Raw genomic sequence first — 72,089 nt, 5'->3', positions numbered from 1 at the left:
TCTGCCCCTCCCCCTGCTCTCTCTCTCTCTCTCTCTCTCTCTAAAAGAAGTAAATAAATCTTTAAAATAAAATAAATAGGGCGCCTGGGTGGCTCAGTTGGTTAAGCGACTGCCTTCGGCTCAGGTCATGATACTGGAGTCCCGGGATCGAGTCCCACATCAGGCTTCCTGCTCAGCGGGGACTCTGCTTCTCCCTCTGACCCTCTTCCCTCTCGTGCTTTCTATCTCTCATTCTCTCTCTCTCTCAAATAAATAAATAAAATCTTTAAAAAAATAAATAAATAAAATAAATAAAAATGACAACATATTTGGGATTAGGGTTAGGGCTAACAATAAATGACAATATATTTTGTTGACATGGTTGTAGGTAAAGGAAACAAACTTCCAGATATGATGATCTGAGAAGGATACAACATCACCTTTGTGGTATTCTTGCCAAAAATTCGTAACCTGAATTGAATCTATAAGAAACATCAGGCAAACTCCAATTGACATTTTATAAAACAACTCTACCAAAGTATCAAGTCACGAAGGGCAAAGAAAGATTGAGCAACTGTTCCAGATTGGAGGACATTAGGAGATATGACAAAATATGCAATGTGGTTTAGTGGACCAGTAAAAGGATATTGGTGGGACAATTGTTGAAATTTGAACAAGATATGTAGATTAGTTAATGGTATTTTTTCAAATTAACTTCCCAGCTTTGATAATTGAGCTATGGTTAATTTAAAATGTTAACATGCAAAGAATCTGGGTGAAGCGTATAGAAAAACTATTCACAGCTTTTGGGGAACTTGTTTTTATGTCTGAAATTACTTCCAAATAAAAAGTTGTAATGATAAGAATAAAAGACATAGCCTCCATATTAAAACAAAATCTAATCTGAAAATCTTCACACATTAATTAAATGGCTATTTATTTCTACCTTGGATTAAAACAAAAGACATCAATGGCACAGCCAGAAGAGTAACATATACCTTTCATTACATATACATTTAATGTACATTTTATTAATTTTCCACAACATAAGCAATGCAAAATCTCAAGCAATTCTGGAAGAGATAGTTCAGTTATGCAGACATCAAAGGCATCATATAGTGCTCTATATCTTCCATTGTCTGCCTTTTATGTCAACATGTACAATGAAGCTATTTCAATCAGGTCACTAAATTTTAATGATACCGTTTGGACTTTTGATTTCATCATTAGTGCCAACTACCCAGGTTATGTTGAAGATATCGTGGCAGTGAGACTCTTACAGATATATTTCTAGATGTATTCCCTCCTTTCTTTGCTAGTGGATGATAAATAGTTAATTAAACAATTTAACATTTAGAACAGTGCCAGACAGTCTTAGCTATTTTGTTGTCATTGCTGTTATTACTATCATTAGTGTTATTACCCTTTCCGATTTTTAGTAAAAATAACTTAGCAGACAAGTACTAGCCTACATTCAATCTCTTCAACCCTGAACTACTTAGCATTAAATAATTTAATACAAGCAAGTATTGAATAATTCAAAAATTAAATTTTATAGCACTTAAGCATCAAAGTAGACCAGCTTAAACTGGCAGCTCTCAGTCTCTGTACCTCTCCTGCTTGATGACCTTTGAGAAGGCAATGATCTTTAAGTCATCTTGTTCTGCTTCATGCTCTGCTTTGCGTTTGGCACATAAAATTGTCTAAAATTATCACTACCCATGAATGTCAGTGGAACTGTGCTATATGCTCTGCTATACACTTGGTTTGTACTATGTAAGACAAAAAAAAATGTGCAAAGAGTGTTTGGACATTTCACTAAAGTGTGAGAGATGTTCGTATTAAAAACAGATTAAGCTTGTCTTCAACTTGTCGCCAGGAAGCCAAATATCAGCATAAACTTGGAACAGGCATTGCGAAATGCTTTGAAGACATTGATGAAAAACTTACATTGGCATGTTTATAATAGAGGATATTTTCTGTAGACATAATGAAAAACATTTCTATTTGCAATCCTGAAAATGAACTAATTCAAAACTATTTCTGTGTAAAAATGCTATGAAGTTTGAAGAAAGGGAGGAGTCAGTTACAAAAGGCTTTTTTATAGATTCCTTCAGATACTTGTCTCAAGAAGACAGTAATTCCTTAACAAAATGTACAATAATAAACCTAACAAAATATAGGGTCTTTATGCAGTTCATTTTATAAAGTTTTATGGTTACATTTCAAATGCCCACATTTATAATCAATAAAAAATTCTGAATCTATTTTGTGTTGTCTCTCAGCTCATTCTTTATAGAAAAAAGGTAAAGGAAAAGCTAATTTTTGGAACTGTCATCTTAAAGAAGAGCTTTGGGAACAATGAAATATGTATAAAAACTATTTTAATATTCTGATCTGCTTTCTCTCATTTTGAATCATAAAAAATGTAATGTTCTCAGTTTGAGATGAATAAGATCTCTAGGGATATCTGATCACATGCCTTTGTTTTGGTGAGCAGAAAGACTAGAAACTAAGAATTATCCGTTGAGCTCACTAATAAGGACAGGGAAATGGTACTTTAATTTACCTGTTGTTAATTAAGCAAATATTTATTATTATCCTGTCCTGCAAAAGTGCTATGGAAAATATGAAGGGGAAGGGAATAAAATCTGTCTTCACAAAGCTTACTGCATGATTAGTTTAGTTGATTAAGCTCATGCAATGTATAGAAGTGCGACTACAATGCAGCCCCACTACCACAAACTTAGTGGCTTAAAGCAGCACACGTTTGTAACCTTACAGTTCTGGAGGTCAGACATCTGGTGTGGGTCTCACTGGACTAAAAGCAAGGTGTTATCAGGGCTGCATTCCTTCTGGAGGTTTTAGGGTAGAATCTACAGAGTCCTTGCCTTTTCCAGCTTCTTGAGGCTGCTTGCTTTCTTTGGCACCATGACAACTTCCTCCATCTTCCCCCAGTCCATTAGGCTAAGTCTTTCCCATGTTACATCTTTCTGGCTCTTCCTCGTCTGCCTTCCTCTTCAACTTTATAAGGACCCTTGTGATTACTGGGCCCACCTAGACAATTCAGGACGATCTCCTTACCTCAAGGTCAGCTGATTAACAGATTCAATTCCACTTGCTGCCTTAATTCCTCATGGCCATGTAACTTAACAGACTCACAAGTTTTGGAGATGAAGATACGGACATCTTTGGAGGTAAACATTATTCTGCCAACCACATCAATGCAATATTTGTGTTCTCTAAAACGTGTTAAACTGTCTTCTATATTGTGCATCACATTTTGTGTTGGTTTCTTAGCACGTCCTTTTAAATTGAGTGAAATATTCAGTATTAGCTAATGACATTTTAGTTTTTTTATGACTCTGTGGTCCATCTCCTAGGCTGGAATAAAGTAAAAACATAATGTAGTTGAATGATTTATTATTTTTTCCCTCCAGGGAAATAGGGTCCCGATGTCTAACATAGACATTCTATGGGCAGTTTGAAGCGAACATATTCCTTTCTCCCTCCCCATCTCCTCCAATCCCTACTGGTAATATCTCTGCTTTTCCTTTCCGAGCTTCTCCCAAACACGCTTTTATAACTTTCTTTCCTCTTATTTTTCACGTCTGCTCTTATTGCCCACACTTATCTTGTTTATCTGTTTTACTGTATTCTATCCACTCTTGAGTAGTAAGTAAAGCTATGTTTCCTTATATTCTTTTAGATTTTAAAACTTGATGATTACTCCTTACCTGAATCTCTCTTTCCTGGTAAAAAATCTTCATTTGGAAGTCTCCCTAAAGGACATAAAACCTCCGAGTGACCTATGTAAACTAAAGCAAAAATATCTATCATCTTTTGGAGAAACCACCTTGTTGGTTCAAATGTTTAGAATCTGTTTAATTTTTTTAAAAAGAATTTAAAGCACAAAGAGTGCAAAAAATGACAAAGAACAAATTCATACAATATATGTGGATTCTAGACAGAAGACATTTCATGACTATCCGTCTTTTTGTCTTTACTAGCAACATTCTTGGAAAGTTAAGTACATAGTCCTATATTTCATTATTCAAAGTTTGTAAGTAAATTTTCTTTGAAAAATTCTCTCCACAAGAGATCAATGCTTTGTTTTTGTCAAAATATTATCAGCCTCGTTATTATGTCAGGTTTCTGCAGGGTTGGATCCAGGATTTGGGGTACCTGACATTTTTATAATTTTGGAGTCACTTTAAGAAAAAGAATATAAACATTACGAATACCAGGTATATATGTGAATGTTTTTAGAATGGGAGATCACACATCACTCATTTTAAATAGCTGAAAAATATCATAAATGTAACAAAATTCTGAAAAAAATAATTGAACAAATTTAGTAATTAACCAACTGAAACCTCAATAGTCCTTTCATTTCCAGTTGCATTCAACATAACAATTCTAAAAAATTTGTAATTCCACCCTTTCAAAATAAATGTACCTTCATGAGAAATTAATCCTAACCTTACAACTGTATACAATTAATGAACACAAGAATGGATCTGACTAGCTTCTGAGTCTGTAGGTTTCCAGTTGTGTTTTTCCTCCACTACCCACATATTTCTGGTACCATGTACCAAAGGGCAGGTGTAAATCACAAAATGACCTGTGGCTTGACATTTTCAATTTATGACGCAAAATGAATCAGCAAGGGGGAATTAGGAGTACTCCTGAAAGCCATTCTTACATTGGGATGTCTAACAATAAGCCTTGTACACACAGGAGTGTGCCATTTATTGCCTCTCGGCTCCAAAATGACCCTTTATTGCCTGTTCTATGAAAACTGATCTAGACCCTTTACATATGATTTTTTTGCTAGCTGCCACATTGTTAAACTTTTTAAGTAGAGGGCACAAGTGAGACATGAAAAGGGGAAGGAGTTTCATTTCCTGACTTCAGCTACTATGCTTTTGCGCTTTCCCTCCCCCTGCCCTATCTTTCCTCCATGACTAATATTCCACAGCCCTCCCAACAATAACACCACATGCTCCAGGCCTTTGAAATATCCTTGACTCCTGAACACACATCCACAAGCCAACAATTGCCTGCACCTTGAATAACTCCTTTTATGCCTGCCTGGTGATTGTGACTTGGCTCTGGCTTAAGTAACCCAGAGAAATTCTCCACCATCCCGGGAGCTACAACCACACTTTCTCCAAAAATATCCAAACCCAACTTGAGGAGGGACCCCCTCCCCTTCCAAGTTTATCCTTCTGTGGGTTCTCTCTCCTTCAACCCTGGGGATACTGTTGGATTTCTGGTAATGTTTTCATATTTACTCTCCTATTTTGTAGCTTAAAATTTCATTATGTTAAATTTCCCCCTTTAAACTACAGTGTGGATTCTGTCTCTTGATTGGATGCAGACTAATACATAGGAGTTACTGAAAACCATGTAAGTATATACCATAAAATCCAAACTCAGTTCTCTTTTGCTTGGACCGAAAAATGTCTATGGCCTGTAAAAGACCATCCAAAATTATGAAAAGAGTGAAGTCAACTCACCTCACAATTGAAAGAGACAACACTTTTAATCAGTGCATTTAACCCCCTCCACCTCTGTACCTCTCTTCTTCCCTCTCTCTCCCTCCTCCCCTCCCACGTGTGTGTGTGTATGTATGTATGTATATGTATATAAATATATATGATAAAGGAGCTTTGGCCTTAGAAAGGGGCCATGCAAGTTAGCTTAATGGAGAAAAAAATGTTTAGCTCTAGGAAATCTAGTCTCTATCTGGACAGTAATCTCACAATAAAAACTCTATCTCAGGATTGGCAAAATACTGCAAGCAGGACAAATCCAGTTTGCCATTTGCTTTTGTAAATAAGGTTTTACCTATTTCTTAAAATATTGCCTATGGCTGCTTACATGTTGTGATGGCATAGTTGGGTAATTGCAACAGAGATCATATGGCTCACAAAACCTAAAATATTTGCTACTTTTTAGTAGTTTTTTTGTAAAGTTTGCTGATGGCTGCTCTTTAGATTGAGTGGCACTGAAAATTTTAATAGGCAGCTAGTCATTTATGTTACATTCACATGAAAATACTTGAGCACTTTGAAGTCAGCCATTAGTTTCTGATCTAAGAACCCAAGAACAGCTCTATGTGTTCCATGTGAAGTCAAAAGGCTGATGTCCACTATTTTCCTTGCCACTCAGAAACCTTTACATTTTACATTCAATTCCTCTACTATGCTATGAATTTTTGTTAATGTCAGAAATATGAACATGAGATTATATGTTACCTTTTGAAACTACTTTTAAAAAACCAAGAGTTAATATATTTAAAGGAATTTTATAGTGGGAGCAAAGAGAAAACGGATATGCATACCACGAAGATTAAAAAAAAATTGTTATCAAAGCACGAAGGTCCATGATTAGGAAGTCATATCATAGAAGCATGTTGGAGAGGGAGAGTAGAAATTTAAGATGCGACTGGGAAAAGTGATTAACCAGACATTTATAAGTCTTCAGGGCACAAATTTCTCTCCTTTTAAATGACTAACCTATATGAATGACAACATAAGGAAGGTTTATGTAAGAATTGGAACATAATATAAAGGTCACTTATTTAGTGAGATTTGTCAGAATATCTTCTTTTCAAAGATTACAAAGTCCAGCTTAGCAATAATATAATTCCAAAAATAAATGAGAATCTTAGTACGATGGAAATGAATATATGAGCTAGGATCCAATTTGGTTTTACTTTGTTTTGAGAACAATGTGGGAGAAATAAATCTGACATGTCAGTGGCTCTCCTAAATAGACCAAAAAATAAAAAATATAAAAAATAAAAAATGATGTGAAAAAAACAGGCATATCTTTCTCAAATAATGAAAAATTAAAGGATATTAATTATTGGCATCACTCTTTCTGTTCTTAAATATGTCTTGGAGAAATACTTAAATGTATATCCAACTATGTGCAAATATTTAGAATCAATCCCTTCTTTATCTATTAATTTAAATAATATAATCGGTTTTGAAGTCAAGTTTCCCTACTGTGAACCCCTAAAGGAAAACAGATGTACTTAATTTAACAGTGAAATGTTTTTAACTGTGGAGTCTGCCTACAGAAGGAGCTAGTTTTCATGCTCCATTATTTCATCCATATCCTGATTTATACACTGAATCACTTGCCATAAAACACTATTCACCACATCAAAAAAGAGAAGTTGCCTAAGCTGATATGTATTTGAAATATGATAGGAAAACAATAAATGCATGATGCTTTGAATAAAAAATATTAAATCACAGTGTAGCAGGCATTGCATTTTGTATCAATAACCTTTGTTTTGCGTTTGTATTTAGATGCACAACAGCTGGTGAAAGTTGTTTTTTAATGATTTGGCCATTAAAGTAACTTGATCCATGCAGTTCTATTTGTCCTCAATGCACAGAGGTTTTGTTCATTACAGATATGTTTCACTACTGCTATATCAGTAACCACACTAACATTGGTATCTAGGAACTATCATTGATCTCACAAGACAGACTGGAAATCAACTTATTCACATGTGCATTTATTATAACCCTTCTTAGTACGGCCATATGGTGCCGGTCTATTGATTTTCTAAAGAAGGAAACATGGGATGAGGTTAATGCTATGCTCCAGGAGTGGCATTTTATTGATGCGGTTCTCTAGGTCAGGATATAACTTGGTTCCATAGATTGAGAAACATTTTTATTAATTTAGGCTCAGAGAAATCACCAGTATAAGCATAGGAGGGGGAAAAAAGAATCCCAACTAATTAATTATGAAATGAAGCACCATCATATTTTGATATACAAACTCAAGTCCCTCTTCTTAGTATCAAAGCACCCAAAAAAACAAAAGACTCACAAAACATTTACTTAGCATATGAGTCGAGCAAAGAAAATGAAGACTGCTTCCGGGTTCTTTCTCTCCCACAATAGATTATACTCATTTAAGGACTAGGGTACTTTTATCTCACTATCCTGTGGATAGTGCTAAACATTAACCAATTCTTTTCTTTTTAAGATCTTGCTTGCTTGCTTGCTTGCTTGCTTGCCTGCCTTCCTTCCTTCCTTCCTTTAGAGAGAGAGAGAGAAAGAGAGAGCATGCGGAGGGGAGGGGGATCAGAAGGAGAGGGGAGAGAGGGTCTGAAGCTGACTGCAAGAAGCACGGAGTCTGAGGCAGGGCTCCATCATCTCATGACCCTGAATTCATGACCTGAGCTGAAACCAAGAGTCAGACGCTTAACTGACTCTGCCACCCAGGTGCCCCTAAACATTAACCAATTCTAAATATGTTTTCTTTTCCTATTTTTGTCTCCATTTAGATCACTACTTTTTGGCTACAATATACTGTCTTTATATGGCTTCAAGGAAGAGACTACTTTTCAGCATTATTTAGTAACATTTCAAACCTTAGTCTTGTTAATTCCAAATCTCTATCAGTAATATATTTAAGCATCATGATTTAGAATAGATTTTTTTCATAACTGGTTCCTCTCATTTTTCTGGGCTTCAGTTCATCTGGTTGTACCTCAGAGCAGGTAAACTCAGTATCTGTTCCAGGAGAGGAAAAGGAACCCCAGGAGGAGGGAGATGGGGAAGAAAAGGAGGGGGAGGAAGAAGAAAATCATCTGTGGGCTTAGAAAAGAGTCATTGTGCAGAAATTATTCAAAGTGTTTATTTATGTGCATTTAACCAACAGTCCAAAAACCTAACAAAAATGAAAAAGAAATTGTCAGTCTAAGATTCCCAAGCCAAAACATGGAAAAACCCGAATTAGAAAATTAGACAGCATTTTCACAATAAAAGTGGGCATATAGATTTTCTATTAAAAAATAAAAAAATCTCATGCTTTTGTTTATTCATTTACTCAGCAAATTTGTATTGCAGGACTACTCTGTACGAGGCGCTGAGAATACAGGTTGGACAAGAAAGGTAAGGTCCCTAATCTTCTGGAATTTGCATTCTAGTTAGGGAGAGTGAGAAAAAGAGAACAACTATACCCCATTTTTATATAGTTCAAGTTCTTTCAATTGAAATAAAAATAACATTGCAGAATGCTAGGACTTGTGGTCGTTTTTGTATTATCCTTTACCGATAGTTAGGAGCAAGTAACACTAGAGAACACTGAGTCCCCACTTCCAAGGTAGCAGTATCAAGAGTTGGGAAGTCAATAGAAACTTCCCTTTTGATTATGTATTTATCAGAACTTTGTAATTTCCTTAGGCTGTTAAGAATTAACAACAACAACAACAAAATCTACCTAAAATTTCTACCTTTGAGATAGATCACGTCTTTTTACACTGCTATCGAAACTGTTATCCTGCCTTCAAGCAGAGTTGAGCAAACACTCTCTGCAAAGGGTCAGACATTAAATATTCTTGGTTTTGTAGGCCAAGAGACAAAACTGAGGATATTATGTAAGTACTTATATTACTAAAAAGAAAATAATTCACAGATTTTTACTGATGCAATTAAAATTTAATAATAATAATGGAATACAGTTTTTTTGGTAATACAGGTTTACTTATGAGAAGAATGGAATTTTGGAGGGGAGGATTACATTTCCCTTACTCGGGGTTCAATGGATTTTGATAAAAATTCATTGCAACTGTTTATCTGTTTTGTTTTTTTTTAAGATTTTATTTATTTATTTGACAGAGAAAGACAGAGCGAGAGAGGGAACACAAGTAGCGGGGATTAGGAGATGGAGAAACAGGCTTCCCACAGAGCAGGGAGCCTGATGTGGGGCTCGATCCCAGGACCCTGGGACCATGACCTGAGCCCAAGACAGACGCTTAACGACTGAGCCACCCAGGCGCCCAAATATTTATCTGTTAATGCTAATCTGTAATGATATTTTACATATATCATCTTTGAAAATGTCTTTTCACAGGGCACCTAGTGGCTCAATCAGCTGAACGTCTGACTCTTGGTTTAGCCTCAGGTCATGATCCCAGTCCTGAAATTGGGCCCTGTGTCTGTTTTCTTCCCTGTGCCCTGTGTGGAGCCTGCTTAAGATTCTCTCTCCCTCACCCTCTCCCTCTGCCCCTCCCCACTCCTGTGCACACACTCTCTCTAAAATAAATAAATAAATCTTTAAAAAAAAGAAAAAAAGTGTCTTTTTACATAGAACCTGCCAAATAGTCAATAGGCGAATGCTCTTTTTTATTTTATTTTGTTATGTTAATCACCATACATTACATCATTAGTTTTTTTTAAGTTTTTTATTGTTATGTCAATCACCATACATTACATCATTAGTTTGTGATGTAGTGTTCCATGATTCATTGTTTGTGTATAACACCCAGTGCTCCATTCAGTACATGCCCTCTTTAATACCCATCACCAGGCTAACCCATCCTCCCACCCCCCTCCCCTCTAGAACCCTCAGTTTGTTTCTCAGAGTCCATCGTCTCTCATGGTTCATCTCCACCTTCAATCCCCCCCCTTCATTTTTCCCTTCCTGCTATCTTCTTTTTTTTAACATATATTATTTGTTTCAGAGGTACAGGTCTGTGATCCAACAGTCCTGCACAATTCACAGCGCTCACCAGAGCACACACCCTCCCCAGTGTCCATCGCCCAGCCACCCCATCCAGAACATATTAATCTCTTAGAAGGCATTTATGGAATTCTACTAGATTCTGTTCTTGATATTTGCCTTTAGGCATATCATTACATAGCAGATTATGACTTCCAAGTGAAAGTTAGATGGAAGCTCCTCAATTACATAAATAAATATATTTTAAAATGTGAGAATTTTCTTTGTGCTTACATTAAGCTTTGAAATACTCTGCTGGCGATGTAGTCTGAGTGTGGAGAGTCTGATGCAAATTTGTGATGCAGTGAGGATCCTGCTGCTTCTTTTCATTTTTGGCAGAGCACAAAGTGTATAAAGTCATTACTCATGACTTAAACGTTAGTTGTCAGCAATGGAGTTTTACCAGGTGTAAGTTTCACATTTAAGTACTATTTGCCTTGTAATTTTAGGCTGATCTCATTATGAAACATTATCAAGTCTGTAGCAAAAGCTAATTCAATGTTATTTAGTGTCTGATAACAGTGATTGGAGGTAGTTCTTCCCTTCCAGAAAAATTTCAGTTCAAGGCTGCTACCCTAATGAAATACCCAGAGGAAACTTTAACCACCACTAAGTCATTGAACTGCTGTGTGGTATGGTAAGTCAGAATAACCAGCTTCCGATAACCAATTCTAATTCATTCTATTTGGATGATTGGGTTTATGAGAGGCAATTAAGTTCACTGTTGACACTAGTGATTCAATAAAACATAATAAATTCAGGTATTTTCCTCAAAGTACCTGCTGATGAATAATAAAATGGAAAACCATAGGCTGTAAGCATCTTACATTTTCATAAATTTTGTAAATTGGTCTGAATAATTCTTTTTCTGCTCCATATATATTTTTATCACTATCAGTTGTACTTGTAGATTCCACTTAAGGTTGTACTAAATTAGTGCTTTCTCAACTTCTTAAAAAATTATCCTTACTTCTCATTGTTCCATGCACACCATTCTTAGTGGTTAATTCTTCAGTCACTTAAAATTTGATATCGACTCATGAAATAAACAACTACTGAGGAGTGTCAGTAATATCCAGAAACTCACCAAGAGCAAAGAAAAACAACTTGTTAAAAAGCTGTTCCTTGTTAAAAATAGGGCAAATTGATTATTGATGTTGCTTTCAATTCCTCAACTCTTCATGCAACTGTTTATGCTGAAGGCTAATCATCTTTAAAAAAGTTTTTCTCTAAACACTTTTCTTCAGCTGCTGCAATCAAATATGATTTAACTAGCTCACCATTGGTAAATGGTTTTTCTTAGCTGTAAATGAAACAATTGGAAATTTATTTTGATTGTAGCCACATTTTTTTTTTATTTTTGTGGAGAAATTCTGCTGTGATGAGTTGTACTGTTTTAAATGTTCTAATTTTTCTGAACATTGCTAGTCTGCGAGTAGAGAACATTGCAGTGAATGCTGAATCTACTGTCAACATGTATTCTTTAAGCATAGATAGTCCTCGCATAATAAACAAGGATTTTCTATCTAATTTGGTGCAAAATAATCCATACTTCACTATGCCTTAAAAATGCAGCATTTGAGGTCCAAGTTCTTCTTTGTTTTAACTTTATGAGTATGCACTGGTATAAAAATAAATAGAATGTGTTATGGTGACACTTGGCATTGAAAATTCTGTCAAGTTATAACTGTGTCACCCCCATTTGTAAGTGCCGAGCGGCAGTACACAACAACGAGAGTGCCATACATAGACATTCTCTTTCCTACTACTTAACTTCTCCGCTGTTGTGTTACAGAGTAACCACAGATAATACATGAATAAATGAGTGTGGCTGCCTTCCAATAAAATTGGAATTTCATAAAATTTTTGGTGTGACATAAAATATTATTCTTTTGATATTTTCAACCATTCAAGACTCATAGGCCATAAGAAATAAATGGTGGTCCCAGTGTGGCCCATTGGCTGTAATTTGTTAATAATTTGTTTCTGATTTAGAGAATAAAAATACAAGTATTTGATGTTTATAAAAAATCAGTTTATAAAAAATCCTTCAGTAAGGATACTGAAAGGTGGATAGTGAAGTGTAAAAGATATCAAACAATAACCAAAGAAAGCAGGTAGCATTATATGCTGTTAGTTATTTACCACTGACTCTGATGTGCCTCAGTTTAGCCTCACTAGGGTTTGCTAAGTTTCTAGAGACAATGGTTTAACATATTTCTTCAGTTTTGGAAAATTCTCGAGAAGTCATTAGCTCTTCTTTTCTCCCCTCTTGTAACTATAATATATATGGAATGTGTGTAATTTCTGTTTAATGTATACAATGTGTGTAATTATGTGTAACGTTTATAACAAGCCTCCCCAGTGAACTTTCATCTCTGATATTCCATTTTTCATTTCCAATATTTCCATTTGATTATTTTTATCATTGTCATATATGTACTAAAAATTCCGCCTTCTGTTCATGCATTTTTCCATGTTTTATTTAACATGGTTGTTACAGTTAAAATCCTGGTCTGATGCTACCAGTACCTGGGAAATACCTGGGCTTGCTTCCCTTCTTGAACATGGGTCACATTTCTTTGCTTCTTCATCTGTCTTGCAATTTTTTGTTTTATGTTGGACCCAGGTTTAAAAGAAAATAGAAGTCAATAATATTCAACCCCAGAAAAATGCACATTCATTCTAGTACAACATCACTAGTATAGGAGACTCAGTCAATCTAATCTGTGATTTAACTGAGCAAGCATTTGTTGAAATACTATTCAGACTCAATTCATCAATTATTGCTACTATTTTGAGGCTAAAGTCAGAATTGACCTTCCATTGAGTCTTTGCCTGTGACCACTGGTGAGAAAGAGGTATTCTCATTATGTTTAAAGCTAAATCACCAGCTTTTTTAAATTTGGGGATCTCTTGGGATCTCTCTCTTCTCCTGTCTCTCTGCTCCTCCACCCTTCCCTTCCTCCCCCGCCCATCCCTTCTCCTCCCTCTCCTCACTCCCCACTCTAGACCACATATGCTAGTTTTTCAGATTCATGGGGTTCCCTTTACTTCACTATCTTCTGTGTTTCTGCAGAGATTTCTAGGTGTCTTTGCTGTTGCCTAACTTCTAGCCTTTGCAGCTGATGAAAGCTAGGGTACCTAGGAAAGATTTTTCCCAGCTCTTCTGCCCTCCTCAATTTTTTAGTAGCCTTCTATGTACTCCATTAATAACCTCAGAAGACTTTTTCTTGGTTCTCTTGCCCTAGCCCCAGACTTTATAGAATACTACTACCCACACTCAGCAGAAGACCATGTTCTAAACATTGCTAGGTAGGTGTAGACATGCTTTATTGCTAGAACTTCTTTGGATTCTAATTGGTCCTGCCAACCCATACATGGCAGCAAAATTTTGTTAAAAGTTCAGCTGGTTTCTCCTTACTTCCATCTATAAAAAAAGTTATCCTCCTGTTGTTCTGTGCAGGATAATAGCAATTGTGGATCTCTTCTCTTTTAGGAAAGGCTTGTTACTCCCTGGAATTTTGTTGATTTGATTTCCTCCTGACTCAGCTCTCTGATATATTTTTAGAAAGAAACATAATTTCTTGCTTATCCAGCTTGTTTTCACTGTCAGGATAAAGGCAATTATCTCTTGCAACTTTGACAAACCAGAAATGAAATGAACTAGATATTTTATCATTCAAATATTACATGAAGTGACTATTTCAAAGATTTTTTTCACCAAAGTTCTCAACTTTGCTAAGTTCACATCTCTTTAATAATTTATATATCTAAACATATTTCATAGGGTATCATAGTATACACATATATTTATTGATTACTTATGTCTCAGATATTAATAATATATATGAATTATCCCTTTTTCTCATTACAACAACCCAGGAGCAAAATACTATTATTGTCCTCATTTTGAAGATGAGGAAATTGAGGCACAGGAATGTTAAGTCACAAGAATAAGGTTATATGAAAATCTGAAAATTGTTTTGTACTATTCTCTTGACTGACTATACATAAATTATTATGCCTTTTCTTTCTATTTTATTAATTTTCAGAATAAAAAAGAAACTCTTTTACTATAAGATGAAATAGTAGGAATACTAATGAGGTGTATTTTATGGATCGAGGTGATACTAGATACTGGATTCTGGAAATTATAGTATGTGAATGAGACATTTATTTATATTTGACTTAATAGTACCCATTAGGAGACAATTATCTGTACCACTGCAAAATCATTACTTGTCTACCAGGTTGTGAAGCAAGCTCTAACTTTAATCCAAATTTGCTCCATCTCAGGTACCTGTAGCTAGAATCACAAACTAGAAGCCAGTAAATTGGTGTTTTAATATTTATATCCCTAGGGAAATTCTTACAAGGCTAGAACAAAAACATACATACAAAAGATCAAAGATCATTTTACTAAGGGTCTACTAGATTAGATACTAACAACAAACCTCATAAAAGTGAGACGTTTTACCTGATTATACAAAGGATATGCTACCAGTATTAAATAGGTTTATTAAAGATCTGGAGTTACAAACTCTAAAAATTCTGCTAGTTTCTTGTTTTTATATTGAATTTCCACATTAAATTGACAAATGATACAACTTACATGTATCTTGTATGCAGAGGTATCTTAATCAATTTTCCTCAACTTTTGTTAAACACTTAAATAGTAGTATCACTAATAACCTCAGTACATTATAACATGGATGTTTGAAAAATCACCTTAAATTTCACATGCACTTTTTTTTAAGATTTATTTATTTGAGAGAGAGAGAAAGCATGTGTGCATCTGCATGCATGAGTGACTGGGAGAGACTCTTCAAGCAGACTCCCCCTAAGCACAGATCCCTATGTAGGACTCATTCTCACGATGCATGAGATCATGACCTGAGCCAAAACCAAGGGTTGGATGCTTAACCAACTAAACCACTTAGGCACCCAACACATGTACTTTTAAAATTTGTATTTCTTATATTATCATACAGTAAAACCACCTTTTTCTCCTACTGGTGTATACTTCAATGAAGTATAATAGATGTATTGATTTATTTTACTCTAACATCAATCAGGATACAGACAAGTTCAGTTATCAAAAAAAACAAAACAAAACAAAACTTCTCTCTGCTTTAATTTTTATAACAAAACTTCCTCGCCCCATTCCCTTCAACTACTGGGTGTTTTCCCGTCATTTTATTTCCATTGTCTTTTTAAGAATGTCGTTTATATGGAATTATATTATATGTAACCTTTTGAGACCATCTTCTTTCACTCAAAAAAAATGCCTTTCAGATTCCTCCAAATTGTGAGTGTATCAATACTCACTTTTTTTTTTTAATATTTCTGGATAGTATTTTATTGTGTAGATACACCAGAGTTTGTTTATCCATTTATTTGTTGAAGAATATTTGGATTGTTCTCAGTTTGTGCCAATTATGAATAAAGCTTCTATAAACATTTGCCTATAGAATTTTAGTAAACACAAGTTTTTATTTCCCTAGGGTAAATAACCAGGAGTGAGACTGCTGGGTCATACGACAAGTGCATATTTTTATTTATTTATTTTTAATGTTCTCAGCAGCTTTATTCATAATAACCCCAAACTGGAAATAACCCAAATGTCAATCAACAGAAGATAGTGAACAAGCTGTGGTGTATTCACTCAATGGAATACTTCTCAATAATAAAAAGAAACATACTTCTGATACTTTCAACATCAATGACTCACAGACATTGAGCAAGAGAAGCCAGGCACAAAGGATCTATCCTTCATGACAAGTGTATTTTTAAATTTATGAGAAAGTAAACCTATTTTCCAGATTGGTTATCCAACTTTGCATTCTTTCCAGCCATACATGGGAGTTCCAGGGGCTCCACATCCTCATCAGCACTTGGTACTATCCGTATTTTTTATTTCAACCATTTTAACAAATGTGCATTGGTAGCTCATTATGGCTTTCATATTAACTTCCTAATGGCTAAACGATATTGAACATAGTTTCATGTGCTTATTTGCCATCCTTTTGGTGAGGTATCTAAGTTCTTTTCTCATTTAAGGTTTTTTTAAACTTTTGTATTGTTGAGTATTGAAAGTTCTTAATATATTATGGATACAATGCTTTAGACAATATTTGTTTTTCAAATATCCCCCATTGTAGAGATAGTCTTTTCATTCTTCTGGTATCTTGATTAAGAACTCTTAATTTGTACTTAGGTCAAATTATATTTTCTTATAAAAATTGTAGTTTTACAATTTTATTACATCTATGACTCATTTGGAATTAATTTTTGTATAGGTATAAGATGTAAGGTGATCTTCATTTTTTGTGTATGGATGAGACTACTGAGGTGTGCAAACTCTGAATCAACCTCAAAAGCATTATACTAACTGAAAGACTATGTGCTATATAATCTATAATTCTATTTATAGGAAATTCTAGAAAGAGGTAAAGTTGTAATAATAGAAACCTTCTGTTTGTCACAGGCCAAGATAGGGAGGGAGTTGACTGAATGTTTTATATTATGATTATGGGGAAGGGTATATAACCATGAATACTTATTGAATTGTACATTTATAACTGATAAATTATATTCTATGTAAATTATACCACAACATAGCTATTAAAAATATAACATGATAAAAAGAAATATAAATTTTTTACTCTATACTAGATAAAAATCGGTAATCTGTTTGGAAAAGATATATATATATATATATATATATTTATACACACACACTATATAAATACATATTTAAATATCATAATGTAAAGCAATAGCAATTTGTGGTGTTTCCAATATAGTTTCATAGTGTGGAGTAACTAACCATTAGGCATAAGATGACAAGAAAACGTTATGTGAACATTAATGCACCTTGTAAAGGATAGTTAAAAAAGAAATGGAATTCAAAAAAATCAGATAACATTCATGTAGTGAAAATATAACTGGCATGCATTTGAAGTCATGTGTGCTCACCATGGCCTGGTGTGTAAATGAATCTAATTGCAATAAAGGTGTTCAAACTGAAGGACTCTGTTTTCGAGTCATTAGGTTTATGCTGAGCAGTAGATGATTGGAGAATACTGCTAAAAAAATTGGTTATTATGAAATGAATTCAATGACTTATCAACTTTATAATCTTAAAAATCACTTTTAAGTAACACACTCATTGGATATGAGATTTATCATTACTTCTTAGAACAAACTTATAGTACTTTTTTTTAATAAGGATGACTTTTGTTAGGTAATGGCAGAATTAAAGAGACCAAATTTTTATTCATAGAATAAAACATTCCAATGTATTGAATAACAGCTTGAACCCCTTTGTAACTGGAACTATCTATAGTCTATAAAGTTTACCACAGTTTCTCTTGAATTCCTTGGTTCAACAGTAGGAGTTTCAAGATACCCATATAAGTATGTGAATTTTAGCCCCATTCCCCTTCCTACTTTTTATCTGTAACCCATTACTAGGTCTGACACCTTAATCTTCTTTCCTTGTAACTCAATTTCTAGTAACTGGGAACCTACTTTATTGACCATGCCAGAGGCTTTATCTTGATACACGGGCTAGTTCCTCCAAGGTGCTGGAGTTGTTGAAAACCTCAGCTCCCAGGACTGAGATCCAAAAACTCACTGTCAGATATCTTTGATGTCTTTCTAGATCTGTTATTTTCTTGACTCCATTGTGTACTTTTGCCAGCCAAGAAAACCACTTGCCTTGCTGCCTTGAATTTTCTTCATGCACCACCTATTTCTCTATTTCTCAAATATCCTTGCTTCTTTACCAATCTAGTCCATTATAGCTCTCCATCTCTGCTTCATGAAGAGATTTTCTTAAGAAGCAGAAATACCATTATAGCCACTGCTTTAAAAGCTTCCAAGATTCATTAATACTCTGAATAAAGAACAGTAGCCCATCTGCATAGGCAAGACTACCAATCAAAATGCTATGTAGTACATTTTCAACCTCTTTCCAACATCATCTCTTCCTAACTCTTAAATCTTCTTCTACACTGGAGAATTCACCATTTCCCAAATAGTGGGATCATCTAGCAATGATTTTCCTGCCTGATCACCTAGCAATGATGTGCATGCCCATCCCTTTACACTGTTTAGCAAGACCCCTCTTATCCTTGGAGTCTTATTTCATTTACTATTCTCCATGAAATTACTCTAGTGTCTATGAAATGGAGATTATTTCCCCTTACACTGAACTTACCTAACATTTTGTCTGAAATTGTGATAGCACATTTATTCTACATGGCATAGAATTTATAATTATATAATTATATGTACTTATATAATATTATGAGTTAAATTATATGTACCCATTCCCCAACTTCCATTAGATCAGATACTTCTTGAAAGTAAGGAGTATATCACCCCACATCTGACTCATCTCTCTAAGATTTCAATAACCTAGATGACATATGCTCTTATTTTTTCAATATTTATTACTCTAATAACTAAGAGTAATAAACATTTACTAAGGGCCGATTCATTATACACTAAATACTGGCATAGGCATCAAATGTGAAGATATAAAAGATAACCACACCTTAAAGAATTTACACTCTGATGGGAAAGATAAACAAATAAGCACAATTACAACACAGGGTTAGAAGTATACCTGAGGTGCATAAGAGCAGAGGAACGGACTGATAAAGGAAAAGTGATATTATGTAAAGATGCCAAGAAAAAGTAGTATCTGCACTAAATTTTGAATGGGTCTTCTGCTAAAAAACAGGGTGGGAAAAGAAGAAGAAGGTATTCTAAGAACAGTGAGAGGAGCAGGTAAAGTGATTGATATGCAAGAAAACGAGTTCAGTATTACTGAAACAGAGTAGGAGTCATGGAAAGAAAAGGATCTGACACATTAAAGAGCATTATCTTCACTGACATGGATTTGGATTTCAGATTTAAGGGTTTTAAGGAGGGTAGTAGGATGGCTAGATTTACCTCCTAGAAATGAATTGACGGCAAAACAACTATAGGCATGAAAGTCAATTTTAATGGCATTCCATATTAATATAAGTCACAAATGATAAAAACATGAACTAACATGAAACAATTGCATATTGGACAAGTGTTAGAAGGTGGAGGAGGAAAAGTAAAACATCCCCCAGACTGAGAAGTCACTTTGAGACCAAAAAACAAAGCCAACCACTCCATACCATTTGCAGAGAGGTTCTTTGTTTTTGTTTTGTTTTGTTTTTTAGGATTTTATTCATTTATTTGAGAGAGAAAGAGAACACAGTGGGTGGGGAGGGGCAGGAGGAGAGGGAGAAGCAGACTTCCTGCTGAGCAGGGAGCCTGATGCAAGGCTCCATCCCAGGACCCTGGAATCATGACCTGAGCTGAAGGCAGATGCTTAACTGACTGAGCCACCCAGGCGCCCCACCATTTACAGAGTTTTATTCAGGGCAACTAAGAGCGGGTATTAGGTAGACAGATGATCCAGGTGTTACGCAGTTATTCTCTAGCCTATCCAGAGCTTAATCCACAGGTTTTATAGAACAAGGGACATTGTGGTTCAGTTCGAAGAGAAGTTATCTAAAGTGGGGCTACCTGTGTACCAGTCAGCTCTACTAGTTATCTAAAATGACACTTTCTGTGTGCCACTTTAGAACAAACATTCCTGCACTTGGGTCAGGGCATGCATTAACCTCCAAGGTACTAAGAATACGTAGCCCTGAGGGAGATCATTACATGAGCATGAACAAGATGGCCTCAGTGTTGTTGGCACTCCTTCAAGAAAGGTGATTTAGAAATACATAAATTTTCTTTCAGAAATCAGTTGGAAGGCAAGAATAAAGGGCAGGAAATAATATAGTATGACCTTCAGATTACTGTATTTGGTGACTATAATAGGAAATAAAAAAAGAAAAAGAATTTGGGAGAAGACGATGAGTTCTCCTTTGAACACATTGAATTTTAAAAGAAAAACTATTTCCTAATTAGCTGTGGATAGTTGAATTTATTACACTAGATCTTGAGCAAGCCCTTCTAAGTTGTTCAGGAATGATCCCAGGTTGCCATTTTCCCTGGCAAATGAAGCAGAAAAATTAGACAAAGGATTAGAGGGTATTGGCCAAATGGTTGTTGAATGTATAAAATATACAGTCCAGGTTAATGTCCTCAAACTTGTAACACATCTCCCTGGTTATGGTAAGATGTCCATTCTCCTTGGACTGCATCTATTCTCATATTACAGTGGAAAAATCACTTTAGCAATAAAGAATCAGAGTAATAATCATTTTGTAAGAAAAGATAAACATGGTTATGTAATTATAAAGTAATAGAAATGTGCTCAATTATTCTATTAAACTAAAAATTATCATATGCTACAAATATTTTAAATACCACAAAACTCTCAGGCAGCATAATGCTTATAAAATGTCACTTTGATGGGCACCTGGGTGGCTCGGTGGGTTAAGCGTCTGCCTTTGATCAGATCATGATCCCAGGTTCCTGGGATCGAGTCCCAGATCGGGCTCCCTGCTGAGCGGGGCGCCTGCTTCTCCCTTTGCCTGCCACTCGCCCTGTTTGTGCTCTCTCTCCCTCTCTGTCAAATAAATAAATAAAATCTCTAAAAAAAAAAATGTCACTTTGATGCAAACTTTGGGGAATTCTTAAGACATGAGTATATATCTTAAATTGAGTTCTCATAGGAATATGAAAATATGCATACCTTTATCCCCAAACTGACATGGTCAGGAACAATTAAGAACAAAATGATTTGATCTTTATAAGCCAAACCTGCAGACTATTTTTTCATCAAAAAGTACAGCTTACAAAAAATAGAGAGTGAGATCATTTCATTTTTTTTAATACTTAATTCAGGAGAGTGAGAAATTCTGGATGTTGAAGTCATTATAAGATATTAGGAAGCAATAATTCCAAAATTCAATTCTAACCTGTTGGGTGCATTTTTTGTGCTCTGCTATTCAGTGTTCCTGTGGCAGGCACAATCTTCGCTATTACCTCCAGTCTTCTAGTAAAAATTCTACAAACATGCAATTGACTCACATTGGTTATTGCTTAGTAAAATTAAATACAAAAGTATGTGTCCTAATTTATGTTGGTACAGGGCAGAGAGAGGAAATTAATCACAAGTGCAGAAAAACAGTGATATAAAAAACCCAAGGAAAGGAGAAAATCAGAGCAAGAGATAATTAGAAATATAAACCCCTTGAGGGTATTTACATGTGGGCTGAGAGGAAATGACTCTACAAAGCTAGAAGTTGGGGGAGACATACAGACAAATTACTGCTTGGTTACATTAATATGATTACATTTACACGTATGATTGTTCCATTGTTGTTTTTTTCCCTTCATTCTCTAATCTTACATTATTAGTAAATTCCAGAAAAATGTTATAGGCATAGTTATATTTTAGTATTATCTACTTCCCTTATGTGAGCTCTAATATGCTTTATTAATATTTTTTGAAATTCCATTCGTGTTTTCGGAATAACCCTAAACGGTTCACTAAACTGAGCACATTTATGCATTGGGAATAAATGGAGTAAGCAGGAGTTAGTTTGATATTTCCGATATAGTCTTATAATATATCTTTTTGTCATTATGTACTGCAAATGAATTGCCTGTATTTATGCCCTAATAGCAGTAGTTACTCTAAGAATACACAAATGGTTCAGAAAGCTTAATCATAGATACCTAATTGTGCTCTTTGGTTTGTAGAGTGCTTATCTATCTGTCAGTGGTAAGGTTTTGTGGATAAACTATAATTCCAAGAAGATGGTTCTTCTGAAAGTCAGTAAAATCTAGTAATTGCTATACTTTGAATGGAGATGTATAGAGAAATAGATTTGCTTGGTGATTGTTTGCAGATGTGATGGCTGGTATGAAACTGCAGACTCTCTTTTTCTTAAAAGAGTAATAAACCTGAATATTATCTGTATTGAATGGATGTGACTTGATATTACTTCCATTATACAACACAGGACAATTTAAGCAATGCAAAACCTACTTTAAAAGAGAAAAAGATTCCAACATATTACTTTCATGCAGGCTCTCTGTTCAATGAAATTCTGGATTACTCTGATTCTGAAGAGAGACTTGTAGGGATGGAATAATGTTAAAATGCATGGCATTTTAGTTTAGATGTGCCCATTTGAATTCACAGCATGTGATAGCTAAGTATTTGATTGCCAATGTTGTGTAGGAAATTGGTTTGTAAAAGTCATACTGGATTTTCAAGCTAAGACCAAATGAGGACATTACCATTTGGATTATTTCAAAAGGACTGAATATATAACTTTTCTTTGTTTTCCTGGGGTTTCTTTAGCCATTTTCTGTTTTGCTTTCCTCATGCTTCCCCCACAACATACATAATGAGAGAACAGGAACAAAGAATTGATATGAAGAGCGTTAAATTTGGGGGCAGGCAAATATCAGTTTAAGCCCTGTCCAAATGCTGCTCATTAGCCTCTATAAGTATATAATACTTATAGAGTATTTGGATATATAATAAGTACAAAATAGAACAATAAAACACTTTATTTCATTTATTTCTTTATTTCATGTTTCTTGGCTGAATAATATGTTCCAGGCACTAGAAATACCTAGAGAAATAAGTAGAAAGAAGGTCATAGAATGTGTACAACCAATGATAAAATGCTTGGACTATGCACTGGACTGAAAACTAATGATCCACTCATCAGATTTGTCTTTTTGACTCTCTTCAGACAAATATGAGGATGGGGAGTAGTAAAACCACCTTTCTTATAGGTTATTAAGGGACGCTATGTGTGAAAGTGATTTGCAAACTCGAAAACACAAACACAAGAGATAGAAAACTACATAAATTATCATAATCTTTATGTCTTTTTTTAAGATTTTATTTATTTATTTGACAGAGAGATAGAGAGTGAGCACAAGCAGGGGGAGTGGCAGGCAGAGGGAGAAGCAGGCTCCCCATGGAGCAGGGAGCCCAATGTGGGACTTGATCCCAGGACCCCAGGATCACGACCCAAGCCAAAGGTAGATGCTCAACTGACTGAGCCACCCAGGCACCCCTCTTTATGTCTTTAATAATGTTTACCAAATAAAAGGGACTAAAGCTGTGAGTTTTCATCCAGAAATTATCTACCAACTGGCCTCTCAAATACCTCCAAGTCCCTAATTTTATTTCAGTAAATAACATAATTTTTCCTTTAACAGGTATACTTGTCCTTGAATCCAAATGAAATTTAGTTATTTCTACTTTACTTTTCAAATTACATGGTGTATTAGAGGAAGAGCCCTGTTCTTCCTATTTCTACCTCCTGTAGTTCTTCTCTCCTGTGTGTCTCTTTCACTACTCACACAGAACACTTCACTTCTGACACTTCTAGTCATTAAATGTATAGAGGTTTTTTCCCTCACACCAAGCAATTCTCCATGATGCCAACAAGATGTTCTACAATTTGACTCAATTCTAACACTCAGTACCTAGACATGGTGTCACATCCCATGGGTTGGGGCTCCGTTCCACAAGACTACTCCCACCTTACATCAGATACCAATAGCAAGTAGTAAGACCCCAGGTTATCCACAACTTCTGCCCGATTTGGCTACAATTTGGAAGTTCCCATGACCCCCTCCTCAGGTTTCATTAATTTGCTAGAGTGGCTCACAGAACTCAGGGAAACACATTTAACAGCTTATTAAAGGATATGATAAAGGATTCAGACAAATGCCCAAAGGAAGACATGCATAGGGTGAAGTTTGGGAAGGTCCCAAACACAGGGGCTTTAGTCCCTGTGGAGTTGGGGTAAGTCACCCTTCCTATTTGGATGTGTTCACCAGCCTGGAAGCTCTCTGAACCCTTCACTTTAGGGATTTTTATGGAGGCTTCTTCACATAAGCATGATCAATGATCAACTCCAATTTTAGCCCTTCTTTTTTTTCTGGAGGATGGGACATGGGGCGGAGAGTTTCAAGCTTCTAATCATGGGTTGGTCTTTGTGGTGACCAGTCCCCATCCAGGAGGCATCCAAGAGCTCATCCCGTATCACCTCAATAGAACAAAAGATGCTCCTAGGGCTCTTATCACTTAGGAATTTACAAGGGTTCTAGAAGCTCTGTGCCAGGAAATGGGGACAGAAACCAATATATATTTTCTATTATCTCACATACAGGCTCAGGAAAATTAATATTTTTTAGGAAGTTAAACTCAATGAAGGTAATGCTATATTTTCCTTTTTATAAATCTTTTCTAGGAATATACAGTGATGGCTCTGCTTATTTCTTCTGATTACAAATTAATATACATTGATTCTTGAAAAGTTGGGTAATATGAAAATTATAAAGAAGAAAATGAAGATCTTGATACTCTAAGATACTTTAAAGAGCAATAAACATTGTCCATATTGCTGTTCAAGATTTTTGCATTTTAAAAATTTATCACAGAGTCTAACTTAATTACTATATAATTTGCCATTAATCATTATTATTATAATGAAATGATTTCAAAAACCAATTTATAATTTCTAAAACCAATTTCCTAATATTTACATATCATTATTTCTTTAATGCTTCCATCAAAGCATCTTATTTTTGCCTATTTATTTTTACAATGAACTTGTACCTAAAGAATGCATAAATAAGATAATAATAATAAAAAACACTAATAATTAGAAAAAAAGAGAAATGATTATTAGAAAGTAAATCTGCCCACAGATTTTAAATTGCAATAATGTTTTGTTTAATTCCGCAAAGAACTTTGAGCAATTTGGTTCACTTTTCCATTTTGAGGCATTAACTGCCTATTAAATGTCAGATACTATTCCAAGAAACAGGTATCCTCATTTAGATTACCTTCTGGTAGAGAATAGTCAATAAATAAGTAATACAAGATCTACAGTTTATTTAATAAGATCTGTGCAAAAAACAAAGCAGGGTACAGGGTAAGAGTGGCTTGGAATTTTTTCAATTAGGGTTGTCATAAAGATCTTTCTGAGCAGTTGGCTTGTGAACAGAAAACTAAATGAAAATATCAGATGGAAAGAATTTGTGGAATGATTGTCCCAATTCAAGAGAAGAGCAAATAAATGGCCTTTAAACTAAACCAAGTATTCTAGAAACACCTAGCCAGCCCATATGATTGATATGGTGTGGTGTAAAAAGTGGTAGTAGATATGATTGGGAAAGTAGGCATGTTTCAGCCTGTTTAAGGCATGGTGTGCCATGTAAAAGTGTTTGACTTTCATGGCAAATTTATCATGGTAAACTCATTGGACGGCTTTGAGCCAAAAGACAATGTGGTATATCTTTTAATCAGGTTTATTTCTGGCTTCTGTGTAGACTGGACTGTAGAAGGCAAGAATGGACCTAGAAGGCATTTTTTCAGTTGCTCACATGAAAGACAGTGGTGGATTCAACTGTGGTGTTAGTAACAGAAATGATGAGAAGCTTAGGACAATAAATATAATTTTTAAATAAATCCAAATTTAATGATACAAAAATTGAGATTGAGAAAAAGGAGAGCTTTCCCCTTATGGCTGACAAGTTTTAGGTTAGTGCAACTTCTGTAGTAATGGTATCACTTTACGACATAAGGAAGACCAAGAGAGACACAGGTAAACGGTGAAATTAAAATATTCCTTCTAATTTGAAGAAGCTATTGAGACATCAAAGTCGAGATGTTCAGCAGGCAGTTGACTATGTGAACCTAGAGAACCAGAGTCCAAGGATAAGGTCTGAAGATATAAATTTGCAATCATCAGCCTGTAGTATTTAAAGGCAAAGGAAGAGAAAAGGTCACCAAGTGAGAGACCACAGATAATGAATAAAAGAAACCAGAGGGGCGCCTGGGTGGCTCAGTTGGTTAAGCGGCTGCCTTCGGCTCAGGTCATGATCCCAGGGTCCTGGGATCGAGCCCCGCGTCAGGCTCCCTGCTCAGCGGGGAGCCTGCTTCTCCCTCTCTCTCTGCCTGCCTCTCTGCCTACTTGTGCTCTCTCTCTCTCTGTCAAATAAATAAATAAAATCTTTTTAAAAAAAGAGAAAGAAACCAGAAGGCCAGGTTTTGGGGCACTCAAACACAGAAAAGTTCGTAAGTGAATTCATCAAAAGGCACTAAGAAAGAATAGACAGTTAACTAGAAGTTAAGATATGAAAAAGCCAAATGAATATGTATTTTAGCAAGAAGGAAATAACTTTGCTAAATGCTGCTGAGATGTCATTTAAGATAAATACTGAAAATTGACCATTGAATATAGAAAATGGAGATAATTTATGAATTTAACAAGAGACTCAGGAAAATAGGAGTTATGAGAAGTGAGTATAGAAATATGATTTTGTACAGACATGTTTAGTAGCTCAAACTGAGGAAGGACTAAGAAAAGATATCAATCTTTTTGTCAGTTAGGATTGAATTTGATGGTAAGTAACCAAAAATTGTATCACAGTGGCTTAAACAAATATGGTATTATTTTCCTCATATAGCAAGTCTATTCCTCATATAGCAAGTCTACAGAAAGTTTGGAGAGTTGGTTCAGCAGCTTCAACAACCTTAGGACTGCAATTCTCTTGACAGTTCCTTCATACTCCTAAGATGAGAGCAGCTGCATCAATGTTCAAATCAGAAAGAAGGGGCAGGGGAAACGGGCAATCAACAATGCAGTCTTAGAATGCTTTATTTTTTTAATTAGTTAAGAGAAAGTTTTCCTAATAACTTTCCTGAATTCCCTCTCGTTCACAGAATCAGGTCACATGCCCCACACACCAGTTGAATTGTGAAAAGGAAAATATTTTGTTTTCCATCTTCTGTAATGCTATAAATTGCAACCTTTTCATTTCATACTGACTTTTTACCTGGTCAACTTGATATATTTCAGATTACAAATTTCTACTCACCTGATCTACTCATAGATTTTTTTTAAGATTTATTTATTTTTTTAATTTTAGAGAAAGGGAAGGAGCAGAGGAAGAGAATCAGAGAATCTCAAGCAGACTCCCCGCTGAGAGGGGAGCCCAATGCCGGTCTGGGTCTCATGACCCTGAGATCATAACCTGAGCCAAAATCAAGAGTCAATCACTTAACTGACCGAGACACCTAGATGCCCCTATCTATTCATAGATGGTTTTTCTTCCTTGAATAATTAATGAGAAGCACGTAAGTACCAGACACTACTCTAAGTTCCAGAGATAATGTTACAGTAAAAAATAAAACAAGGGGCGCCTGGGTGGCTCAGTCATTAAGCGTCTGCCTTTGGCTCAGGTTTTGATCCCAGGATCCTGGGATCGAACCCCACATTTGGCTCCCTGCTCAGCAGGAAACCTGCTTCTCCTTCTCCCACTCCCCCTGCTTGGGTTCCCTCTCTTGCTCTCTCTCTCTCTCTCTGTAAAATAAAATAAATAAAATCTAAAAATAATAATAATAATAAACAAAACAAAACTCCTGTCATCATGCTTAACAGTGGAGAAGATAGAGAACAAAATAAATAAGGGAAGGTTGAGATATGAGAAGTTCTATGTTAATAAGAATGGCCAGCTTCTCTAAAGGGTTGATATTCCTACAGAGATATGATTAGAATAAAAAATATCTACAAAGGCACTAAAGTAGACTATGTTTCATATGTTTAAAAAATAGTAAGAAAAGTATAGCTAAAATAAATGACCAAAGGAGGAATGGTCGGAAATAAGAACAGATACCTGCTCTTATATGAGGCTAAATCGTACAGATCTTAAGACATGGTAATGCTCCAGAGTCTGCATCTGTCATTACATTGTCATTCTCCATATGTGTCTGAGCTTCTGTCTATCTCCTCTGCTTATAAGAACCCATCATATTGGGTTAAGGCTCACCCTACTCCAATATGATCACATCTTAATTAATTACATCTATTTACAAATAAGGTCACATTCTGAGATACAGGAGGTTAGGGCTTCAACATATATTTTGGGAGGACACAATGCAACCCACAAAAAATATGTTATAAATGAATTAGCATAGGGTACATTCTTTATTTGTTCTAACAATCATCATTTAGCTACTATATTATAGTTTAATTTTTGTATGTGAGATGAGTAAAAAGTGTGTTCAAAATGTTTGGTATCATTTTCAAGATAAAGTTTCATTCCAAATTTTTTATGTAGTTTGAAGTTTTTTATATTTAGTTGGGATTACTCTCCATTTGTTTTAGATTTATTTTAATGACTTTTATAGTGTACCAGTTACTCTCAGATTTTGAGGACAAATTGTTATCTAACTCGATATATTTTATCTCATTCTTTAAATGAATATCAAGTTTGTAACTAAAGTAGATAAAATAAACCTAACACAAAAATATGTTACTTTCATTCTCAGGCAGTTAACTATTGGGGCTAAAAATAACATTAGCTTGGGGTGCCTGGGTAGCTCAGTCATTAAGCGTCTGCCTTTGGCTTAGTTTGTGATCCCAGGATCCTGAGATCGAGCCCTGCATCAGGCTCCCTGCTCAGAGGGAAGCCTGCTTCCCCCTCTCCCACTCCCTCTGCTTGAGTTCCCTCTCTCGCTGTGTCTCTCTCTGTCAAAAAATAAAATCTTTAAAAAAAAATTAGCTTTTCTGAAATAGAGATTGAAATTAAAGTTTCTTTACCAAAAATAGAAAATAAATGGCCTGAAGAGATTAACGAAAATATCAGTTCACCCACCCCCTTAGGGTTATCAGTTTGGAAAGACGGTTTCTAATTACACCTTGAAATTAATTTGAATTGCACCATTAGATATATCTACCTCACACAATCAACAACATGTGTACATTGCCTTCAGATTAGAACAACTAAGTATTTCATCTGGGCTAAAGAAATATTAATGTTAGAGTATAATGTGCTTATTCACTTGTTCTTACATTTACATAAAGCACACCTAGCACTACTTTTTTATACCCCTAGGCTATAAATGTGTACCCACTGTTTAATAACCCTACACAATTAGAAAACCAGAATGCAATATTAGTACGAGTTAAAAATAACATGGTCAGTTATTAAAACTCAGAGATGAGGAAGACCATAGTTCAACATATTAGCATTTTAATGAAATCTTAAAATGAAAATAACCAAAAGGCAGATTGGAAAAGTCATCCAGAAAAAGTGGCATTATACGAAGAATTTCTTTAATCCTAGATTGAGGAAATGATGAGTGTCATTTAGCAACCTTCCTTTATGATGAGTGTTACTTCAACACAACGGGAGTATGTCAGAAGACTAGTTCCCCTTTTCTCCAGAGGACTTCAATTATCTATTGGGGAAAAAAACATTATCTTCTGCATTGCCACTCAGTGAATTCCGTGCTTACATTTTACCTGTCACGTTAGTCAATCCTAAGTCACTCCAAAAGTGCCTCCCTTAAATATGCCTTTTCCTGAGTTGTTTTTAAATGGATTTACTGTTGCCATTTGCTATAGTAAACCACAGCAGATATGTATTGGTCTTAATGGTTAATTTCTAAAGACTCATTTTGGAAACACCGTCAGGGATAGGAACAATGCTTGCAAATGAAGTGAAACTATAGCTATATTTAACATCCGAAGTAAACTACATTAATTAAGCAATCTGACTCTTAGTTTCAGCTCAGGTCATGAGCTCAGGGTTGTAAAATCAAGCCCCATGTCAGGCTCTGTGCTTAGCACTGCATCTGCTAGAACTTCTCTCTCCCTCTCCCACTGCCCCTCCCGCTTGTGCTCGCTCTCTCTCTCTTTCTCTCTTTCTCCAATAAATAAATAAATAAATAAATAAATAAATAAATAAATAAATCTTTAAAAAATAAAAACAAGGATAGAGAATTGCTGTGACTTAACTGTGACAGTTTTCCTTGCCTAATCACAACCTTGTTGTGATAATTGGATGAGACCTCTCACTGGTTGTGTGGGCTTGTTACTCATGATGGAGTTGAGGGTGAGGAGAGATGGAAGCCTGACATGAATAAAGAAGCCATATGCACTTCTACTTGAGCAAAGGAGAAAGAAAACCGCCTTCACTCACATGCAAATCTGAAGAAACAAGAGCATGAATAGGGATTTTCAGATTCAGAAACTTAAGTGGGAATTCTGTGAATGAGTGATCACGAGCCATTGCCTGCCTTAAACCCCAAGGGAGCTTAACTCATTCCTATGAAAGTATATCCCCCCCAAACCAATGAACCCATCAGTGGCATACAAACTAATACAAAGAAGGACTGATGAAAAAGAAGCAAACATGGCACTTAAAAAACTCTCATATTACTGCCAATGGCAAGGTAAGGACAATATATCAACACATTAATGATGTGGCCTATTCAAAACCACAAGGAAGAAGTAATGGATACAAAGTTCTAATAATGTTATTTTTTAATCTTAGAAGCATTCAGATCCTTTTTTTTTTTTCTCACTTCTCACTTTAGAATGAGGCACAAATCTGAATAGTCTGGTTTTAGTTTAGTGGAAACTGTAAGTCAGCTGTATTCATGCCCCTTATTTGAATCTCTGTGTGCATCACAAGCTAAAAATCTCCTGCCTTCTCATTCCTGGCATATCACGTCTCTCCAGAAAGCTAGTATTATTCAGAGAGAAGATTATTTATTGAGAAAAGATATGAGTGACTAGTGCTGTTAGAAAAAGATTAACAAAAATTTTATAAAACTATTATAAAGGTTTCAAGGTATCAAAAAAGATTGGCTTGTTACTCAGTTCACCTCTAACTTGTCACTTAGGGATTCTAATTTTAGAGACAAATTCTATTTCCAGGCTCTTGATCACTTTATAAATCTTGAATTTTTTCCTGTCAACAGAGTTGGTTCTTTTAATTTATTTGTCTTGAGCCTTTCATGTTGTTTTACAAACCTTAGTGGTCACAAACACCTACCCTTATACGGACAACAACATCTGGTTAAGAATCAATTTGGGCTGTTTAATCATTCTACTCTAGAGATGATGCCTGTAAATCTATGTAAACAAGAGCTTTCCAATCACACATATACACACTGCAGCTTTATCTTGTGAGGTGAAGTTGAGATCTCTTACATATTGTCATGCCATGATAAGTCAATTGAAAATTAGTTCTAATGAGCAACTACCAAAACTACCACGTTCGTTTGTCAGTGACTGGCCTGTAAACAGTAGTCCTCAGACTATCTCCCTTGGGACTGCATTGCATTTAAAATAGGAAATGAAAACTGGAACTAAAATCCGTAAGAACTTCAGAAAGTTTCAGGTGATCTATGCAGGTAAGTAATTGATGGAGGTTGTCCTTTGACTACTGCTTCTTTGCCCCAAGCCTGATTGGTGCACACACTCAAGCTTGCGCAGCTACCAGCTACAACAGCTTTCAAACTGTTCTTCCCACCTGCATTCTCCTCCTTCTAAGATTCTCCACAGACTATCTTTCAGACCCCATGAATTATTTTCCTGGAAAACATGTTGAAAATACCACATCGCTGCTCAAAAACCAGCAGTGGCTCATCGTTTATTAGGAAAACTGGTTTCCTTCCTCACAAGAGTCAATGTAACTTTCCATTATGACAATCCTCTGATATGGAATGTTCTTTCCCATGTTTTTTTCTGCCAAACCAAGCCCTCTATGTTAATCACTGTGCACCTCCTGCATTAGATTGTTCCTCTCAAAATTAATCTAATGGTTGTAATTCCTCTCCTTTACATTTCCTAAGTACTTCTTTATGATACATGAGTCTCACTATCTCACAATTTTAGATTTTGGAATAACATTCTAACAACTTGTATTTTCTCTCCCAATCTAAATTGGAAATTTCTTCACATCAGAATCCCGATATTCCTTTTCAATTTTGTTTTAGGTTTGCCGTTTTTCGGTAATACAAGGAGATGATAGCGTATTTACTTTTAGTCTTTGTCTATATATTAAACTGGGTTTCTGGTAGACAACCTATAGTTGGGTTGTGTTTTTTATCTACTCTGACAATCTCTGTTTTTTTCAGTTGGTGCATTTAGACCATTGACAGACATTCAAAGTGATTATTGATATAATTGCATTAATAGCTACCATATTTGTTACTCTTTTCTATTTGTTGCCCTTGTTCTTTGTTCCTATTTTTGTCTTCCATTCTTTTTCTGACTTCTGTAGTTTTAATTAAGGATTTTATGTAAGGCCATTTTCTCTCCTTTCTTAACATGTGGTTTGTATTTTTAAATAATTTTTTTAGTGGCGCTGTAGAGTTCATAATATATATTTACAGCTAATCCCAGTTCACTTTCAAATATCACCATACCACTTTACAGGTGGCATAATTTATAATAACAAATAATCCTAATTTCTTCATCTCATCCCTTGTAAGAGATATTACTGTCATTCATTTCAATAGACAGATACACACAGAAGCATACATAATCAAATACATTGTTGGTATTATTTTGAACAAACTGTAATGTTAGATCCATTAAGATTAAGAAACATAAAAATTTTATTTTATCAACACTTAGTCCTTTTTGAATGTTCTCCCTTTCTGATGAAGATCAGAGTTTCATGATGGGAGTTTCATATATATATATTGTTTCGCTTCTCTTAAGGATTTCTTTTAACAACTTTCCCAAGGCACCTCTACTGGCAACAAATTTGCTCTTCTTCTTTCCTTTTTTTTTTTCCCCTGAGAAAGTATTTCTCCTTCACTTTTGAAGGATAATTTCACAGGATATAAAATTCTGGGTAGGTCTTGTTTTTATTTTGTTTTGTTTTGTTTTGTTTTGTTTTGTTTCTCTCAACACTTGAAGTATTTCACTCTACTTTCTTCTTGTTTGTATGGTTTCTGAGAGGTGATTCATATCATTTTCTTCTGTAAGTAGTATATCTCCCTTCTCCTCCCACTCTGGCTCCTTTAGGGGTCCCCCCTCACCTTACTCTTGATTTTCTGTAGCTTGAAATCCTATGGCCATGTGTATATAGTTTTTTGAGTATATATTTTGCTTGGTGTCCTCTAAGCTTCTGGGATCTGTGATTTGGCATCTGGCATTAACTGGAGAAAATTCTCAGTTATTTCTGTTCCAAATATTTCCTCTGGTCCTTCCTCTCACTCTTCTCCTTCTGGGATTCCCATTTACATATATTACACCTGTTCTGGTTGCCCCAGAGATCTTGGATATCATGTTTTGTTATTTTTCAGTCATCTTCTCTTTCTTTTTTAGTTTTCAAAGATTCTATTGATCTTCTAGCTCAGAGATTTTTTTTCAGCCATGTCCCATCTACTAATAATTAGCCCATCAAAGGCATTCTTTATTTTTGTTACAGTGTAATTTATATCTGGATTTCTCCTTTTTAATTTTTTATCAGGATTTCTATCTTTCTGCTTACATTGCCCATCTGCTTATGCATGCTAATTTATTCATCAGTGCCCTTAGTATATCATAGTTGTCTTAAATTCCCCAGTCTGATGATTCCAATATCCCTGCCCTGTCCGGTTCTGATGCTTGCTCTGTCTCTTTGAATTGTGTTTTTTGTCTTTTGGTATGCCTTGTAATTTTTTCTTGGTAGTTGGGCATGATGCACTGGGTAAAAGGAAATGCTGTAAATAGGCCTTTAGTAACATCATGATGAGGTGTGGGAAGAGGGGAAGTGTTCTATTGTCCTTTGTTTAGGTCTATCTTTTGGTGAGTCCATGCCTCTGGACTGTGAACTTCACAATGTTTCTCAGATTTTTCTCCCACATTAGATATGACAGACTAGGCTGGACTTGAGTATTTTCCCATCTCCAGGTCAGTTAGGCTTTGCTAATACCCCATCAGGTTAGGCTCTGGTTAACTAGTTTCCCCTGAGGGCAGGCCATGTTAAGAAGAACAGAGTGCTCAGACATTTTTAAATGGTTCTTCACCCCCCAATCCCTCACTACCCCCCTGCAAGTTGGAATCTGGAGATTTTTCTCTGATATTTATCATAGGAACCTGGTTGAACTCCTGGAGGTAAATCTCACAATATTTGGGGGCCCCTGTGACTTAGGTCTCCTGGAGTTTTTAACTCTCAGACTTGTCCACACTGAGCCTCCAGCAATTCAGTTACCATTCAGGTTCTCCTACCTGGCACTGGTTCATATGGCTCTCATTTCTGGTGAGTCTCTGCTCTGTGGAACATTGACCCAGTATTCACTTATCATTCACTCCAATCCTGTGTCTTCCCTATTCTTATGGATCCAAGGAGACTTGCTGATTTTTCAATCTGTTCATGTTTTTATTTGCTTTTAAGAGGGAGTGGATACTTCCAACCTCTTTACATGGAGACCCAGGAACTAGAAGTTCCCCAAGGGAATTAATATAGCAAGGAACATAAATCAAGCATTCAAACAGGAAGATAGCTAAAACCACAGCTTAGGTGAACTATTCTGGGTGTGTTTGTAATGTCAGATCAGTAGGTTATCTGAACTGCATTAACCAGTTGGTGTCTTTCAGGGAAAGACACAGAGGGTCAAAAATTCAGGATTCTGATCTAAGATAAGCCTAAGATTAGAATTAAGTCTATGCATTTAATTACAATTCCACATTTAATCAGTGCTAAGGCATCAATGGGTTTCTAAAAAAATTCTTTTATTTTTTTGTTTTAATTTCTAATGAATCAAGAGATTAAATCATGATTCAGTGACACTGGGATATATATGTTATATAATAATATATTATTATTATTAATAGTGTGGTAAGTTATCATATCTAGAACACATTACTGTTCACATTGAATTTCAGGCCAATAATGTTAAAACACTTATCTGTACGCACAGATAAGGACATTTTCTATGTGACAGCTGAACATCTTTAGGAGGCAGAGCAAGAAAAGGGTAGCATACTTAGTGAAGAAAATAAGTTGAATATAAAAATACTCAGGACACAGGGACAAATTCGAAAGTTCTAAATTCTTAACTGAGCCTGTTTTTCCTTCATAATCTACCCTAGCACTTCAAGTTCAGCTTTTGTGATCAAGCTCTCTTTCCCATACTCTCATTCCATTTGCCTTTTTTTTTTTACATATAACATTATATCAGTTCCAGATTTACAGCACGATGATTCAATGTATGCATATATTGTAAAATGATCACCACAGTAGTCTACTTAGCATCCATCACCACATATAGTTGTAATTTTTTTTCTCGTGATAAGAACTTTTAAGTTCTGCTCTCTTGGAAACTTTCAAGTATGCAACACAGTATTATTACCTATGCTGTACATTACATCCCATTTGTCTTTAGTTTCTGTATAGAAAAATAGGCTTTAATACATAATAGCCTAATATGCTTGCCCACAGCAAAAGAGGATTTTAATTTAAAGAAAATTCTAAGGCAACCATTAGTAAGAGAATGATTTCAATCATGTTGTCTTCAAAACAAATACACAGTACTACAAAATAAGTTGTCTTTATATCACACATGCTACTGCGAAAAAATTTGCCATTGGATGACTATCATTTAAAGGCTGTATTCTTTGCTCAAATGAAAGAAAATGAAATAATTTGGAGTTTGGAAGAACAAGAGATAATTTGACAATAAAATTTAAAATTGAGTTTGTTCTGAAATGTCCTTATCACACTTGAGAATAATCCTCTCTATACACTTGAGGTAAAAGCTTCCTTCCACACAAAGAAAAGAAATGGATTTTAAATAAGAGGATTTTCAGACTCTGCTATATCCCATTCTTAGAACTAAGCAACAACATCAGCACTACAGATTTGGTTAGTTCAAACCAAAGTACATAAAAAGAAACAGATAATCAAACAACTTAAATAGATTATTAAATAGAAGCAGCACATTTGTATAGTTAATTTATTAAAAATAAACATACAATAAAAACAACAGGTAAATGACACTTACATTGCTCCTGCAAAACCACACTCATAAAAATAAAACAAAAGAAAAATCTGGATTCACTTGAATCCAGATTTCTTTAATCAGTGGCCTTTGATTTTATAAAACTTTTATTTCAGAGCGACTTTATCTTTCCAGATCTATAAACTTTAAGTCACAAAGCCATAGATTTAGATTAAACAGGTCCTCAAACATTGTATGTCTAACGCAAATAGAGGTAATGTCATATCTCAGTGCTTTAGACACTACTATTGCATTAATCATATGCAACCAAAAAACAATGAGCTTCTTCTATGTGCAAATCACTTCTGCAATTTCAGTGCAGAAATTGTCTTGGTTTAAATTAGTTTTATTTTTACACTCAAAAACTTATACGCATAACTAAATATAATTCAAAACTAAACAAACAAGTGCTGTCATAAAACCATCCATTAGTATGGAAGGACAGAGGAAGGGAAGTCATTTAAAATACAATTTTTAAACTAAATTAAGCATTTTTCTATGTCTTAGTCCAGTTTTCTTTTGCAATTATATAAATTCTAAGTGTGAACCATTTCATGGATACCTCCCAACACTTAATAGTATTAGGAATGGCCAATTTATCTTTAAAACAACACTGGGAACATAGAGCGTCACTCATTTGAGCCTCCCTAGTGCAATTTCTTCTACCAGATCTTACTATTGATTAATCTCTTACTTCAGTGTTTGAAAGTTTAGCTGAGAATATATCATGATTAATCCTAGTAGACAAATCTCAGAAAAGATTTCACAAAAAAATGCCTATATATACTTATGGAAATGTGTTATGGACTTCCATTTTAGAAATGGACACTATAAAGTAACAAATTAGCCTTTTCTCTTCTGGAAAAAGAATAGCCATTTTTATTTATAATTATAATAAAACCTGTCTTTTTTGGAGTCCTAGGGGCCCTATATGCTCATAATCAAGCATCTAAAAGCCTCCAATTTTTTTTTTTTTGGACCCAAGAAAGAAAATAACTCTTCTCTGTCTCTGTGTCTCCCCAAGTTTTCCTGTGAATTTAATCTTCGTTGTCTCTCAAATTCTAGGAGCATTTTACTGGGAACCTCTCTTATGACGTGTTTTTTTAATTGAACATTTATTAAATACCTATAATTTGCCAGTAATGTGTTATAGACAGAAACGTCTGTCAGAGAATTTTGAAAATAGTTTTCATAGCTCCCCTTTACTAGGATGGAATAAAGCTCAGACACAGCTTAAGTAATTTACTACAGGTTACATAGATAGCAAGCAAAAGACCCAAATATTTAGATATATCTAACACAACATCCTGTGCTCTTCAAAGTTCTATTTAGGAAAAAATATACATTTCCTGAAACATTTGCATATGTTGATATCAAAGAAACCAAAGTCTATGAGGATCACAGCCTATATCGTGTCCTATCTGTAGGACAAAAGGTTCTGGAAGAGAACCTGAGGACCAGACTATGTCTTACTTGACCACTTCTCCCTAGGAAATACTTCAAAGGCAAGGGGGAATTAGAAATCAAAAATCACAGTGAGGGGAGCCTGGGTGGCTCAGTAGGTTAAGCGCCTGCCTTCGGCCCAAGTCATGATCCCAGAGTCCTGGGATTGAGCCCTGCGTCAGGCTCTCTGCTCAGCAGGGAGTCGGCTTCTCCCTCTGTCTCCCCCGCCCCCATTCCTTCTCTCTCTCTGTCTCTCTCTCAAATGAATAAATAAAATCTTTTTTAAAAAATCACAGTGACGGGGCACCTGGGTGGCTCAGTTGGTTAAGCAACTGTCTACAGCTCAGGTCATGATCCTGGGGTCCTGGGATCAAATCCCAAGTCGGGCTCCCCCTGCTCAGCAGGGAGCCTTCTTCTCCCTCTCCCTCTGTTGCCCATTCCCCGCCCCCGCTTGTGCTCTCTCTCTCAAATAAATGTATAAAATATTTTTAAAAAATAAAAATCACAGTGAGTAGTAAAAGGTATGTATGTGTGTTTTTGATTTAAACCTAACCCACATGTCATTAATAAAAGCTTAGAATCATACTAAATGCTACAGATTCAGCATTGATTAAAGCAATTCTAGCCCTAAGGCTCAAACTACAATTTACCTATGAAAGGAAGTGAATGTAGCCAATATACAGTGAGTGTTGTAGCCAATGTACCCAGAACTGGGTTTGGTATTTCAAGTTACTCAATAAATAGGTTTTGCATTTAGTTGAATTCAGTGGAATTAAATTTAATATCATAGTCTTTTCTCCACAATAGATTTCAAAAAGCACCATATTAAATATTTTATTTCTATCAAAATATCAAGACATTCCCTATTTTATTATGATGGTAGAAAGTTACAATTTAGTTTGCCAGCTGAACACATAGCAGTTTTTACTTTCAAGGCAGGAAGGAACTACATTGCTAGGTATGCTCAAAAATAAAGCAATAATAAGTAACAGAGAATTTTGTGTTTCTAATGGCAACACCTAATTCTTCCCATGCTGAATTTCATTCCATAGGTCTATCTAATACACAAATACTTCTAGTAATGAGAATACCATTAAACAAATTCCGTTTTTTTCTGAGAATAATTTAATATGCTAACTTCAACATACAACTGTATTCTAACATAATTATTTTCAGTGTAAAGAAACAGATCCTTACAAGACCAAAATAAGCTATAGACAATGAGGCTGGTGTTTACTTTTACCTATTTTGTTTGTTTGTTTAAATAAATGTGCACCACGATGGCTCAACGAGTAAGGCAAAAGCCGTGAATATAAAAGCTGCAGGGCGCCTGGGTGGCTCAGTTGGTCAAGCTACTGTCTTCGGCTCAGGTCATGATCCGAGAGTCCCGGGATCAAGTCCTGAGTGGGGCCCATTGCAGTCTGCTTCTCCCTCTGACCTTCCCTCCTCTCATGTTCTCTCTCTCTCTCAAATAAATAAATAAAATCTTAAAAAAAGAAAGAAAGTTGCAGTTTGCAAAACCCCATCTAGAACCCAGGGGATGTGAGTTAGACTGAAACAGTAGTGATTCTAATTAAACAATCAGGTAACATCAAGACAAGTTGGTTTGCAGCGATGAAACTGTCCATTTAAGTTTCCTTTTTCTTAATGATCAGAGGTTCCACGTTGTCCCCAGTCTCTTCGTTGTGTTTTGTGTGAGATCCATCACGGAATGGGAACTTTTTCGACCTCCAATGACGGCAGTACACGTTTGTCTCCCAAATCTTCCATGTCAAAAGCATGTACTATTTTGGGGTTGTCTTTCTGGATGTGAGGTTTACCACAGATTTGTTGCGATGATCTTTAACATAAAATCCTGTAAGCTAGATAACCAATCGCAGCTGTTCCTGCAGCAACGTTAACTGCTGTGATCCATTCCTACGCTGGAAGTCGGTCTCCTGGTGCCATCCCTTGCAAGGCTTGTGCACAGGACTCTTGCGAGGGGCGGAGTCAAGGTGCGAGAAACATCCAGTGTGCACCGACTCCAGGCTGCCCTCCGTTACATAAATTCTTTCTCATGTGTCTGAGGCTACTATCAGACAGAAGGGTAACGTGTCTAGAGAAAAATAAAACTCTTTGAAGTCAGGGAGGTCAGAGTATGAGTCTCAGCTGTGTCAATTACATTCTTCGTGTGTCTGGGCTAATATTCTCTGGGATTGTTATTATTTTATAAATTAATTCTCAATGCTGAACTTTCTTGAGACTGGTGAAATTTGACAGAATTGACAATGAGTTGGTTTGTTTAAGACAAAAACAGCCAATGGAAATGGAACCGGAAGAGAGGGCTCCCTGTAATGGAAATCGAGGACTCAGACACACCTTGTGTCAAACACTCACCAGCATTCAAGACAATGGTGCTACATTGTCATGGGGATGCTACTGAGCTCATCCCAGTATTAACTCAAACGTTGATTATGTTCTTGGGGATAATAAATATTTAGATTCCATCCTCACAGTTCACACTGAATATATAAGAATGTATATACCCGTTTATAAGATGTAGATCTCATTGAATCAGAGTGAGAGATTGTTTTTTATACACCGAGCACCTGTTTATATGATGCCATTCATGCAGATTCTATGAATAGAACTTAGGAATAGAAACATGATTATTTCTTGTGCCTTCTTTACTTTTAAGAGGCCATAAATTCCTTTGTGGAGGGTTATATTTTCAATTGAGCATTTGTTTCATTTTTCTTCTTTACTGTGTAGTGTGATATTTGAGAGCATATCTATTCATGAATGAAAGCTTCCCAGACAATCATATACCCTTTTAGCCACAGAAATGGATTTGAGTTGCAAAATCCACATACACTAGATATGGTTCACAGGATTTTTATGTTTTTTTTCCTCAGTTCTCATTTTAGTCATCCCTTTTGATAACTGAATACTCATCCTTTGTTTTACTTTCTGATTAATGTAGTTGTAACACTTTTCTTGAGTAACAGATAGTGAAGCTCACAGGACATAAATGTTTTCTCTTCAGCTTTTGAAAGGTAGAAACCTGTAAGGAAATTTCTTTCCAAATACTAATATGTACTTTCCAGATGTTCTTTGTTCTATTGCTAAAAACCTCTATAGCTCAATGTGTAACCATTTTCCATGTGTTCTATAATTTTTATATGACAGCCTTGTTTTAGGACTGATGTCGATCTGCATCTGACCCAGAAAGACCACAATAACTCAAAATACACTTGGTGGCTCCATGTGCCTTTGTGTAATTGTGATTTGATTAAGATGAGGATAAAGCAAGTGAGCACCCTGCTGCTTAACCTCTCAGCCTCCTCTCTGCTGCCCATATGGGCAACTGACCCTAAATAACAGACCTAACTTCCCGGAAGTAAAGTGAACTTCAAAGAGGTATACATTTTATTTCATTATATCACTTATAAAATAAAAGGCTAATATGTGGGAATAATATTTTGTGCAATGAACAATTCTAGGTGCTTTCTAGGTAAGTGTCTCACATTTTGCACAAGATAATAATGTAAATTAGAAATCAAAATCCTGTGCATATTGTTATGCATATAAGAACACTGAAGTTCATGGAATTTAAATAATACAAGATCACATAGTATGAATGATGCGAAAGAAAGTTAGATTCAAACCTGGACCGGTGGGAAGTCAAGGCCTACAGTTTTTCCTGATCACCTCACCACTTCCCATTATCTTCCAGTGCAACTTGAAGAGAAATTTTAAAAGGAAGAAAAGCTTTTATAAATGTTCTCATTGCGGGTGCCTGGTGGCTCAGTCGGTTAAGTGTCTGCCTTCAGCTCATTCATTAGCTCATGATCCCAGATTCCTGGAATCAAGTCCCACGTCAGCCTCCCTGCTCAGCGGGGAGTCTTCTTCTCTGCCCCTCCCCTGACTGGTTCTCTCTCTCTCTCTCTCTCTCCCCCTTACTCTCTCTCTCAAAAAAATAAATAAAATAAATAAAAAATAAATGTTCTCATTGCTATCACTAACATGAAGTCCAATAATGACAATATAAGTAAAACCTAAATATCTGGCTCTGTTCTCCCACTGCTGTGAGCTTCTGTTCTAGTCTCACATCCTCTAATGCCTTGGAGACTTGGGTTGATTCAAATTGAAAGTGGAACTTAAGATTTAGTCATTAGTTTTACAAGTGAGCCATAGTGTTGTCCAGTTTTAAGTCTATATAGTAAGTACACAGAGCATAGAGGACCAATGGTGGAATTAAGCTTTATAATTCTGTTCATGGTAGGGAAATTGAACTTTTTTAAATAATTTTTTAAAAGAATTTATTTATCTATTTATTTGACACAGAGAGTGAGCGAGAGAGAGCGCACACAAGCAGGGGGAGCGGCAGGCAGAGGGAGGGGGAGAAGCAGTCTCCCTGCTGAGCAAGGAGCCCGATGCAGGGCTCCGTCCCAGGACCCTGGGACCATGACCTGAGCCGAAGGCAGCCGCATAACCAACTGAGCCACCCAGATGCCCCGGGAAATTGAACTTCTAAAAAAAAAAATGTACCCATGACTATTAATACATGACATATGCTCAAAATTAATTCACATGTATAAATGTTGAAAGGCTAATTTGGGCATAACATCAGGAGACACTTAAGGTGTAAGGTCCTTTATTTTAGTAACATGAGGATTGGAATCATTGCAGGAGCTCTATGTTGTCCATAAGACATTCAACTTAATTAACCATCAACTGAACGTGGATGAAACCAGTGAAACCTGACCTGAACCTGAAAAGGAACCAGGATCAAAATGAAACTGTTACATTATTTCAAAAAAGCAATCAATAGAAGAGAATTCATCTTTCAAAACCAAGGTCCAATTTTGAAACTAATCTGTTTCTAGTGATAAATTAGAAATTAGAAAGGCAAAGTTCCATTTAACAGCTGGAAAAACAGTAATTTGGAAGATATTGATGACTTTTATATTTTTACAGATTAAAACCCTGAAATTTTAAGTTGTTTTATGTTGCTACCCTTAAGTAAACACCATGTGACATTTGTGAAATTCTAAGTATATCTAAAGATGGAAGTCACAAAACCGAGATAAACATACAGGTTTTGTTCATCATTAAAAAAAAAATGAAATACAGCAAGTATGCTTTTACCCATTAATAGAAAGTGGAAACACTTCAACATTGGAGAATAATAATCAGTATTTTAAAAGCACAAAAGGAGTCAATTATCATTTTTTATAGTTTAGAGCAGTAAATTGAAGCTTATACAATATAAAACAATAATTATCCCACAGTATCAAATAAAAAATAGATCAAATTGCATTTTAAAAACTGACCTTAGGATTTAAGTGTTTTGTTGGTACTACTAGAAGAAACATAGTTTATTGTTAACCTGAATAAGATCTAGTTAACTAAAGAACACTATTTTATTTTTAATACACTTAAAAAGAGTCTTCTCTGTTTCAAAAAATCAGCATGTTAGATGATTTCCTCTTCTTTCTTTTTTTTTTTTTTTAATTTTTCTACTCCTCACTGGGCTATGTCAACAGGGCCAGGCCATGAGTCTTTTCTCAGAAATTTAAAATTACTAACATTCATATTTCTAACAGTACTTCAAAATTTTATACATTTTTTCCACTGGTTTACTACCAACATTTAGCTTAACTGAATGCCCTCTGCTAATGTAAATTCAAGATTCATTCATTAAAATTGTCTTTTGTTTACAAGGGACAAACACTCAACTAATACAGGTTTAAGGAAAAAGGAAATATTTTTTCCCCAAAATTAAAAAGTCAGGGGATAGATCTAAATTGAGCCCCTTGCTGGATTCAAGACTCAATCAAGTTCATCAGAAATTTTTCTGTTCAACCTTCAGCTGCATTATTTCTCTGATTTACTTTCATTTTTAAGCCTGCTCTCCTTTGGTGATGGCAAGGTGGCTATAGGTATACAAAGACTCACATCATTAAAGCTTACTAACACTCACGGTAAGATACATGTCCCTTTCCAACAGTTCCAGAAAATGCCCAGAATTTAATAGCTTGCCTGGCTTAGATCATTTACTTCCTTTGAAACTAAGGCCACATGCACTCTCATAGGCTGAGTGTTAAGGAGGAACATTCTTTCAACACAAAATAGTTTATCTTAGAAGAATTAGGGGGAAATAGAGGCAAGGCAGGTACAACATAGTTTGTGCTTTTTTGTGTATCTAAAAGGATCGTATAAACTTCCAAAAGTTTGCTTCTTGGGCATTACTGACATCTAGGTCTTCCAAAGGACCACCATTCTCCCTAAATTGAAAAATGCACACTACATAAGACTCCCATCCAGAGCTCTACTTACACATGTTTTGCAAAGAAAACATCCAACAACTTCTACTATCTTTTCTTTCTATCATTTAAATTCTGGAACAGAGGACTCAGGCCTTCAATCTATAATCCTTCTCCTCATAAGAAAATGAAATTTTCTTGTCAATCTGACAGTTTTTTCCCAAGATTCTCAGTCTTCTCCCAAGTCTTCAAATCTTATCCTATCCCACCTCAAGTCAGTAAAGGGCATGATCAACTGATTCTCACCTCAACCATCAGTATTTGCTTTTCACATCTTTTTTTAAAATTAATTAATTTATTTATTTATCTTTTTAAAAATAAAAGTAGATAAATCAAGAAAATGGATCTCTATCTATGGAAATGCCAACCTTTAGTGAGCAGGGAGAGGAAGTACACTGGGGGATAAGAGTATAAAACATTTGTTATTGCATAACAAAAACTTATAACACTTAGTGGCTTAAAAACCAATCATATAGCATTTCTGATGTAAATATAGTTTGCTTGGACAGTTCCTCTGGTCTGGGACAAGGTCGACATATTTAAGATAGGTTTGTTCATGTGTCTATAGTCAGTTTGTAGGTAGGCTAGGAGTGACTATTCCAAAATAACCGCCTTCACTGATTTGGAGACTGAATGGCTTTTGTCAGTCATGGAGTGACTAGACCACATGCCTCAACACCCAGTGGGCTAGCAAAGCTCTGTCCACAAGGTGGCATCACAGTTACAAAAGGGAGGGCAGAAGAATCAAGGCTTAGGAGGCCTGGGCTCAGAACTGGCAGGCACTCATTTCTCCCACTTCTTATTGGCCAAAGCAATTCACAGACCAGACTCGGTCCCACGATGGCTGAAAAGTCACACTGCTTGCGGATGTAGAATATAAGGGACAGAGTCGGGCCACTTTTATAAACAATTGAGCACAGTCCTTTTTTTTTTTTTTTTTGACTTTTTTTTTTTTATTTGAGAGAGGGAGAAAAAGAGAGCGGTAGGAGGGGCAGAGGGAGAGGGAAAATCCTCAAGCAGACTCCCTACTAAGCACAGAGCCCCACACGGGGCTCCATCCCAGGACCCTGAGATCATGACCTGAGCCGAAACCAAGAGTCAGCTGCTTAACTGATTGAGGCACCCAGGGCCCCCAAGCACAGTCCTCCTTCTTAACCAGCTGACACTTTCAACATTCTTCCTTGAGATTTTTTTTTTTAGCCAAATCCCAAGTACATGAGATCTGTTTTCTATCTTCCTAGTTACTGTATGCAATTGTTTTGACAATTATTTTATTTTTTTAAAAGATTTTATTTATTTGACAGAGAGATAGAGAGAGAACACAAGTAGGCAGAGTGACAGGCAGAGGCAGAGGGAGAAGTAGTCTCCCCGCTGAGCAGGGAGCCAGACGTGGGGCTCGATCCCAGGACCCCAGGATCATGACCTGAGCCGAAGGCAGCCGCTTAACCCACTGAGCCACCCAGGCGCCCCTTGACAATTATTTTATAACTATATAAGTTATCATTTTCCTAGCCTCCAAGAACAATTTCTTCACTGTGTTTCAAACTTTGCTAAAACTTTCTTCTCCATTTTTCCAGCCTCAACTGGCTCTTCAGTTCAAGATTTCTATTATTGCAATTACCCATTTCAGGAACCAATTTCTATATCAGTTATTTATCTATTGTTGTGTAACAGACTATACCAAAAATAGTAACTTTAGGACTTGAGAGTAAAACCTAATGTGTTTTAAATGTTCTAAATTTTGTCGTGAAGTTAAAATTAAAAGTAGACACTCAAGAACAATATTCAAAGTGTGAACTCAAAAATCAATTATTAAGAGTGATAATCTAAAAATTATTTTTATCTTCTATTTTTGGTGACCTTGAAGAAGTCAGAAAAGTCATAATTCTATTATTTTTCAAATATATGATGTGGTGAAATTAAGGATAATCAGTATTTATCTTCAAAACTAACAAATTATCATGATCATTATTGGAACAAATTGATCATGGTTAGAAATGAATAGTCCAGATCTAGCAAACATACCCTTTATTTTGGATTTTATTGTTGGACCAGAGAGGAAAGCTAGTGGGTCCTTGTTCTGTCAGTTACTCTAGGACATATTTGGTCCTGTGGCAAAATAAGTAGTGAGAGCTTTGGTCAGCTTCAGAGTCCCTCCATCCTCGCACCAAGATTTTTATCTGTGGTCTACTCAAGATAGAATATGGCATCGGAGAGTTTCTTTTTTTAGCTACAGGAAGAGACAATGCAAACCCCTGACTCTGGCAGACAGCTTTGTTCCAGATAATTGGCCTTCTCTGCTGTCCTCAGAAGGTTGTACATCAATACCTCTGAAAAAAATAAAATAAAAAAGCCTGCTCCCAGATTGTGCAATGAGGCAGGAATGAAACTTAATGGATCATAGAGGAGTCATGTGGGAAGGGCGAGAGGAAAGCAGCCTTCTGTCCCTGGTCAGGAAAAGGGGCCTGGAAAACTGCAAGTTTCCCAGCAGGGACAACATGTGAAAAAAGAACTAGAATAAATCATCAATGTGTTTGCATTTCTTGAGTCTTAAAATTTCTTGGGAGGGAATCCCAAAAGAAGAGTAGATTTGCTGGGGATGCAAAATCATATCACATATATTTTAAAAATTAAAAGAGCAGTGAACTTTTTTTTTTAATAGATCCCAAGCAGGTGAAACGGGTCATATCAGTAAAAACAGATAATGGAATATTTAACACTAAAGTCATTTCCTTGTATGCAATGATCTCATTCCTAAATGAGAATGCCAAGTGGAGGAAGGATGAAGTAAACACAATAGTCTATAGATAGTGCAAGACAAGATACAAACACTTAAACAGCTGAGAATACTTTGAAATATGAAAACTTTACCTCGTGCTGTTGTACTTATTTAATAAAACAATTGGCATGTAACATTTTTAAAAAATAATCCATAATTTGCTATTAACTGAAATACCAAGATGAATTCAAAGTAAGCACCCTTCCCATAAGGACACATAATACCAGAGTAAGCACCCTGCTGTAGGGTTGGACATCCTAACACAATTTGCTTTTCCCTGCCCAGAGCAGAATTTGGTCTGAAAAACGTTGTTGTCCAAGATTGCTTACACTGTAAAAATTGAGCAAGAAAACAGAGTTAAATTTTGTGGGCAGCAATTATTCTTGCTGTCAGCAGGAGCAAAATTTACCACCAAAGGAAAATCTGAAGAGTCAAATGTACTGTCATGTAGAAGTCAAACAGCCCTCCTGAGTTTTTCTCAGATTCCTAATAAAAGTCTTTGGCAAGAACTGCCATAGCTTACAGTTTAATGAATGTAGGTGAAAACAGATCCAAGTAGCAGCTTTTGTGTGGGAACGGAGTATTATTATTCTTCATAGAAATCCAGCTTGGAGGAGCTGTGAGGAGTCATCTACTCCTGAGCTATACTTTTGGGATATCTACTCCCTTTCATAGACATTTTTAGAGGAGACATGGCATCCCACTGGCTCCTGATACGTGTGTGTGTGTGTGTGTGTGTGTGTGTGTGTGTGTGTGTGTGTGTGTGTGTATGATGTGTAACTTATATGCTGGCCATTCATCTTCTGGCTCACCTATTAATGAGGGGACTATCTTCCTTTTGAGAGAAATTCCTCACTAGGCACATATTGGTATTTTCAATCTTTCTTCTCAATTTCTACATCCTTAGTAGCTGCCCCACAGGGAACTAGGAAGATGTAAGGAGGAACAGCTACTGATCAACAACTAAGCCAGCTTATTAGCAATGATTATGGCAGGAGATGTCCTGGCAGCTACTCCTGGCTGTGCACTTTCCACTTCAAGATGGCCACCTGGCAATATGCTCATTAGCTTTGCATCCTCACTCATCCTGTAATTCTCACTTTCAGAAGTCAGAAACTGTCCTCTCTGTTTTTAAGCAGTGAATGCCACAGATTATCTAGGATATCCGTTATGCCTTTCAAAAAGCATGAAGATTGTGCTTTCTATACAAAAGTGTGTCAATTCTCATGTTAAGAAGAGGTATTTGCCTTATTTCCCTGAAACTGGAGATTTTGCTGGCATGCCATTTCTTTCTAGTTTAATTTTGCACTTTGCACTTTACGATTAGGCGCAGCAAACACACAGAGATCATTGGGCACAGGCTACATTCAAATTAAAATCTGTTATTACTCAGGGCACATCAGTGGTGTTCATCTGGAGACTATCCCATATACATTTTCGAAGCTTTGGCATTTGCTAAAGAAGACTTCAGTCAGCAGGGGCAGGAAGCTGGCACTACAGAAAGCCCCAGATGAAGAAGCATCTGTAATAGAAGAGAGGGACTAACAGGCACTAAGTGAGGGGACTAGGGATGGCAGCAGCTTCTGCATCCACTGTGAGAGTCAAGACTCCAAGGGACTGTCAAAGAGAGATAAGCACACATGCATGGAATTCAATTTGTGCTGGTCCAGAAGTCAGCAGGTGCAGTGAATGACACCCCCTCAAGAGCCTCCTTGAATAGTTTGGAAATTAAACCTCCCTTTCAGACCCTCTGGTAAATAGCAGGCAGGGCAGCTCTGCTATGGAAAAGAGGAGGAAGAACAGAAAGTGTGGGATCTCAAGGGAAACTTCTATTTGGGGTATAAAAAGTGCATCCAGTATATGAAGTCAAGACACTGAATTATAAGTACTAGAAAACCTGTCTTGGGCAAAGATGATGCCATCAATGCTCTAGTTACCAGTTTGGGAAGCCATGAAGCAACACTCTCAGAGGGAGCAGGCAAGTCCCTGTTTAGATAAAGGAAGTCTGAAGGATTAGAAATGCACAAATGCTCTGAGTACTCTAGTTTCCTGCAAGTAAAATATTCCTCCTCCCATTTTCTCCCCACCCCACCCCACAACCAGCCTTCCTGCCAGGAGCAGGAAAGAGTTGCATTTCGGGCACTGAGAATGCTCCCGCTGCACTCACTCACTGATGCATACATAGAATATTAAAGAGAGGACAAATTATAACAATTATACAGCTTTCTACCCCAAAGGAATTTATGTTCTTCTTAGGATGACAATATATACATAGTACAATGAGATTCATCTCTGAATCCCCCCTCCTGAACCAGTTTCTTGTCCCACCAGCCTGGACTAATTCAGGCTCCTAGCCAAGCCATGCCCTCTGTCTGTCACTGTTCTTTCCTCTGCCTGAACTTTCCCTTCTCTCCCCACTGTCTCTAACCAACCCATACTCCTCCTCCATTTTGAACCTTAATTCCTCCAGAGTCCTTTCATGATTCCTTAAATTGGGATAAGATGTTCATCTTCCCCTAACCATGCAACTACTCACCTGTGTCCTGCCCCCCTACCATAATATCTACTGCATTATATTCTATTTCCAAGACTACCTTTCTGTAAACCATCCCCTAGATTATACACTTGGTGGCTGGAGGGACCACATTAATCTTGTTCACTATTATATCTTAGAAAACAGGTTTGTACCTGGCATATAGTGAGAATTCAGTAAACAATCTCTGCCTAAATGAATTAAAATTATGGTAAAGAGTTTAAAATGTTTTTATAAATTTCTTTTTCCTACTTTGAGTAATACCAGTAGTTGACATTTTCAAATGTCCAGAGAAGTAGTAAAGACTCATTCATTCCAGTTGTCACCAGAGAGGAAGAAAGGATTGTAATGCCAATAAACTGAAACAAGGTGTTTGTCAAGTTCTTCATTGTCTGTTTCCGGGATTCTTGCACTAATCAGCAAATAGTTCTTCCTTTCATCTGCTCTCTGTCTCACACACCTGCATAATCCATCCTCTATTCTGTAGATAGAATGGTCTTCCTAAAACAGAAATCTGGTCATATTACTCTCTACCTAAGATCCTTCACTGGTCACCTAACTCAAATCTATAGGAGAGATTTGAAACGACTCCATGCAGAACAAAGTTCCTGTACTATTTGTGCTCTGCCCACCCTTTCAGCCTCTTCTGTTATCAATCCATGCCTCAAAATTTACACTCCAGAAAGGCCAGACACTTCTTGTATTGCTGTCACCTATTTACAAATAAATAAAAGTACAGTAAAGTGAAATAAAATAAAGGAAAAGAGCAGGCATAATGTTGAGTTACATCTTTACCTAAACCATAAACTCTACCACCAAAGCAAATGTACAAGAAATTATACCCCTTCTTTCCATATTCTTCTCAGTTTACAGGCATTCCTAAAGTTGATCTCTTTCTCATTTTTAAGGCTATTTGATGTTCATTTCACACTTATGTCATCTGTGTAGGATCTTTTGGAAAACTTATTTCATCTGTGCAGAATTGTTAGTAAAGGAAGAAGTCAGTGTTTAGTGTTTCAGTCTCCAGTACACTAGGCATTAACCTAATTTAAGGGATGAGGAATCCACAGCACAGTCTTTGCATATAATGAACTGAGTTAGAGTGTGCATGGCCAGAACGTAGTAACCCTTCCCTATGGGCAGCAGTTTGTCCTGTATGCACCTGACTGACAGCCTGCATCCCACAGGGTGTGCTAGTGTACAGATTCTATTTTCACCTTGATAGCATACCTCCAGTAGAGAACATAATAAAGAGCATTGTTTTAGTGCAATTGCTAAATATTTCAATCAAAACTACACTGAAATAAAAACCTACCCAGAATCATCATGTCTCAATACATGTTTAGAGAATTGCATACATTTTGTGACATGAAGCACAATGGAGTAAGACTAGCCACTGGTAATGCAGATTTGAATCAAAGCTGTCCATGATGTATAAATGCATTATTTTTAACTGCATTCGGTGAATATTGCCGAATAACACAGATGTGCCCCAGCTGTCCTGCTAGAGAGTTTCATCACCTTCTACGTAAAAGCTATTTATTTCTAAGGGTGTCTTACTTGACTTAGGCTGCAATCATCATGACAACAACAAATATATCTTGTTAACTGAGATCCTTATATTATTTCAGTTTAAATTTGGCCATTACACTTTAAAACATACTAAATTATTAATAGTTTTAAGAAATGAATACTTTTCCCATTGACATTCTATCTTCCACTTAACATATTCAAATATCCCTTTTTAATATTGTGCTAAGTATACTAGAACTTATTTCAGACCCCTTTTCAACAAATTTATATGAAATGGAGATCCCCATACAAGAAGTCCAAAAGGCAGAAAATGATTTTCATAAGTTCAAATTTAAAAATTATTTTTTTCCTCCCTCTATAAGAAAGACAAGCTCAAATGTCAACACATCAGCATATCATTTGCTTTACATTGAGCTGTTTGCCTGGTATTCACAAATTCAATTACTTTTCAGTAGCATCAAACAAGATTGTTACATGATTTTATTCTGCAACTCTGAATTTCCTTTCTGCTGCTTTTTGCTTTGCTTGCTTAAAAAAAAATTAATCTGCCATTTTCTGGTGATCTATCAACAGGTTTCATCCTCATCATGGGTGAAACAAATACTCATCCAAGAGGTGAAGAGCAGTCTTGTTTCACACTTTGAATCTAGTTGAGATGAGATACTCCTGTGTAGTTATTTTCATGCCAGGGATATGCTTTAGTTTATGACAGATATGAAACACAATTACCCACTTTACAGTTTATTTTTACCGAGAACCTGAATCTAGATTTTCTTAAAAATTAAAACTTCTTAACCTTCAACTCCATCCCCTACCTCACTTTGCATCATATTTTTATACTTATATTCACAGAATGCATATATGTAAAAATCACCTTTTCTCCTATTTTCAAAGAAAAGATACCTAGGTCATTGCTTCAATTTGAAAGTGAATTTTGCATCCTTTGTTTGCCATTGGTCACAAAGCAAACATAATGAGAGGAGAGAATGGGGATAGATTAATTCAAGGCACATTTAGAATAGCAACTCATCAGTATTTGAGTTGTCTCATAATTATGTCTATGTATTGGTCAGTGTTCTCCAGAAAAACAGAAGCAAACCCTTTACATATGAGACTTATTAGCTTACCTGATGATTAAGGCTGAGGAGTCCTACAATCTGCCCTCTGCCCTCAGGAAAGCTGGTGGTATACTTCAGTTAGAGTCTGAAAGCCTAAGAAACAGGAAGCCAGATGTCCAAGGGTAAGAAAAGATGCATGTCCCAGCTCAAACAGAGAGCAAATCCGCCCTTCCTCCACCTTTATTTTTTTTTTCCTACTCGGGACCTCAAAAGATTGGGTGATGCCCATCTGCATTGGTGAGAAAAATCTTCTTTTCTTAGTCAACCTACTTAAATGCTAATCTCCTCCAGAAACACCCACACAAATGTACTTAGAGGTAATGTTTTACCAGCTATCTGGTCAGTATATCCATTAGCCCAATCAGGTTGACACATAAAATTAACCATCACAGTGTACCTTTGTAGGCTTTTCAGAAATGCATACGTTGAAAATCTTCAAACAAATGAATGCTGATGGGAAATGCAGAGACTTGACAACATCATTTCTAAACTATCTCTCTTAACGCCCCCTGAACATGAGCCATGTATACTGGGCCACTCTATGACATTAGCAATGCACTCTGTGGCCAAGGAACAAAGATTAAACTAGGAATAAAGCTATTCTTTCTTCCAGATGAAGTTAAAAAAAAAAACTTTAAAGTGACCTATAAGGCATTTTGTGGTCTAGTCCATCATGCATTCACCTTGTATTACTCTCTCTGTGAACTTAACTGACAAAATTTTGGTGCCATGATATATCAGTCTGTTAACTTGAAAGAGCAACCAGTAACAGTTTACACTTGGTATTACCCTTCCACAAGTATTACTTCAATTGATTTTCTTAACAACCTTATGAGAGATAATAATACCTATTTTAAAGCTGTGGCTAGGGGATCAGAAAGGTTAAAAAAACAACTTTATAACAGTCACATCATTAACTGGTTGAGCCATGACACAAACTTGGGCGTTCTGACTCCATAACACACGATTTTACCACTCTGTCACTGCTATCCCACTACAAGCATAGTGACTATACCACTTCCTGTGGGAGATGGTCCTGCCCTTTACCTATCTAGTTCTTCTGAGCATACTTTGTTCTTATAGTAGCATCCATTTTTAAGATGCAGTAGATTTTGATCCATGTGTTCTGACTTACAATTAATCATGTTTCTGCATGCTTTCCTAGCCTTGGTGATTAATTATTTCTGTGCCTGACACCACCAGAACAGGCCACCCAGAAATTTTGAATATGGAGCTCTGCAGCCTATTTAATAATGGTAGTCAGCCTCAGGTGGTACATTGTAAGTACAGTAGAATTCTTTATTTCCCTTGTTAACTTCAGGATAGCAGTTGGGAAAATGTTATGTAATTAGCTCCTTTCTGCCTTAGAAACAAATTTTTCTTTGAGATGTCTGAGATTACTGGCTGATTATTTGCCTATGGGTCCTAGAATTACATTTTATAGAGGTAGAAGCAGACTTTTTTTTAAAAAAAACATTTTTTCGAGTTCCAGATACTTTTATTAGAGGATTGCGCAGTCCTGCTAGCAGATGCAGGTGATGCTCACAGCTGGTGAGGCTGCGCCTTGTGCCCTTCCCAGTGCCAGGACTCCTCAGGCTGAGTTGGATGCACCACCCCCATTCCCAGCTGTCTACAGCACTACAGCCCCTGCTGCATGAAGCAGGAGGCAGTGATGGCAGAGCGAATCTGTGACTGAAAATGGCTCCTGACTCCCCTCACAGTGACGCAGTGGTTTGTGTGCCTTGCACCAAACTCCAACTGGTGACATTATTTTTTCTGCCTAATGTCTTTTTGTTATTAATTTTTTTTTTGGTCCTTCTTCCTTAGATTATAAACAATTTGAAACCAGGGACTCTGGTAAATTTCATTAAATTTCTAATTCTTTTTTGCAGTTTGAAATCCTTTCACTGCCCATCCCTACCCTCACAGCTTGATTTGGCCATGGGACTTGTTTTAGCCAATAGGATGTCAGCAGATGTAATGCAAGGAGAGGTTTGAAAAAATCTTGCTTGATATGGTTTCCCTCTCTTGAATCACTGCCATCATTATGTTCACTGGTCACACTAGGAGATAAACAGAGAGCATAGCTGAACCCAAAATAGATCAGCCAAACCCCAGACAACCCTCAGATCTGTGATAAAATTAATTGTTGTTGTTGTTGTTGTTTTTTAGATTTTTTATTTATTTATTTGAGAGAGAGAGAATGAGAAACAGAGAGCATGAGAGGGAAGAGGGTCAGAGGGAGAAGCAGACCCCCGCTGAGCAGGGAGCCTGATGTGGGACTCCATCCCGGGACTCCAGGATCATGACCTGAGTCGAAGGCAGTCGCTTAACCAACTGAGCCACCCAGGCGCCCAAAATTAATTGTTGTTTAAAGCCACTGAGTCTTAGGTTGGTTTTCTAGGAAACATTTTTTGTGGCATTGGCTTACTGGCACATACTGTCTTTTTTACTATTATGTCACAGTTTAAAAATGAATATACCACCATTACTAAGAGAAATATTGACTACATTGAGTTTTATACTATGATAAAATATTATATATTATATAATATCCACTATAATGCTGAGTTAATTATCTTGATTTTACTAATAAGGAAACTAAGACTCAAAAGGATGCGACTCTTCACAAAACTAGAAAGAGAATAAGATGGAATTATGACCTCAGAACGAAACCTTTTACAATATGTTGTCTCTGGTTTGAAGGTGATTTGCCAAAATTTAGGATTCTTGTTAGCCAAATAGTCCATCATAAACAACACCATAAAATGCGTAAGTATAATAAAGCCATTAGAATATTAATCCACTCTTAGGGTTCATGATCCTAAACTGAATCATACCTGCAATTATGATATAATAAGCTTTGCAGATAGATGGATCACTGTCATATTTTCCATTTCTACCTCCACTAGTCATTATAAACATAAAAGTGACTCGGCAGTAATGCATTCATAGCTGTCAAAAACTCATCACTATTGATACCATGACCCAAAAATCCAGCTATATGTAATTAAACTTTAATTCCCACATCTCTAATTCATTTATATTTAAGTCAGCAGAAATTTTTAACTGCCCAGGTATTATGGTCCCAAAATTTTCATATATACCTACATATACATATGTGTGAGAGAGAGAGAGATTAGGAGAGAAAGGCAGTTATATGTATTTTATGCATCAGTAACAAATTCAGATTAAAAAGCTTCAAGAAAAAATTAAAATATATATAATAAACGAGGGTACGCCTGATTTGAATTTTGAATTTTGATATTTTTCTTTACTGAAAGCATTTCACATATAAAGAGCAAGAATAAATTTCTATCATACCTTGGAAGATTTGTGGAATATAGTTTACTGTCTGTCATGAAGATTTTAAAATTCAAATGGATCCTAGGTTACATAATCTTGAATTTCCAACAAATTCAGCGATGTAATTCATGAGAATAACTTTTCTCTAGAAATTTCCATGGCTCTTTGTTAATCGCTGGCAGAATATTTTAGGCATATATATAGAGTGATACATATAGATATATAAATCTTTTTTTATTGACCTAGGCACTGGTTCATTTTTTCTTTTTTTTACTTTTCAAAACAATAAGGGAAAAGTCTTAAAGGTGCATTTCTGAAACACATGAACTACTTATACCGATTTAAGTTCCTAAAGCTGATAAAGCTGTAAATATAGGAGGCTGTGACTTTGTTTTTTTGTTTTTTTTTAAAGATTTATTTAGTTTTTCGAGAGAGATAGAGCATGAGCAGGAGGGGCAAAGGGAGAAGAGAGAGAATCTCAAGCAGACTCCATGCTGAGTGTGGAGCCTAACGTGGGGTTCAATCTCATGACCCTGAGATCACAACCCTGAGCAAAAACCAAGAGTGGGACGCTTAACCTACTGAGCCACCCACGTGCCACAGGAGGCTATGACTTTGGAGGAGTTTATCAGATTTAGATTTCCAGTCTTTAAATTTATATGGTTCCACACTGATGGTGGAAACAGGGCCTTAGAAAAGTCTCTGTGGTGTCCTGTTAACTCTCAAAATACGGTTCCCTCCACTTCCTTTCCCTGTGCTGTTCTTTCTCCTCCTCTTTTCCGCAAAACTATCTTCCAGTGAAACATTCAAGAGAAATGGATACTTATGATACTCACGGCAAGGTCCTTGTGTCAGGCCCTATAATAGGAGCCTCCTTATTCTCTAGAGCAGAGCTTCTTAATTCATGGATTCATGGCTCCAAGGAGACTTCACAGATGGGGATCTCAGGTCTGTGAACCCCTTAAAGCTGTATGTGGCATTATAAGTGTGGTATATATATAAGATTGAACATTATTCAGCCATAAAAAAGAATGAAATCTTGCCATTTGCAATGACATGAACAGAGCTAGAGAGCTTTATGCTAAGTGAAATAAGTCAGTCAGAGAAAGACAAATACCATATGATTTCACTCATATGTGTAATTTAAGAAACAAATGAGCAAAAAGGGGGAAAAAAAGAGAGAGGCAAGCCAAGAAATAAACTCTTAACTATAGAGAACAAACTGATGGTCACCAGAGGGGAGGTGGGTGGGGGATGATGATGGGGAGTAAAGAGGCACTTGTGATGAGTACTCGGTGTTGTACGGATGAGTTGAATCACTACATTGTACACCTGAAACTAATATTACACTGTATGTTAACTAACTGGAATTTGAATAAAAACTTAAAAAAATAAGTGGGATAAATTATTGAAGTCGTTATTACATATTTAGATAGAGAACATAAGGAAATATTATGTACTTTGCCTCATGCAAAATATACCAAAACCCAAAAATAATTTCCCAGGTAATATAAAGATGTAAAAATCTCTCTTGTATTTTCGAGGCATCTATACTTGCACACAAAGTTTGATTTCTAACTCCTATGGATTTAAGAAAGTCAAAAATCTTTGAAATACCAGGATGGACTTTGAAATAAATCTAATCTCTGGCTCAAAGTATCAAACTGAAGTATCTCCAAAGGAGGTCTGCAATGGAATCTACAATTAACCTACTTACAAGATCATTAATGTCATGCTATAATGAAATATTTGAGCATATTATAGCTATTTTAAAAAAGTTTCTAAAATCATGCTATTGATGCAGAAAGAGAAGTAAATTGAAAGTCAATTACCCTCTACTTTTAGAATACTTTTAATTATCAGGTTGGAAACCTGCACCAACTGAACCCCCATTCATTAGGGACATGAATTTTCAGGACTCTCCTAAATTTAACAGGTACAAATAAAACCTTTTCCTGTGAAGCACTTAGAAGTATTGTTTCACAAATGGAAAAAAACTGGGGCAATGTAAAAGTGGTAATTTTCACACAGATATTGTACTAACTCACCCTGCAGATTCTTGGATTTCATTTTCCCCCATCACCTGCAGAGTACACATGTTCCAGCTCTCAGGAGTTACTGAAGAGTAGACTAACAGGAAGAGACAGGTGACCAGTCATGAAGGTAAAAGCTGCTCACACACTTTGGCCATGAGTCTGCACTGACGTGGACTAGGTCATGTTTCACTAAGGGAAGTGAAACACTAAGTGAAACACTTTTCCATCTGATTCACAGCTTCTTCACCAACTTTTTCTCTTTCAAACAGAATCTGATGAAAGACTATTTCCAAAATGCATAAGAAAACCCTCCGAATCAATTTTTAAAAAGTCAAGCAACCCTTGAGCACATGGGTGGCTCAGTTGGTTAAGTGTCCAACACTTGATTTCAGCTCAGATCTTGATCTCAGGGTCCTGAGTTCAAGCCCCATTTTGGGCTCGATGCTGGGTGTAGAGCCTACTTAAAAAAAAAAAAAAAAAACCAAGCAACCCAATTTAAGAAGGTGAGCAAAATATTTGAACAGTCACTTCACAAAAGAATTTATCTAAATGTGCAGTAAGAAAATGAAATCATCATTGGGAATACAAATTAAAACCAGAAGTACATTCTACTACACTCTTATCCAAATGACAAAAACAAATCTGTAAAGGATGAGGAGCAACTAAATTTCTCAAGCAACATGCATTAATAAAACCATTTTGAAAATCTCCTTAACAGTTTCTAATAAAGTTGAATATAATATATACCTTATCACGAAATGATTGCATTCTTAAATATACACCCAACATTAATTAATATATATTTGAATCAAAAGACATGTATAAGAATGTTTTCAGCAATGTTATTTACAACTGAAAACTAGAAACAACCAATATGTCCGTCCACAAAATACATTATACAGTAATAAAGAAGTTGTTGAAATGTGCCACCACACTGATGAATTTCATGTGCATGGTATTGACACAAAAACATCCAGACCCCAAATATTATATACTTTTTTCTTCTGCTTTATTTAGGTAAAATTAACAAATAAAATTGTAATATATATAAAGTATACAATGTGATGATTTGATATACATTGTGCAATGACTCCTACAGTTGAGTTATTAACACATCCATCACCTCATATATTTACCTTTTATATCAGAACATTTAAGGTCTACTTTTAGCAAATTTCAAGTATAGAATACATTAACTATACTATTAACTATTATTAACTATAGTCACCATGCTATACATTAGATCCTCAGACTTTATCTTACAATTAAAAGTTTGCACACTTTTACCAAACTCTTCCTATTTTCCCCACCCCTTACCCTCTGAAAAACACCATTATATTCTCCTTGTTTCTATGAGTTTGACTTCCTTTTTTTTTTTTTTTTGATTTCATATATAAGTGATACTGTGCAGTATTTGCCTTTCCTGTCTGCATTACTTCACTTGGTATAATTTCCTCTAGGTTCATCCACATTGTTGCAAATGGCAGGATTTTCTTCTTTTTTTAAAGCTGGATAATATTCCATTATTCCATGATAATATTCCATATATATGTATATATATCATTGTTTTTTTATCCAATCATCTGTTGGTGGAGACTTAGGTTGTTTCCATACCTTGGCTATTGTGAATAATGCACAGTGAACATAGGAGTATGTCTTTGAGATCCTGATTTTATTTCCTGGATATATAACTAGAAGTGGGATTGCTGGATTATATGGTAGTTCTATTTGTAATTTCTTGAGGAACTTCCATATCATTTTCCGTAGTGCCGTAGTGGCTGTAGCAGTTTGCATCCCCACTCACAGTGTGTACAAGGGTTTTCTTTTCTCTGCATTTTTACCAAAGCTTGTGATCTGTTCTCAGAGATAGGTGTGAAGTGATATCTTGTTGTGATTTTGATTTGCATTTCCCTGATGATTAGTGATGTTGAGCATCTTTTCATGTACCTGTTGGCTGCTTGTACATCTTCTTTGGAAAATGTCGTTTTTGGAATCATGTCTATTCAGGTCTTTTGTCCATTTATTTGTTTTTTGTTTTGGGGTTTTTGTTTTTGTTTTTGTTTTTTTTTAGAGCTAGAGAGAGAGAGAGAGCATGTGCACATATACACAAGCATGAGGGCAGGGAGGCAGAAGGAGAGAGAGAATCTCAAGTAGGCTCCATGCCCAGTGCACAGCCCAAAATGGGACTCAATCGCATGACACTGAGATTGTGACCTGAGCTGAAATCAAGAGTCAGATGCTTAACTGATTGAGCCACCCAGGCACCCTGTTTTGCCCATTTTTAATTGGATTATTTGGGGGTTTGCTACTATGTTGTATGAGTTTCTTATATATTTTAGATATTAACTCCATATCAGAGATATGGTTTGTGAATATTTTCTTCTATTACACAGGATGCCTTTCCATTTTGTTGATGGTTTCCTTTGCTGCATGGAAGCTTTTTTAGTTGGATGCAGTCCCACTCATTTATTTTTGCTTTTGCTGTCTTTGCTTTTGATGTCAGATCCAAAAATATCACTGCTAAAATCAATGTAAAAGAGCTTACACCTATTTTTTTTTTCTAGAAACTTTATGGTTTCAGGTCTTACATTCAAGTCTTTAATTCATTTTGAGTTAATTTTTGTGTATGGTATAAAAGAGGGGTCAGGGCTCCTGGATGGCTCAGTCAGTTAAGCAACGGACTCTTGATTTCGGCTCAAGTCATGATCTCATGACCGTGAGATCGAGCTCTAAGTCCAGCTCTGCGCTGGGGGTGGAGCCTGCTTAAGATTCTCTCTCTTCCTCTCCCTCTGTCCCACCCCAACGCCCCCCTTAAAAAAAAAGAGGTCTAGTTCTATTCTTTTGCACATGGCTGTCCAGTTTTCCCATCACTATTTAGAGCCTATCCTTTTGCCATTACATATTCTTGGCACCTCTGTCAAAAATTAATTGACCACATATGTATAAATTTATTTCTGAGTTTTCTGTTCTATTCCATTGATCTATGGGTCTTTTTTTATGCCAGTACCATACTTTTTGATTACCATAGCTTTTTAATATAGTTTGAATTCAGGAAATATGATGTCTCCAACTTTGTTCTTTCTCAGGATTACTTTGACTATTCAGGGTCTTTTGTGGTTCCATACAAATTTTAGGATTGTTTATTCTATTTCTGTGAAAAATGCCATTGATATTTCTATTGGGATTGTACTGAATCTGTAGATTGTTTTGGGTAGTATAACATTTTAACAATATTAATTCTTCCAATCCATAAACACAGATTATCTGTTCATCTATTTGTGTCTTCTTCAATTTCTTTCATGATTTTATAGTTTTCAGTGTAGAGAGCTGTCACCTTCTTGGTTAAATTTATTGCTAGGTATTTTATTCATTTTGATGCAATTGTGAATGGGATGAATTAGATTGTTTTCTTTTTTAAATATTTTATTTATTTGTCAGAGAGAGAGTGCGCACGAGCAGGGAAGAGGGGCAGAAGGAGAGGGAGAAGCAGACTCCCCAATGAGCAGGGAGCCTGACATGGGGCTCCATCCCAGGACCCTGGGATCATGACCTGAGCCGAAGGCAGACGCTTAACCGACTGAGCCACCCAGGCATCCCTAGATTGTTTTCTTAATTTCTCTTTCCAGTACTTTGTTGTTAGGGTACAGAAATACAAATGATTTTTACATTTTAGTATCCTCCAACTTTACTGAATTTATTAGTTCTCACAGTTCTTTGGTGGAGTCTTCAGGGTTTTATATATATACATATACATATAATATATATGTAATATTATGTAATTTGCAAACAGACTATATAGTTCTACACTTCTGGTTTGGATGTATTTCTTTATTTTTCCTAATTGCTCTGGTTAGAACTTTAAGTACTATGTTGAATAAACGTGGCAAGTATGGACATCCTTGTCTTGTTCCTGATCTTAGAGGAAAAGCTTTCAGCTTTTCACCACAGAGTATGTTAGCTCTGGGCTCTTCCTATATGGCCTTTATTATATTGAAGTACATTCCTTCCATACCTCATTTGTTTAGATTTTTTATCACAAAGGGATGTTGAATTTTGTCAAATGCATTTGCTGTATCTATTGAAATGATCATTTGATTTTTATTCTTCATTTCATTTATGTGCTACATTGCATTGATTAATTTGTGTATGTTGAAATATCCTTGTATCCCAATCAATCCTACTTTATCATGAAGTACAATCCTCTTTGGGTATTGTTGAGTTTGGTTTGCTAATATTTTATTGAGGAAGTTTGCATCTGTGTTCATCAAGAATGTTAGTTTATAATTTTCTTTTCCTGTAGAGCTTTTGTTTGACTTTTGGTATTAGGGTAATTCTTGCCTTGAAAAATTACTTTGAAGAACTCTTTCCCCTTCATTCTCTTCAATTTTGTGAGGAATTTGTGAATAATTGGTATTAGGTCTCCTTTAAATGTTCTGAGAATTCACCAGTGAAGACATCTGGCCCTAGACCTTTGTTGTTGGGAGGTTTTTGATTAACCGATTCAGTCAGCAGAGGGAGACAGCAGGGTACATGCCCACCTGAGCAAGTACTCAGGTGCCTGCCCATTTAACAACTGCTTCTTTGTTCTCTGTAGTTCTGCGGGACTCCTGAATGCAAGCCCTGCCAGCTATCAGTGATGGGTGATTTGGGACTCATCTCTCAGGGGGCAGTTGTAAAAGTTGAAGTGCCAGATTGTGGACAAGCTCCTTCTTGGGTGAAGCTGGTGCCTTGATTTTATTGTTGGAACAAGTGACAGGGAGAAGGTGGAGAAATATCCACCAACTCTTTGGAGTTCTGGGGAAGTTCCCAGTTAGCACCTAGATGTGAGCTAATTAGAAGCCTGCCCTTCAGACAGCAATTGGTAAATATGCGGCCAAATACCTTCCAAGGAAAAATGCAGATATGGGTATTTTTGCCAGCAACCTCTGTGCTGAGCTCAAGGAAACAGCCACCAGAAGTAGTCCAATGCTCATTTAAACAACAGAGTCTTTATTTGCTCTGTAGGACTCCTGAATGCAAGCCCACTGGCTTTCAGAGCTAGGTGATTTGGGGGCCCATCCCTCAGGGGGTAGCCTTAGAAGTTCAGGTACTGTATGTGGTGTCCAAACCCTTTACTCCTCAGGGAGAAGCTGAGAGTTGGGGTTCCCTATTGATTTTAAGGCGCTGTGCCACGGTAAGGGTCGTAGCAAGAGTATATCTCAGCCTATCCTACCCATTTTAGTGTATTTTCTTAGATGTCCAATGCAGAAGTCAGGCAACTAATTTCTGGATTTCTCTCAGAGGGAATTAATATATGTGTAACTATCTATTCAGTATATCTTGGGAGGAGGAAAATTCAGGAGCCTCCTATTTTGCCATCTTGTTGACATCCCCAAATAGTATATGCTTTAAAATTCCATTTAAAAGCATTCAAGGACATGCAAAACTCATTTTTGGTGGGAGATTGAAATAGCTCTTACCATTGGAGTTATTGACTGAGAGGGACCCCCAGGAAGCCTTCTATGACGCTGAAAATGTTCTATATCCTTGGTGGTTACAAGGGTATGTAGTATGCAAAATAAAAAATTATGTATGTAAAATTTATATGTAAAATTCATCAATTTGAACATTCAAAATTTGTTTTAAATATAATACATATATGTATATGCATATGCACATTATGCTTCAATCATAATATGCATGTGCATTTCAAGCAAATTTTTGGATGCTTTATATAGTACTTAGTAATGTATCAAAGAATTTTAGGTGACTAGTCATTATTTTCCTCTCTTCCAGTATGTGATGCCATGAATATTCTGAAATAACCACTAATTATGATGATAAGACCCTGAATAAATTAAAATTTTTAATAGGCATACTTTTTAATGCTTTACTATTTCTGCGCAAAGTAAGGAAAATATATTTTTAAAATAATAACAGAAAGCAAACAAGGAATTGTGGCATAAACAAACAGCAGTCAAGACTTCAAAAGGGCAACTGGTCACATTGGCCTAGGATATGTGGACAAGTACTTGGATGTAGATGTAAAATTCCTACAATAAGCTAGGATCATTAAAAAGCCTAATAGAGCCCCAGGTTGGTATCACTCTAGCTCACAAAGTAGAAGTACAAATTATCTTAGAAAAAACATTCCAAATTTAGGCCCTCAGACCTGCCACCAATTGAAATAATTCAAATATGAGCTCACAATTAAAAATTATCAAATAGACAAGGAAAGGAATAAGAGATGCAGAACAAAAAACAAAGTAGATCCTCTCCAAAAACTTCTGATATTAAACTTATATACAGGTTTTACTTTGCCTACTCTGAAATGTATAGAGAAAGAAATAAAATCAGGAAAATGAGAGATCAAGAAGTAAATATAAAAATGACTTGGCTTAATTTGAAAAAGAACCAGATTGCACTTTAGAAATGAAAAGTATAATCATTGAAATTAAAAAAAAATCAGTAGATTTGCTGAAAAACAAGTTAAACACGGCAAAAAGAGAATTGGTGATCTAAAGATAGATCTGAAGAAATTACATGAAGCACAGAGAGATTAAAAATTACCAAAGAGTAGTTAAGAAACACAGAGGAAGATGGGGCGCCTGGGTGGCTCAGTCAGTTGAGTGTCTGCCTTCAGCTCAGGTCATGATCCCAGGGTCCTGAGATCGAGCCCGGCATCGGGCTCCCTGCTCAGCGGGAAGCCTGCTTCTCCCTCTCCCACTCCCCCTGTTTGTGTCCCCTCTCTCACTATGTCTGTCTCTGTCAAATAAATAAATAAAATCTTAAAAAGAGCGGGGGGGGAAGAAACATAGAGGAAGACAGAGATTTAAAAAAGAGTATATACAGGGGCACCTGGCTGCCTCATTGGGAAGAGCATGCAACTGTTGATCTCCAGGTTGTGAGTTCGAGCCTCACGATGGGGGTAGAGATTACTTAGTTAATAAGAGTTTTTTAAAAAGTGTATATACACATATATACTTAGAAGAGAGAGATCCTAAGATTTAAAAAACTAGTGACTTGCTTTTAAACATGAAAGTTCTTCCTTCTCATCAGTGCTCAGAGCTTAGTCAATAAAAAGCCAATTGTCTTACTCTACCCTCAAAGTATTAGACATAAGTGATGGATTGAGTCTAACATTGCCAATATCCTTGTAAAACAAGTCTGCACTTCCACATATGCTTTTCGGTAGCCTTAGCCTCCAGATCTTGAGAACCCACCTCCACCTGCACATTTAATATTGTTCATGCCATATTGTCTTTTGAAATGTGTGAGTCAGCCCAAACTAGCTGAAAAGGGTTTAACAGTTCCTGTCCCTGAATGATGAGACTGTAAAGTTCTTTGGCCTTTACCCTCACCACAATGCTGTTACTACACTTTTTTTAGTGGTCATTTCACAAATTTACAAATTTAGCTGCTTTTCCATAGCTTTATCACACATCATAGATGTTACTTTCTGGAGTGGCCTCAAGTATAGATTGGAGAGTTTCCTCTCCCATTTTCTGGATGCATCATATTGTTAATTTATTAACACTGAACTCACTGCCACCAGCCCTGTAACTCATGCCTGAATGAAGCTTATCTAACACATGTATTTTCTCTGTAAGGCACATCACAGCCTTCCCTCACTTAAAAACACTAGATAATGCTTCAGCACTGTGCTCGGGGAACATTTCAAACAGCAAAATCACCAACAAAAAGCACAAAAATGTGAAACACGTGGCACGAAATAGACTGCCAAAAGGATGCTTATTTATAGTATGAAAGCTGCAACAAGAAGATGGAGCATAGCCTCGTTTGACCTCCACTGAGACCGTGCTCATTAAGCCACTCAAATTTTTCCTTTCTTTGTGCATTTCCATAAATGAACATGAAAAGTGCCAAGAGTATTGATTCGGGGCAACAAACGTGTTTAGCAAGTAAGTGAATTTGCAAATATGAAATCTGCAAATAGTGAAGATACACGGGATCTTTTGCAGTTTGTATTCATTTTCTATTGAGGTGGCAAAAAATGTACCTCAAGCTTAACAGCTTAAAACTACGTGCCTTTATTATCTCACATTTCCATCGGTCAGAAATCCAGGCACAGCATATCTCAACTGGACCCCCTGCTCAGAACTTAACAAGACTGAAATAAAGGCGTTACCTAGACAGTGCCCTTACCTTGAAGCTCTGGGGACAATTCTGCTTGCAAGTTCATTTAGGTTGTTGACAGAATTCATTTCCTTCCCATGCTTTCCACGTGGTCACCCCCATCTTCAAGCCATCAACTGTACTCCCATCCCTCTCAGCCCTAATAAGCCCTCTAACTTACCTTTCTGCTAGCCAGAGAAAGATCTCTGCTTTTTAGGGCTCAAAGGATTAGATTAGATTAGGCCCACCTGGAGAATCCAGCCTAATTCCAGCCTATTTCAAGGTTAGATGATTAATAACATTAATTAAATCTGCAAACCCCTTTTATCATGGGACGTTATGTATTCAGAGTAACATCACCAGGGCCAAAGTGCTCCCTACCATGTAGTTTCCAAAATAGAGAACTAAAATACTAGACAGAAATAGCCTGTAGGTTTGAAAGCTTGTAAGACTTAAAATTCTAGGTGTTACAGAGTTTTGGGTGGAATGTTAAGCTAGTAGTTAACTTTAAACTTTACTAAGTTTAATATTAAATATATAGATTACCATGTCAAATATAAGTGATAAAAACAGTTAAAAAAAAGCATAAGAAAACATAACAAAATCAATTCTAACCTTCAAAAAAGTAAAGAAGAACAAAAGCATCAGGCATTTATAAAGTACAAAATAAGATTTTAGAGAGAAGTCACAATCATGGACTCACCAATTAAAAGAAATGGTCTGGATTAATAAGAAGAACAATACAGCTATATATTATTTTCAAGAGTTAAACCTAATAGCTAAGGATACAGAAAATTTGAAAGGACAGAAAAAGAAATTTCAGGCTGAACTAAAAATCTCTTTGGGGATAAATTTAAAAGCCTTCATTTACCAGGACTATGCAACTATTATAAATGTGTATACACTAACAACATAACTTCATATTTTACAAAGGAAAAAAAAGTGTCAGGGAGAAAGCAACAAATCTTACAATATAAGAATTCAAGACAAAGTTTTCAGCTACTGATAGTAAAAACAAATAAAAAGTAACAAATATATGGCTTGAGTAACAAATATATATAACAAATATATCTGCTACACAGATCCCTGCCCCACATAATTTTTTTTTAATTTATTTGACAGAGAGAGAGAGACAGCAAGGGAGGGAACACAGGCAGGGGGAGTGGGAGAGGGAGAGGCAGGCTTCCCGCGGAGCAGGGAGCCCGATGCGGGGCTCAATCCCAGGACCCCGGGACCATGACCTGAGCCGAAGGCAGACACTTAACGACTGAGCCACCCGGGCTCCCCCCTACCCCAAATAATTTTAAAGCTAAACATTGTTCTCAAGGGAGTATTTATAAAAATTGACCATGTACAGGATCATGAAGCAAGGTGAAACAGATATCAAAGAATCAATAAAATATATTTGTGCAGTTAAGAGAATGAGTAAACAAAAAATAATTACTTAAAATATGTCATTAACCTGAAAATTTAAAAACATGCCTTTATTATTTTTGTTCGCTTCAAGTTTTTATTTAAATTCTAGTTAGTTAACATATCGTGTAATATTGGTTTCAGGAGTAGAATTTAGTGTTGATCACTTATATATAACACCCAGTGCTCATGACAATAAGTGCTCTCCTTAACACCCATCACCCATTTAACCCATCACCCCAGCCACCTCCCTCCATCAACACTGTTTGTCCTCTATAGTTAGTCAACAAAAAGAATGAAATCTTGCCGTTAGCAACTACGTGGATGGAGTTAAAAACATGCCTTTAAATAAAAAATTGAAGACATCAAAATAGAAATGAAAATGAATTTTAATTTCAGATATTCTCAGAAATGTTTGCAAATCTCAGAAAATTAGAGTGGTGATGTCATTTTTATAAAGCTCAAAACCAAAACAAAACAACATATTGTGTAGAAAGCACAGAACTGTAAAAACTGAAGGAAAGATAACGAAAATATATAAAATAGCAGTTTCCTCTGTGGAGGTGGCAAGGTCAGCGAGAAACTCAAATGGCATACCACAGATGTACTATTGGTAGCTTTACAATCGGTGGTAACCCCAAGAAAGTGTTATTATGTTTCTTTCACAACTTAAATGTTCATCATAAATATCTCTGTGGATATATTAAATAATACATAAAGTTAAAATGACCAGAAATATAAGAACAGATGTTATTTTCTGACAGAAATAATGAAGCTGACTAGAAACCCGCCATGTATCCATTTAGCAGAATTTTAAAAGCTGTAACAACATGAGCCACAGAAACAAATGATAATGTAAAATGGTCTAAACAGTGTTGTGTTGTGAAGGGCTTTGGAGAGCAGTCTTTTCCTTCTCCTCCTCCAGAAACACACTCCAGTCTTCTTCCTTGGCCTGTGTAAACAAGCCACGGGAATTTTTCCATCCCACAATTATGCTGCTCAAAAGAAACATGGACAGTTTTATATCTCATACTTATTCTTGTTTACCGGAGTTCCTATCTAATATATTCCCATGGTGTGGTGGGTTTTGTCAGGTGATTCCTGATTTTTTTTTCCCCTATCCCTTGAAAGCTTTGTGCGTGCACAATACCTCAGAGCAGCTGTTACCAACATGACACCCCCCCCTCTGTCACCTTCACACTAAGCTCTCCATTTTTTGTTTTGTTTTTATCTGTTTTCTGGAATGATGCAGAAGTATCGTTTCCTTTTTACTTGAGGCACTAATGAAAGTGTTTTGTTGCTTCCATCAAAGCAGATGACCTTCTGTTTACCAGGCTTCATTATACACCTTGGGTCTTGTTATCAGTAGTGGTGACGGGTGGGCCTACATGCATGACTCTCCAGTGAGGACAACCATGAAAACACCGAGGCAGTGCCCAACAGAGATCAAAGCTACCCCAAATGCTACTTAGAGATCCCCCTTATGATAAGGCACTCTGGGTTTTGTCAAAGCATTTGATTAAAATGGTTTCTGCTTTTCCTTACTCTCTTAACATGAAAAGAAGGGAAAACTCATTTGAGTGAAGTATAGACATGCAAACGTATGCACAGACTCGGTGCCAAATATGATTTCACAATTCATACTCGCACATAAAGTTTTCTAAAATACACATTATTATTATCATTTTATTTACCATGAATTTAGTGGCTTAACATCCATTCTCTCGCAGCTTCTGTCAGGAGTCCAGGCATGGCTGGCTTAACTAGGTCCTCACAGCTCACAGCTGTATTTCCTCACAGCTGTATTCATGAGGGCCTCAGCTTCTCACTGGCTCTTAGCCGGAGGCCACCTTCAGGTCCTAGAAGCCACTCAGAGCTCCCTGCCATGCGGCCGGCCTTCATAGACACTTACGACAAGGTTGTGTGCTTTATCTACAGAAGAGTCACAGCAGGTGGAGATGGAAATTTTATATAACGTAAAATCATCACAGAAGTGATGATTATTATCATTATCTTTGTCATATCACCATATTCTAATGGTAAGAAGCAAGTCACAGGCTCCACCTGAACTCAAGGTGATAAAATTGTACAAAGGCTTGGATACTTCAGAGGCAGGGGTTACCAGGAGGCACCCTAGGATCTGTCTGCCACTCCACAGATACTTAGTAAAATACTACCAATTACAAAGGAGTTACATTGTGTGTTTTCAAAATATTTTGTAAAAAACGATTGTCTATTCATAGTCATCTAAGTGTAAATCAGAAAGTTACTATTATATTGAAGGCACAATATATGGAATAGTTCTGCTTCCTTATTTTCCTTATATGCTTCTTTATTTATTGCTTATTTTCCCCTTTATCTTCTTTGGAAGAATGTGACCACAGTTTTTGTTATTTTCTTTGCCCCCCAAGGAGATTAATTTAGCAAATGCTTTTTTATGTGTCTCATTAAAAACACAGTTTTTATAAACTCATATAATTGAAGGTATAAATCAAATTTTAACTATCCCACTTTTAAAATGTAAAAGTAGAGCATTTTCAACAAATAAAATCTAATAAACAGAGAACAGAAGAGGCGCATCTGCCTTCTTCTATTTTTCCCACATCCCTAAAAGTTTTTCCATTGTATGTGTTATAATATCTTATTTGCAAAAGATAACCTCAAGTATTCACTCAGAGGTGAATCTGCCCACACATATGAAGAATGAATGGTACTTTAAAATTTTTCTTGTCCTTCTTACAAGTTCCAGATCTGCATAACGGTTCTTTCCTAAATGTGATTCCTACTGCAGAAATAAAGACCATCAGATAACACACTGGAATATGCCTGACTTTTTTATACCGAGTCTCCATGGGAGTAGTGCCGTCTCACACAAAGAGGCAGACAAAAATGACATACTTCTGCACTGTGTCCATTTCGTTGTTAGAAATTACTCCCACCTGACAAAGCAATGCTTTGTAAATCAGATAAAAACTGAAGGTGTCACATACCTATGGTTTTCACATATATGCATATTCAGTAAAATAGCAGTTATGGCTTATATATTGACTCCAGTGGTTTTACAGACTAAGCGGCTTTTTAAATTAGCCTTTCCAAGAAGTAGAGCTGATCTATTTAAGCAGCCAAACCTATGCCATCATTGTGAGATGATTTCTCTTTCTTGTTTACTCAGTTAAAACATGTGTCCTTACTCTGTTCAAATCCTACGAAAGAAGGCTGAGAATTGATATTAGGATATTAACATAGGAATATGGGTAATTTTTTCTGGTTGTCGCTAGTTTTGAATATACAAAATGGGAATGACAATAATGCTTCCTTTGTGGGGTAATTGTGAGGATTAAATAAGTCATTACATAGAAAGCAGTTGCAACAGTGCTCCTTGTATAGTAAGCACTCAGTAGTAGCTAATATTATTGTAAATCATGAATTCGAGAGCTCAAATATTTTAATCACAAAATTCCAATTACAGAATTGTGAGAACAGAAATGAAAATAGGAAGGAAAATTAAGATGATTTGTGTAAGAGCAACTATAAACAGATTAAATTCTATCCATCACCTCTAGATTTTAATTTACTCATGTGGATGGCAAGAGATGAAGAAAAATCCCTAGACCATTACAAGGAAGAGAATATGTCCCAGGCTGTGATCACAAACTGTTGAAACAGGATTCTAGTCAATATACTTGTAAATCGAAAGTGAGTATCTTTCAATGCCTTGTGCTTTATCAGGTGAAAACTCAAACCTATCATAGATACATGTGGCTCCATCTTTCTGATGATTGTTAAAGGTGACAAGTGAAATGACTTCTGGCACTTTCACTCAGATCCCCAGAGAGCGAGAGTCAAATTCAAGATACAAGCAGTAAAAGAATGTTGTATGAACGTGATACAGGCTTGATGAATTGAAACACAGTCCAGTGGGACTAGGAGAAGAGAATAAAGCAAGTTCAAGACCTATTAAACTGTCCACAGGGCTCAGAAATTATATTATTCTAGTGGCAAAAGTGATAGAGCACTGGGGTATTGGCTCTTTATATCAAAAGTTCAGTTAATTTTTTTGATGTTGGGCAACTTAGGGTCTCCAATCTTGCAGCAGCTGTGGCAATTGCTAGCTGCACAATAGTCAGCAACGTTAAACAAACTGGGAGTGAAATTTTTTATTTGCCCACCATTTGTGTGTGTGTGTGTGTGTGTGTGCATGTTTGTGCAAATTTTACTTCCTAAGGCCCAGATTCCAAATTAAGAGTTTTCTGAGAAATTAAAAGACAAATGTTTTTTGTTTGAAGGAGAGCGCATTTCCTATGTAGATTTTTATTACTATTATTATTTAAGCAGCACAAATCAAACTGAGGAGAAGAACACTCACAAGTCTTTTATTGTGGGAATTACTGTAATTTTATGTATATGTGTATATTTCTAAGCTTATTTGGTACTTTAGTGTCTTCTCTCTTCACCATTAAAGGGTTTGTTTTTTTTTTCCTTTTTGGAGGGGAGGGAGAAATTCAAATTGTGCACAGACTGCATCGAGATTTAGTAGAATCTGCCACAGTTATAAAGCTGACTTTTGAGAAAATTCCATAAACAATTTCTGCAGATAAGCATCCATTCTCTCACTTGGAGGTCAACAACAAAGCTTTCTTGGTGCACATAATTGCTTATTCTTATGTTATTTCAGAGGAGAAACTGTTGTTCCAGTTTGGTATTAGACCCTGCAGTCCAACCGCCTTTATTTTATACAGGTCTGCCTCTATAGCTATTCTAAAACTATTTAGGGAGCAGTGGAGAGGAGTAAACTATACAACTAAAGAGGCATTTACCACAGGTGAACATTTAATTAGTCCCTTGTTCAACAGGATTAACCCCCACTATGGATCTGCTGTAAAAAATTTCCCTGTAATAAAAACTGCTTTGGATACTGTTCATTTTTGTTTCAGGGAAGTGCTTCAGAATATATACAACATACCTTGGGGATCAGAGGAAAATGGTCTACTGTGCAATAAATTATTCCTGGTACATTGCCATTTCTTTTATCAATATAGTTTCTGTGTTCTCAATTTATATGCTAACCTTATGCAATAAACTACCTAAGATAAGTTTTCCTGTGTTTAGGCACTAAGAAAGTGATAACATTTAAAAGAAAAGATAATTTTTGACAGGACAAGTTTAAACAATTAAAAAACACCATAATAGGGGTGCCTGGGTGGGTC

Source organism: Eumetopias jubatus, unplaced genomic scaffold (genome assembly GCF_037043125.1).
Source record: "Eumetopias jubatus isolate StellerSeaLion01/CBP00866 unplaced genomic scaffold, mEumJub1_p1.0 scaffold_2, whole genome shotgun sequence".
Classification (NCBI taxonomy): domain Eukaryota; kingdom Metazoa; phylum Chordata; class Mammalia; order Carnivora; family Otariidae; genus Eumetopias; species Eumetopias jubatus.
Note: the sequence above shows the minus strand (reverse complement) of the source record.